Source organism: Camellia sinensis, unplaced genomic scaffold, assembly GCF_055761805.1.
Source record: "Camellia sinensis isolate YWXY unplaced genomic scaffold, ASM5576180v1 Unanchor224, whole genome shotgun sequence".
NCBI lineage: Eukaryota > Viridiplantae > Streptophyta > Magnoliopsida > Ericales > Theaceae > Camellia > Camellia sinensis.
The window spans coordinates 1-69,967 of NW_028129104.1; the positions used below are offsets into that span (position 1 = coordinate 1).

A 69,967-nucleotide genomic window follows, 5' to 3' on the forward strand; every position below is an offset into this window, starting at 1 on the left:
GCTCATGTTGCATGCTAATTAGTCCATGATCCCTCCTTTCAAGTGTGCTTGAATGTTGTTTGATTTATGCTTAAGTGTTGGTCCTTATGTGCATGTGTGTGTGCATGCCATTTAGCCCTCACCTTTTAGCACAATGGCTACTGTTTTAGGCCTATTTTAGAGCTGCCTAATTCATGTATAAGTCCATCTTGCCATCCATTTGCATTGCCCTATGTATGCTTGCATGATTGCATAAGTGCATTGCCATGTCATGTTGCATTCCTAGCTTGTATGCCTAGGTTACATTGCATTTTGCATGCATGCCTTGTTCCTTGAATTGGTGATAGGAATAGGGCCTAATTTGTTTGATTGGTTTGCATGCATTTGAAATCAAAGTTGCATACTTGGTTCCTTGGGCCATCATGCATGGAAATGCGTGATTGGTGGTCCGAGAACCGAGGCACATGTCCCTTTGAGTCATCACAATGATAAGAGACATGGTTGATGCATACATGCCTTGAAATATGCTGCCATGCCTTGTTTTGCCCTTTGTTGCTGTGAGTTGCAGGTTCTGCAGGAATACTTTGCCGACCGGCAGTGTAATGTGCCGACCGGCACAATTTTCTCTGCCGACAGACCCTATTTTGTGCCGATGGCCATACTACACTGCCGGTGGAAGTTTCATTCAGCCGGTGATGATCCCCTCTGTCCAAGGATGCAGTCTTGAGGCTTTGACAGCCTCCAGAGGAGGAAAGGAAGGAAAACAGAGGCAGCTTGCGCATGGTGGCACGCTTCCCGAGGCGTTTTCCTGCTTTAATTAATTAGTTAATTTGTTAATTAATTAATTTGTAATATTTAATTAGCTTGCGTAGTTAATTAATTTGTAATATTTATTTGGTCCCTCCGAGCGAGGGCAAATCTGTAATAAGTGTGTGTGGGTGGTGTGAATGTCTTCCAATCCCCACTTCTTTCTTCCCTTTTACTTACCTGCTTTGATGGTTAGTATTAGGGCACGTCTAATTTAGCATACCTTATGCTATGCATGTGTGCATCCATGCATTTGTATTGCATGCATTAGGCTCGGCACATCACGCTAATTGCATCAATGCTTCAATTCCAAACTGAATATGTGATAACTGTGCATTTTCACATGACATGTTTAGGATAGCCGAGCCTATTCTAGCAACATTTTGTATGCGATGCATTAGGCACTTCACATGGACTTGGATCATGCATGTGTGCTAACAAGTTCTTTGTTTTGGCATGGAGTACTATGTAAGTATTTCCGCTTTAGCATATCGCATGAGTGTGAATGTTGCCATAACAGCATGCTTAACATGTGGCTAGATGCTTATATGTTAAACTGTTTTGAATGCCTGTGGGTGAAGGTTGGATTGTTTGAGTTGGAAAAACTCATTGAAATCCGTGTTTTAGCCTACTTGCGAGTAGCAAAATTTAAAGCATTTTCAAAACAAACGGATATGCAATGTTTCTTTCCAAATTAGGCAATCTAGTCTATACTTGTTTGCTGTGCGCATAACATAGTAATTCTAGGCTAATAATTGGAATAAGAACACATAACGTTTTCAAAATTGGATATCACGGTTAGTAGAGGCCGGTCTTCGGACCGGGCAAAAGGGGGTGCTCATAGCTGACCTTCCCCGATCGTACCCAAGCTCCCGAGCCGAGACAACTCCGGTGATGACGGACATGTGGCCTTCGGCACCGAGTCAGGGTTTCCTAAATTTTCCCATTTTAAAAATATTTAGGTGGCGACTCTGTATCTGGCAAAGCAGTCCATGTTTGGCACTACTTTTTCAAAAATCTGTTTCTCAAAACGATTTGCCAGATTTGGACTCTTTTGTTCAGATTAAGAACCGTGACACAAATCGAGTCCGAACTGTAGCATGAGGCCCACGCGGGCGCTGCTACAGTTTTTGGCGACTCTGCTGGGGAAATTTAGAGAGTTTGACTCGAACTCGTGATATCCTGTTTTGATCTCATTTATGTGTTTCTTTGCATTGCATGTGCATTGGTGCGCCTAGGAACACAGTGTTTGCCATCTGCCATTCCTGAACGGTTTGCCGGAGGCTTGTCTTGTCAAGGCATGTCCATAAGGCTGACCGGCTATGGGCTCTGACAGCATGGGAACACAAACCTCGGTTTTACCGGGGCACCCTTTTCGACCATTCGACCTAGTGCATATTCGGATCCATAGTGACCATTCCAAGCTAGGACAGGTTGCTTACCCGATGCTAAGTTGTTTGAAACCGCTGTGTGCGTAGTGAAACCCTAGCTCCTGACAAAATAGGACAGGGAAACCCTACCCCAGCATAGGGGTGTTTTGTTCTCTTTTACTTGCTATGTGCTTTTAGAGTGTTGCTCTACAGGAACGCACATGTCAGTTTGCAAGTTAGAGTACCAAACCTGGGGACACCAGTATCAGTATCAGTTGTGAGAATCAGTTATCCGCGGGTATTGGTTCAGCTTTCGGGAACAGTGACTTCTGGGAACAGTGATCAGCAGTAGAGTACAGTTGTTTGGCTACACCCGTGATTGATCAGTTTGGGCTGAAATGCTGTCTGTTTTTCTTTCAGTTCAGAGAGTTGCAGAGTTGATACAGAATACCCAGTGTCTCCCCCTTGCTGAGGCGGGATTTATGGCGGCACAAAGTTCAGAAGAAATTGTGGTTATGACAGCCGCACCGGAGCAGGGAACCACTCCGTAGAGTGAGGCCAGCGTCAGTATGTCATACCCGCCCAGGTCGCCCGTTGTGCACCCGGTTTGGGCTCCCCAGTTATACCAGGCTCGTGAGCCCACCACCTTCGAATTGATGGGGATGATAGGCGATCTCCAAAGATCTGTGGCAGACCTCGCCTATGGAATGTCGGCTTCACCGCCAGCGGCGCCGTACGCCGGGAATTTTGTACCACAGGAGCCCCCACTACTGGGGCGGATTGTGATAGAACTCAGCCAGCCAGAGGTGGCTTCCGGCTATAGCCACGATATGTCAGCACCAACCCAGACCCTCGATCAGGCTGAGGCCAAAGGAAAAGATAAGGCAAAGGTGGATGCCGACCCTATTGAGCAACTGCTGTGGGCAGTCGAGGCTCTGAAGGTCAGAGGGATGAACAAGCAACAAACATCTGCAATAGTGACCAAAGCTGTAGATGATGCTTTCCCCGCTCCAATCAAAGGCAGTTCAAGCCAGACAGAAAACCGGGATGGGCCCCGTCATGCCCAGACAATTCCTGTAGTTCCTAACCCTGCACCGGGAAAGGTTCAAAAAGCCAAGGCAGCGCCAGCTGATCCTTTCGCCAGCGCATCTGGCAAGAATCCTCAAACTGCAAAGTACCTGCCCCGAGGACGCAGGGTCTTTCACGACCTCCACATGCCTTTGTCTAGGGCATTGCTGATATTGGCAAAGAATGGGCATCTTAAGCCTTTGGAGTCCCGGCCACTCCCGAAGAATCTCCCCGCCACTCATGATGCTACCTTGTACTGCGCGTACCATCAACAGTCCGGTCACAGTACTGATGGATGTTCCCGCCTTCGTCATGAAGTGCAGGATTTGATTGACAACAAGGTTATCCTACCACCTACCTCAGGCAAGCCCGTCACCACTCAGTTGTTCGATTTCGAGGGCTCAGATACTGCAAGTATGTAAAGTGGACCGCCTGTGGGCAACATTTGGTACATTTTTGGATGAAGCATCTGGCACGCATTTTTGAGCATCGGTGAGACCGAGTTTTGTAAATCCTGGCTTGGATATCGAGTCGGTCTTTTGTTTTGAATCTGTCTCTTTGTCTTGAGTCAGTCTTTTTTGCTTAAGGGTCTGTCTTGTTATATCGAGTCAGTCCCCGTTGTATATAATACCAGGTGATTCTGGGGTTGTTGCCTCGAACACCGTTTTGCTTTGTAATTATCTGTTTTTGTTTTGAGTCTGTCTCTACCGAGGGGCCAGTTGCACCAACAAATCCGAATGAAACAGCTGCTGCTATCTCAAACGTTATGCTTGCTTTCAGCATAAGTGCCAGAGAATTTGATCGGGCTGACAGTACATCTCGCCTGCTCTCCTGTGTGCCAAACTCATTGCATTAACCTAAGTTTTCCAAAAAACAAACTTTTTGAACACTGCGGTGATGAAAACGAAGAGGAAGGAATTCCTCGGGTTTTGTAAAATTTTGATCATTTTGAGAGAAAGAGAGGCGTGCTAAGCCTTTTTATGAATGAAATCATGCTTGTCGGCGTGAGTACTGAGAAGGACCCTGGCCTGATCCAGATTGGTTCCACACCGTCTTCGGCGCGAGCGATTTGTCGCTTTCTTAAAAACTTTCAAAAGCAAATGTTTTACGCAGCCCTGCGAAGACCTGTGTGGAATCGCTCTTGAGATTGCGCAGCCTAGGATCGCTCTCAGCCTCAAGATTCAACCTATTTGTTTTCCGAATTTGAACCCGTTCAGAATGTTCAGAAAGTTCAACGGACAAACGCCATGGAGGCCCGTGTGGCCGGTTTCGAAACAGCCCTCGAGCAGGAGGCACCAAAGCCGAATCAGAAGGAGTAGACCTCGCCGGAAGAAGCTCGTAGAGTAACCCTGATGGATTCTTCTGCAAATCAGTGCAACAGCCGTTCTCCTAGACACAGAGAGGCTTCAATTTCAAAAAAACCATTTGGCATGGACTTGCTACACTTTTACCCTTTGAGAGGCTCGCTGGGCCGAAAACCCGGAAGGGCGACCCAGGCAAAAGTTAGAGCAAGAGAAAAATACAAAAAAAGAGAAAAATACAAAAAGAAAGATTGAAAAAGAAAAAAAGAAAAAAAAAAGCAAGAAAAGAAAAAAAAGAAAAGAAAAAGAAACGAACAAAAGAAAATGAAAAGAAGCTCGCAAGGTCGAAAACCCGCATTGGGCGCCTTGGCAAAAGTGAGAGCCAAACAAAGTGAAGGTTAAAATACCCGAGTGGACCTTAGCCGGAACTACGTAAGGCTTGATTCCCATGTATGGGATACGTAGGCAACTTCATCATGAAGTCCAGCCCCCAACGCTTTCATAAGCGTCTCAGTCCATGCAATGGTTTCAATTTCACTTCAAAGTCCAGTGGCCAATACTCTTCAAGGTGACTGTGTCCATATATTTGTTGTAACCGTCTTCGTCATCTCTGTGTCCAAGAGCTCGACCACCGCCGATGAAGACTGTCTGCGGATTGCTGCGGCACCATCCCAAACAAGGGGCAACTTTCCGTTGCCACTAGCCGCCGTGAGCCGCCATTCAAACTAGGGGCAATTTTCCGTTGCCTCCCACCCTCCTTCAAACCAGGGGCAATTTTCCATTGCCTCCGATCCGAGGTTGCGCATCTCGAAGGGTAAGTTTCATGCTTGTTAAGCATCAGCTGTTTGAAAAATAGTTTTTGAAAATTTTTACTGAGGTTGACTATTTTCTCGAAAACTATCTCATTTTCCAAAACTGGACCATTGTCTTGGACCCAAAAAAGAAAATTTTCAGTGCTTGCTGCCTGACTTGCATGCTTTTCAAATCAAAAATCGAACAAGTACGTTAATCCAACTCTCGTTTTGATCAAAACCGTTTTAGTAGAAGGCCAAAACAAAAAATGGTTAAAATGATGAACTAGGGGCACAGTTGAGCCAGGCGTTCTGTCTTTCCCCCGCCATCGACGTACTTGCCAGAAGAGCACTCTGCCTGCCGGAAGAATAGCTGTGAGCTAACGGCATCGGGCGTGAACCCACACCTTGCTATTTATCCATCAATCACCCCGGGGAGGGATGAAAAATGAGAGAATGAAGAATAGAGAGGTGTAAGTTGAGAGAAAAGTGAGGAAAAGGGTTTTGAGAGAAAATCCGAGCTTGAGAGCCGAGTGATGTGAGAATCACAAATCAGAAAGGGTGGGAAACAATACCCAGAGAAACTGGCTCCTCGTGGTCTGAGGTCTCCCATCTTCGTTCACGCGTCTGTGTGTCGTGTTTCTTTGATTTGACGGTCTCGTCTTTTGTTTTGAGTCTCTCCCGAGCGTGTCTCGTGGTGTTTAGGTCGTGTACCTCTTTGTTTGAGTCCTCCCTGCTGTGTTCAGTGGTAGGCTCGATATCCCGGTTTGAAAAACCCTCATTCGATTTCAAAAATCGCTTATGCTCAGAATGTTGTGCCATTCTCTACATTTGAACGCATTTCGACACCAACCGGTTCCATCTTTGAGGTCCGTCCTGTCAAATTGGGCTATTTGTTCAGAAATTGCTGTGTGCAGAATGAATCGAATGCTGTGTTATGGGCTGAATACAGATTAATCCCCAACAGTGTAAGGGTCGTGTATCCGGAATCTGGCAGTGGGTTGCTTGGGTTATTTTGTTGTTGGCTGTTTAAGTTATCTGATTATTGCAGTGCAAGTGTTCAATTTTCAGACAGCTAATCAATTTCATTTACATTGAGGTGTAACATGATGAGATGCGATGCAACGCATGAAATGTGTAAATGTAAACACTTTTTCAGATAAAAAGGCTGTTTCATTTCACTATCTTTTCAAATGTACAAGCTTTGGAAACGAAATCTGCCTGCGGCAGTACAAGGTAATCTATCTACCAACCAAAAAGAAAAGTACAAGGAAAGAAAGAAAAGGTAGCAAAAATCTGCATCTATGTCAAGCACCCCAAGGGCTGTCAGTCGGTCCTGGTCCTCTTCCTGGACGAGGGTCCAGGAGCATCATCAGCAACGTCGTCAGAGCCAGAGCTAGAACCGTCTCCGGTCTCCTCCTCCGATGACCCTGCCTCCGCCTCTGACTCCTCGTCGTCATCATCGTCCGGGGCTGGAGCTCGCGAGCTGCTCCCGACGTGAGTACGCCCACCCCTAGTGCGGGGAAATATCCTGCCCTCCTCGTCTCTCCCCCGAGCAGGGACAGCAGGTCTAGCTGGAGCACCTCCTGCCATGGGAATCTGGAAAGGAGGCTGAAAAAGTGCACAAAAGTGAAATGCATCAGTATACTGTAGATAGTTTATCAGTGCAGAATGCAATGTTGAATACAGTGTATGAATGCCGTGAGCAGTTTATCAGTGCAGAATGCAGTGTGTGAATACAGTGTATGAATGCCGTGAGCAGTTTATCAGTACAGAGTACAGTGCAGAATGTAGTGTATGCAGTGTATCAGATGCTGCGAGATCAGTATGTCGGGTGTTGTGCCGTGCATCAGATTATGTGAATCAGTGTATGAATGGTTTGAGGCCAGTGTCAGAAGGACATACCGGTATGCTGTAGACAGCCAGGAGGTCAAATGTCCGCTGGAGCATCCCCATCATCGAGGCATTCATCGCCAACGACTGACGGGTGTACTCAGAAGAAGCCTGCAAAGGTATCAGATGCATTAGTATTCTGTGGAATATCAAGTAAACTGAAATGAAATAACTGTACAAAGTGCAGTGATACATACCGGCGGAAGGTCGGGGATGTCAGTGAACTCATGCCCAGCCGGTGGAGGGGCGAAGGGGATCTGATAGGTCGCCCCACCCTGCCCCTGGAAAGTCAGCACAGCGGGTAGGGCAGGCCACCCAGCTCCTCGTCCACCCCGCACTCCGCCCCTGCCACGGACTCGGGCCCTCCTCGAAGATCCGGCCCCTACTCCTGCTCCGGCCCCAGCCGCCGATGCTACAGGCCTGGCCCCCTCTGCTCGACGGCCGCTCAAAGGTCGCATCAGGTACGTCCGCACGTACTCCTGATAGTCGCCGGTGCCTCGGAAGCCGACCTCCTCCCAGCCGATGGAGTAATCATCCAGCTGCTCAGGGGTCAGCCCCTCGGTCTCCCTCATCTCTGCAGGAGGGTGAGCCGGGACTATCTGCTCAGGTAACCCGCGGGTCTGGCGTAGAAAACGCTCCCCCAGGTACCAAGCCCGACAGACCGGGCCCTCTAGCAAGATCCGGAAACGCGAGGTCTCCTCAGCACCAGGGAACCGACCCCGCATCGCCGATGACAAGGAAGCCCATGGCCGCCATGTGATCTGAAAGTAACAGACAGTTTGTTATTTACTGTTATTGAAACATGCAGTGGGAAAGCGAAGCTAAATGAACTGAAAGTAAAGCATACCTCAGCCGGGGTGATGGTGTCGAAATATCGGCGGAAGAAGCCGAATGTCTCCCGTGGTCGCCGGGTGCATCTCCCGTCAAAGCGAATCGAGAACGGGACAGCCGGAGGAGGCTCCGCAACTGGTACAGGTGCAAGCCTAGGAAAGTAGGCGTAAACCCACAGCTGCAAAACAGATGTCAGTATGACTATCAGATAAAGCAGAATATACAGAATAAAGCAGAAATGGCAGAGCCGTGTGTTATGCAGTGTATTGTGTGCAGTGTACAGTGTGAACAGTGTACAGTCAGTGTAAAGCAGAATGTATGTGTGTGCCGTGTGTACAGTATACAGCAAGTATAGACCAGACCACAGTGTGTGCAGTGTACTGAGTACAGAAAGTACGAGATAGAAATGAAAAAAGTGGAGAAGAAATGTACCTCCCAAGCCCGCCAGTAACCTCCGAGCAGCTGGCCGCTGCCGCGAGAAGCCGAGCTCATATAGCCGTACAGGGTGGCCAGAGCAGCGCCGCCCCAGTCGTAGTGCAAGATGTCTCGGACGTCCACCAGTGCGCTGAGAAGGCAGAGAGGCACGGTGTTCGCCCGATCGGCGAAGATAGTAGTCCCGAACAGGAACATGAGGAAGCCGCGGGCATACCTCTCCACGTCCTCCTCGGTCATCTGCACCTCCTCCCCCAATGCGGGCTGGACCCTGAACTGTGCCTCGAACCAGGAATATCGGACGAAGCCTGGACGAGCTAGCGGTGGCGCCTCCCCCAGTAGATGGACCTGAGCGGCGGTCCACTCATCCATGTCGGTGTCGAAGGGGATCGGATCACCCCCTACCCCGATGCCTGTGAGCATCGAGAAGTCATAAGGGGTCATCGTCATGTCGGTGTCGAAGGGGATCGGATCACCCCCTACCCCGATGCCTGTGAGCATCGAGAAGTCATAAGGGGTCATCGTCATATCCCCCGCAGCAGAAAAGTGGAACGAATCGGTGGTGTCCCACCATCTCTCCGCCAGAGCGGCAAGGAGAGGTCTGCATGTGGAGAGCCTAGAGAGCCCTCGACAGAAGGTGCCGAAGCCCGCTCGGTCCACGATGCGCTGGACCGCATCAGGGAGCTCGTCATACCACTCCCGCGCACCAGTATTCCCATACCCGCGAATGGTATGGGAACCCTCCTGCAAACAGAAAACAACAATTGCAGGACAACTTTCAAAATGCAGTTTTGAAAAGATAGATATGGCATGTATGCAAGTTTGACAGATTCAGACAAATACTGGGTACCGGTGTGCTTACAGTGAAATACAGTGTGTGCCGTGTGTTTGGGTGATTCAGGGCTAGTGCAGTGTGTGTGCATGTGTCAGTCTCAAGCAGATATCAGTTGTATGTATGTTTACAGTCAACTACGGTCTACGGCATATCAGATTTCAGCAATTAAAGAATACAACTAACTATGGCAGTTTTTGTATCCCACATTGCAGAAAGTAAAGCAGAAGATGAAGAGTTACCTCGGGAGTGCCGAATGAAAGATGGGAGGTAGGCTCGCGTAGTAGTAGCTCAGGCGCCGCGTACCTCTCAAGGCTCCGGAACTGACGCAGGCCGTCTGGAGGCAGAACGTGGATCGCCGGCCGGTAGGTCGCCGGGTCGAACGGGCGCTCGCTCAGTGGTAAGAGCTCGACCCCGGGATCCATCTCGTGGTCCGGGGGAGTCCCGCCACGTGGAATGTCGTCCGCCATGTAGAGAATGGTGTGAAAATGGCCGGAAAAGGGAAAACCGAGCCGGAATGCAAAGAGTCAACTGAAAAGTCAACTCCCGAGAGGGTCGGAAATGGCCGGGAAGGCCGGAATGTGAAAAGGCACGGAAATGAAGAGGAAAGTGAGGGGAACGAACCCTGAAAAGGCGAGAACGCCGAACGAGGCACCGAAACGAGAATGTGATCGGTGGAAAATGTCCGAAACGCGAAGAGGATCGCGAATCCGACGACGAAACGGGCGTAGAACGCGAAGAAATGGACGAAAAAGGAGGGGGAAAAGCTCTAGGGAGAGAGAGCAAAGGATTTCGGTGGTGGAAAAGTGAAGAATAGGGTTTTCAAGCCCTATTTTATAACACTCAAGGTGGAAAGACAAAACTGCCCCGCACCAGCAACTGTTTGCCGGTCAGCAATGTTTTGTGCCGGCCGGCACTTTTTTGTGCCGATAGAATTGTTTTTGTGCCGATGGCCAGCCGGTGGCCTCCCCTTACTGCCGGTGGGGTTCCCACAGCCTTGGTTAGGCCATTTGAGAAGTTTGTGGTCTTCATAGCTCAAGAAAGTGCAAGAAAGTGCATCTCCGATGTTCAACCGGCCTCCGTTTTGACCGCAGGCCGTGGCTTCAGTGCGTGGCGCTCGAATTCGTGCAAGGTGTATCCTTTTTGTATCCTTTTTGTATCCTTTTAAATTCAAAAGTTACCCCATGTGTGTTGCACAAGTTCATCACACTACTTCGGTGCATTACATCGCACTGTTGTGCGCCGCACATTTGCATTGTTATGCACGTGTTACATGCGTTGCAACACGCACCCCTTTGCATTGTCGTGCACATTTCTCATGCATCATTGCATTTCCATTCCATGCATTGTCATGCATTCCGGAATACGTGCGTTGTTGCGCATTTAAGCCCATTTACACTCCGTGTGGCATGCACGTCACACTTGGCATCGCACTGTTTTGTGCATTACATTTCCTTCGCGCTATTTTGCGCATTGCACTTGTTAGTGCATTGCATTTGTTCGCGCTATCTTGCGCACCTCAATTGCACTTGTTAGTGCATTGCATTTGTTCGCGCTATCTTGCGCACCTTACTTGCACTTGTTAGTGCATTGTATTTTATTCGCGCTGTTTTGCGCATCGCACTGTTTTGTGCATTGTATTTTGTTTGCACTGTTCTGCGCATTGCACTGTTTTGTGCATTTCAAACCTCGCGCTGTTCTGCGCATTGCGCTGTTTTGTGCATTTCAAACCTCGCGCTGTTCTGCGCATTGCACTGTTTTGTGCATTTCAAACCTCGCGCTGTTCTGCGCATTGCGCTGTTTTGTGCATTTCAAACCTCGCGCTGTTCTGCGCATTGCGCTGTTTTGTGCATTTCAAACCTCGCGCTGTTCTGCGCATCACACTGTTTTGTGCATTTCAAAATTGTTCGCGCTGTTTTGCGCATCTCATTGCATTTTGCATGCATTCCATCGCACTGTCCTGTGCACTCGCGTTGCCTAACGCATTGCGCTATTTTGCGCATCATGCCGTCATGCAATACCCCTGGTCTGGCGAGACCTTAAACACGCATGGTCTGGCGAGACCTTAAACACGCATGGTCTGGCGAGACCTTAAACACGCACGGTCTGGCGAGACCTTAAACACGCACGGTCTAGGAGACCTTAAATCCTTTGGAGGTGCGAAACCTTCAGCGCATTGTCACGCGTCTTGTAAATACCCCAGCGGTCTGGCGAGACCTTAAACACGCATGGTCTGGCGAGACCTTAAACACGTACGGTCTAGGAGACCTTAAATCCTTGGAAGGTGCAAGACCTTTATTGCATTGGTGTGCACACTATTGCTTTGTACATATCTTAAGCCGCGTGTTGTCGCGCATCTCATGCAACATGCATCACTTGCATCATTTGTATTTCAAAAAAAAAAACAAAAAAAACATGCATTGTCATGCATACATTTTGCATTCCGGTCTAGGAGACCTTAAATCCTCTGAAGGTGCAATTCCTTCGGTGTTTGTCGTGCCCGAACGACTTTTTGGTGGTCTGGTAAAGCCACCTGTCTGTGCTTGCGATGAGTTCCTAGAAGACCAACTGGGACGGTGGAAACTAGAGTTCGAACGGCTTACGCCTAGAACGCAAAGGTTCGGGAGTTCCGAGACTAAAGTCTGGTTTAAATACCCAGAGGTTTACCCTCGGCTTGAAATCTGTATGGAAGCCCCATAGGTTGAGGCGGCATGTCTACGCCTCAGTTCTGGATACTGAACCAACCTAGTATATCACCCTGTTGGTAAGATAGGGAAAGTTGCAATCATAGTCATTGCATCATAGTGCATTGTCTTGCATTTGCATTGTAGTTTGCATGCATTCATTGCATCACCTTCCATCCATGGCTTGCGCCTTTCCAAGTTGAGCTTGGTCTGGTATGTGTCCTTACATTTCATGTTAAAACATAGTTCTGTATGTGTATCGCGCCGATTCCACGTTGATATGTTGGTTGAGGGTTGCGGCACCTTTTCTGTGTTACACATGGCTCGTATGTATACATGCCTTTCCTAGGCAAGATTTGGTTTGGCTTGCGTGCCATATCCATTGTATCCATATCCATTCCATTGCATATTTGTAGATATTGCATTGTAGATTGCATGCATTCATTGCATCACCTTCCGCCTTTGGCTTGCGCCTTTCTAGGTTGAGCTTGGTCCGGTATGTGCCCTTACTTTTCATGTTAAAACACAGTTCTGTATGTGTATCGCGCCGATCCCACGTTGATATGTTGGTTGAGGGTTGCGGCACCTTTTCTGTGTTACACATGGCTTGTATGTATGCATGCCTTTCCTAGGCAAGATTTGGTTTGGCTTGCGTGTCATATTCATCCATTACATTGTAGTGTAATTTTTGCATCCGGCATTAGGATCGTAGTCCTTTCTCCAGCGGGATGTCTCCCCACTTATGTCAATTCCACCCAATGCTTGTTCTTGCGTCTGTCTACAATACTCATAGTTCAGTTGACCGTTCTATGGTAGACAGACTTGTTACCTCCATCAATCTATTTGACATAGGTGTGGTTTCGAACCGCTCGTGATTGGATCACGATTCAATTGCTTTGCATGTAGCTCGCATTGTTTCAATTACATTGCATGTTTGTTTGCATTGTTTATACATTGTTTTGTATATATTGCATTTCGTTTTGCATCCACATTTGCATTGTCATGCATGTTGCTAACCATATTGTACCTGTTAAGTTTGTTTTCTTTTCAGGCACGATATTGTATGTACGGTTCATTTGAAGCTGGTGCAACCAGACGAGCCGCACAGGTATTGTATCTCCCGAGTGAGACGTATTGAGAATTCCATAATTCTCTTACATCCTTTCTGCATTGTAGTGTAGTTTGGTATGCTAGCTTAAAATTGTTGCATGTTTGCTTCGTTACAGCTTTCTTTGCATGATCATAAGTTATGCTCGGCTCCGTGCATTGTCTTGCATTTTGCCCCTGCCTTCGGGCGCATACCTTATTTTGTCTTGCATGTTTGTCTAAGTCTTCGGCCTTGTCAAAAATGGGTCGTCTCTGGGCTTTGACATTCACTCCCGTCATTGTTATGACTTTCGAGTTCTGTCAAAGAGGGGCAACTGTAGACACCCCATTTTTGACCGTCCTCAAGACTTGGACGTCACCGTTTGAACACTCGGTGATTATCCATGTTTGTGTTCGTTTGGAGTTCCCGGAGGTCTCGGCTCGCGCGCCCCGCCTCAGGATCCCCGAACTCGACCGTTTAGTGTCTGGTTTTGCACCAAACACTTGCATCTTGCCTTTGAGAGGCAGGGTGGGGCTTGTAGACCATCCCCACCCATCACCGGCAGTGGCTAGATGCCACCGGCTGGTTTTTGCTGCCACCGGCAATTTAGTTTGCCGGTCGGCACTATTTGTTGCCGGTCAGCACTTTTTTGTGCCGGTCGGCACTTTGTTTGGCCAAGATGGCATTTTTTGCCGGCCGATTGCTGTTCATCTGCTTTTGCAGATATTTTAGGACAGCTGTATTGATTTTGCTCCCCTCCATACACGTGTATGGAGGGATCTCCCTCTTGCAAAGCTTGTCTTGTAAGCTTTACAAGAGGCTTATAGAGAGAGCTCTCTCTAAGGCAAAAAAGGAGAGGCTTAGACATTTTTGAGAGAGAGAAGACAGAGGAGAGCTCTGGTTTTCTAGGGTTAGGGTTAGATACACTCACCTATCTCTCTTTCCTTCTCATTTTGCACACTAGGTGTTTTGTGTCTCATTATTGCACACAAACACCTAGTGTTTCACCTTCCTCTAGGAGCTGAGGTTCTAAAGAGTGTGTTTTGAAGTTTTGGTCTTGGATTCAAGCTCAAGGAGGCCATTGGAGCACCATTGTTGAAGAAGGCATCAAGGGTGAGAAACTAGTCCATTTTTCCCCCTTTTTTGCATCAATTTTATACCTATCTTAGAACTGTTTTTGTGATTATTGTATAACATAAAAAAGTTCTATTTTTAAGCCCTCTTTATTGTTTATTAAGAGTGTTTTGTTGTTTGAGGGGTGTTGACCACCCTTAGGCCTCAAAAGGCCTCATTTTGAGCCATTTTGTGCTAGCTCCGGGATTTTGGTGTTGAGGTCTCTTCACCACTGAAATCTTGAGGGATTTCAGTGGTGAAGATGATGCTTTGAAGTCCCAAGAAGGAGAGAGCCACCCCCTCTCCTTGTTGTCCTTGAAAAGGGCATATTTTGGCCTCTTAAGGAAGCATATGCTTGAGTGTGTGTTGAGCATGTTTGGTTTGTTTTTCATGCTTATATATCCATGATATAACATGATTTCAAGTTGGTTTTGGAACTCCATGCATGTTTAGCATAGTTGCCATGTAATGCCTTATTTGTGCCTTAACATGTTCTAGGTTGTTAGCCTTTGTTGGAGCATGTTTTAGGCTTGTATCTGTGAAGTTTATGTGCTTATTTTGCCATGTTCTAGGTCTGTCCATAAGTATTTGGGTTGATTTTAGCATGCATTATATAGCTCCTTTGTATTTGGGCTTGTTGGCCTTAAGTATGTGCATGTGTAGCATGCCATCTTTGCATTGTTTTGGTGATTTGGGATCATTCTACATGCTATTTCAGTCCCATTTCCATGCTTGTTTGATTGCCTTGCATGTCTCTTTAATGCTTTGAAAGCATGTGTTGCAATGCTCCATGTTTTGGCCATGGTGTATGCCTTTGTATTTGGGCCATTTAGATGCCATCTAAGGAGTCTTTTGGCCTTGTTTTAACATGCTAAAAATCTGTTTTTAGTTGTTTAATGCATGCCATGTTTGGTCATGATAAGTGTAGTTCAATGCATTATTGATTTGCCTTGAACACTTGGACTACTCTTTGCATGTTTTGGCTTGATTTATAACTTGATTTGGCATCATTTTATAACATAATTTTAGGGCTCATGTTGCATGCTAATTAGTCCATGATCCCTCCTTTCAAGTGTGCTTGAATGTTGTTTGATTTATGCTTAAGTGTTGGTCCTTATGTGCATGTGTGTGTGCATGCCATTTAGCCCTCACCTTTTAGCACAATGGCTACTGTTTTAGGCCTATTTTAGAGCTGCCTAATTCATGTATAAGTCCATCTTGCCATCCATTTGCATTGCCCTATGTATGCTTGCATGATTGCATAAGTGCATTGCCATGTCATGTTGCATTCCTAGCTTGTATGCCTAGGTTACATTGCATTTTGCATGCATGCCTTGTTCCTTGAATTGGTGATAGGAATAGGGCCTAATTTGTTTGATTGGTTTGCATGCATTTGAAATCAAAGTTGCATACTTGGTTCCTTGGGCCATCATGCATGGAAATGCGTGATTGGTGGTCCGAGAACCGAGGCACATGTCCCTTTGAGTCATCACAATGATAAGAGACATGGTTGATGCATACATGCCTTGAAATATGCTGCCATGCCTTGTTTTGCCCTTTGTTGCTGTGAGTTGCAGGTTCTGCAGGAATACTTTGCCGACCGGCAGTGTAATGTGCCGACCGGCACAATTTTCTCTGCCGACAGACCCTATTTTGTGCCGATGGCCATACTACACTGCCGGTGGAAGTTTCATTCAGCCGGTGATGATCCCCTCTGTCCAAGGATGCAGTCTTGAGGCTTTGACAGCCTCCAGAGGAGGAAAGGAAGGAAAACAGAGGCAGCTTGCGCATGGTGGCACGCTTCCCGAGGCGTTTTCCTGCTTTAATTAATTAGTTAATTTGTTAATTAATTAATTTGTAATATTTAATTAGCTTGCGTAGTTAATTAATTTGTAATGTTTATTTGGTCCCTCCGAGCGAGGGCAAATCTGTAATAAGTGTGTGTGGGTGGTGTGAATGTCTTCCAATCCCCACTTCTTTCTTCCCTTTTACTTACCTGCTTTGATGGTTAGTATTAGGGCACGTCTAATTTAGCATACCTTATGCTATGCATGTGTGCATCCATGCATTTGTATTGCATGCATTAGGCTCGGCACATCACGCTAATTGCATCAATGCTTCAATTCCAAACTGAATATGTGATAACTGTGCATTTTCACATGACATGTTTAGGATAGCCGAGCCTATTCTAGCAACATTTTGTATGCGATGCATTAGGCACTTCACATGGACTTGGATCATGCATGTGTGCTAACAAGTTCTTTGTTTTGGCATGGAGTACTATGTAAGTATTTCCGCTTTAGCATATCGCATGAGTGTGAATGTTGCCATAACAGCATGCTTAACATGTGGCTAGATGCTTATGTGTTAAACTGTTTTGAATGCCTGTGGGTGAAGGTTGGATTGTTTGAGTTGGAAAAACTCATTGAAATCCGTGTTTTAGCCTACTTGCGAGTAGCAAAATTTAAAGCATTTTCAAAACAAACGGATATGCAATGTTTCTTTCCAAATTAGGCAATCTAGTCTATACTTGTTTGCTGTGCGCATAACATAGTAATTCTAGGCTAATAATTGGAATAAGAACACATAACGTTTTCAAAATTGGATATCACGGTTAGTAGAGGCCGGTCTTCGGACCGGGCAAAAGGGGGTGCTCATAGCTGACCTTCCCCGATCGTACCCAAGCTCCCGAGCCGAGACAACTCCGGTGATGACGGACATGTGGCCTTCGGCACCGAGTCAGGGTTTCCTAAATTTTCCCATTTTAAAAATATTTAGGTGGCGACTCTGTATCTGGCAAAGCAGTCCATGTTTGGCACTACTTTTTCAAAAATCTGTTTCTCAAAACGATTTGCCAGATTTGGACTCTTTTGTTCAGATTAAGAACCGTGACACAAATCGAGTCCGAACTGTAGCATGAGGCCCACGCGGGCGCTGCTACAGTTTTTGGCGACTCTGCTGGGGAAATTTAGAGAGTTTGACTCGAACTCGTGATATCCTGTTTTGATCTCATTTATGTGTTTCTTTGCATTGCATGTGCATTGGTGCGCCTAGGAACACAGTGTTTGCCATCTGCCATTCCTGAACGGTTTGCCGGAGGCTTGTCTTGTCAAGGCATGTCCATAAGGCTGACCGGCTATGGGCTCTGACAGCATGGGAACACAAACCTCGGTTTTACCGGGGCACCCTTTTCGACCATTCGACCTAGTGCATATTCGGATCCATAGTGACCATTCCAAGCTAGGACAGGTTGCTTACCCGATGCTAAGTTGTTTGAAACCGCTGTGTGCGTAGTGAAACCCTAGCTCCTGACAAAATAGGACAGGGAAACCCTACCCCAGCATAGGGGTGTTTTGTTCTCTTTTACTTGCTATGTGCTTTTAGAGTGTTGCTCTACAGGAACGCACATGTCAGTTTGCAAGTTAGAGTACCAAACCTGGGGACACCAGTATCAGTATCAGTTGTGAGAATCAGTTATCCGCGGGTATTGGTTCAGCTTTCGGGAACAGTGACTTCTGGGAACAGTGATCAGCAGTAGAGTACAGTTGTTTGGCTACACCCGTGATTGATCAGTTTGGGCTGAAATGCTGTCTGTTTTTCTTTCAGTTCAGAGAGTTGCAGAGTTGATACAGAATACCCAGTGTCTCCCCCTTGCTGAGGCGGGATTTATGGCGGCACAAAGTTCAGAAGAAATTGTGGTTATGACAGCCGCACCGGAGCAGGGAACCACTCCGCAGAGTGAGGCCAGCGTCAGTATGTCATACCCGCCCAGGTCGCCCGTTGTGCACCCGGTTTGGGCTCCCCAGTTATACCAGGCTCGTGAGCCCACCACCTTCGAATTGATGGGGATGATAGGCGATCTCCAAAGATCTGTGGCAGACCTCGCCTATGGAATGTCGGCTTCACCGCCAGCGGCGCCGTACGCCGGGAATTTTGTACCACAGGAGCCCCCACTACTGGGGCGGATTGTGATAGAACTCAGCCAGCCAGAGGTGGCTTCCGGCTATAGCCACGATATGTCAGCACCAACCCAGACCCTCGATCAGGCTGAGGCCAAAGGAAAAGATAAGGCAAAGGTGGATGCCGACCCTATTGAGCAACTGCTGTGGGCAGTCGAGGCTCTGAAGGTCAGAGGGATGAACAAGCAACAAACATCTGCAATAGTGACCAAAGCTGTAGATGATGCTTTCCCCGCTCCAATCAAAGGCAGTTCAAGCCAGACAGAAAACCGGGATGGGCCCCGTCATGCCCAGACAATTCCTGTAGTTCCTAACCCTGCACCGGGAAAGGTTCAAAAAGCCAAGGCAGCGCCAGCTGATCCTTTCGCCAGCGCATCTGGCAAGAATCCTCAAACTGCAAAGTACCTGCCCCGAGGACGCAGGGTCTTTCACGACCTCCACATGCCTTTGTCTAGGGCATTGCTGATATTGGCAAAGAATGGGCATCTTAAGCCTTTGGAGTCCCGGCCACTCCCGAAGAATCTCCCCGCCACTCATGATGCTACCTTGTACTGCGCGTACCATCAACAGTCCGGTCACAGTACTGATGGATGTTCCCGCCTTCGTCATGAAGTGCAGGATTTGATTGACAACAAGGTTATCCTACCACCTACCTCAGGCAAGCCCGTCACCACTCAGTTGTTCGATTTCGAGGGCTCAGATACTGCAAGTATGTAAAGTGGACCGCCTGTGGGCAACATTTGGTACATTTTTGGATGAAGCATCTGGCACGCATTTTTGAGCATCGGTGAGACCGAGTTTTGTAAATCCTGGCTTGGATATCGAGTCGGTCTTTTGTTTTGAATCTGTCTCTTTGTCTTGAGTCAGTCTTTTTTGCTTAAGGGTCTGTCTTGTTATATCGAGTCAGTCCCCGTTGTATATAATACCAGGTGATTCTGGGGTTGTTGCCTCGAACACCGTTTTGCTTTGTAATTATCTGTTTTTGTTTTGAGTCTGTCTCTACCGAGGGGCCAGTTGCACCAACAAATCCGAATGAAACAGCTGCTGCTATCTCAAACGTTATGCTTGCTTTCAGCATAAGTGCCAGAGAATTTGATCGGGCTGACAGTACATCTCGCCTGCTCTCCTGTGTGCCAAACTCATTGCATTAACCTAAGTTTTCCAAAAAACAAACTTTTTGAACACTGCGGTGATGAAAACGAAGAGGAAGGAATTCCTCGGGTTTTGTAAAATTTTGATCATTTTGAGAGAAAGAGAGGCGTGCTAAGCCTTTTTATGAATGAAATCATGCTTGTCGGCGTGAGTACTGAGAAGGACCCTGGCCTGATCCAGATTGGTTCCACACCGTCTTCGGCGCGAGCGATTTGTCGCTTTCTTAAAAACTTTCAAAAGCAAATGTTTTACGCAGCCCTGCGAAGACCTGTGTGGAATCGCTCTTGAGATTGCGCAGCCTAGGATCGCTCTCAGCCTCAAGATTCAACCTATTTGTTTTCCGAATTTGAACCCGTTCAGAATGTTCAGAAAGTTCAACGGACAAACGCCATGGAGGCCCGTGTGGCCGGTTTCGAAACAGCCCTCGAGCAGGAGGCACCAAAGCCGAATCAGAAGGAGTAGACCTCGCCGGAAGAAGCTCGTAGAGTAACCCTGATGGATTCTTCTGCAAATCAGTGCAACAGCCGTTCTCCTAGACACAGAGAGGCTTCAATTTCAAAAAAACCATTTGGCATGGACTTGCTACACTTTTACCCTTTGAGAGGCTCGCTGGGCCGAAAACCCGGAAGGGCGACCCAGGCAAAAGTTAGAGCAAGAGAAAAATACAAAAAAAGAGAAAAATACAAAAAGAAAGATTGAAAAAGAAAAAAAGAAAAAAAAAAGCAAGAAAAGAAAAAAAAGAAAAGAAAAAGAAACGAACAAAAGAAAATGAAAAGAAGCTCGCAAGGTCGAAAACCCGCATTGGGCGCCTTGGCAAAAGTGAGAGCCAAACAAAGTGAAGGTTAAAATACCCGAGTGGACCTTAGCCGGAACTACGTAAGGCTTGATTCCCATGTATGGGATACGTAGGCAACTTCATCATGAAGTCCAGCCCCCAACGCTTTCATAAGCGTCTCAGTCCATGCAATGGTTTCAATTTCACTTCAAAGTCCAGTGGCCAATACTCTTCAAGGTGACTGTGTCCATATATTTGTTGTAACCGTCTTCGTCATCTCTGTGTCCAAGAGCTCGACCACCACCGATGAAGACTGTCTGCGGATTGCTGCGGCACCATCCCAAACAAGGGGCAACTTTCCGTTGCCACTAGCCGCCGTGAGCCGCCATTCAAACTAGGGGCAATTTTCCGTTGCCTCCCACCCTCCTTCAAACCAGGGGCAATTTTCCATTGCCTCCGATCCGAGGTTGCGCATCTCGAAGGGTAAGTTTCATGCTTGTTAAGCATCAGCTGTTTGAAAAATAGTTTTTGAAAATTTTTACTGAGGTTGACTATTTTCTCGAAAACTATCTCATTTTCCAAAACTGGACCATTGTCTTGGACCCAAAAAAGAAAATTTTCAGTGCTTGCTGCCTGACTTGCATGCTTTTCAAATCAAAAATCGAACAAGTACGTTAATCCAACTCTCGTTTTGATCAAAACCGTTTTAGTAGAAGGCCAAAACAAAAAATGGTTAAAATGATGAACTAGGGGCACAGTTGAGCCAGGCGTTCTGTCTTTCCCCCGCCATCGACGTACTTGCCAGAAGAGCACTCTGCCTGCCGGAAGAATAGCTGTGAGCTAACGGCATCGGGCGTGAACCCACACCTTGCTATTTATCCATCAATCACCCCGGGGAGGGATGAAAAATGAGAGAATGAAGAATAGAGAGGTGTAAGTTGAGAGAAAAGTGAGGAAAAGGGTTTTGAGAGAAAATCCGAGCTTGAGAGCCGAGTGATGTGAGAATCACAAATCAGAAAGGGTGGGAAACAATACCCAGAGAAACTGGCTCCTCGTGGTCTGAGGTCTCCCATCTTCGTTCACGCGTCTGTGTGTCGTGTTTCTTTGATTTGACGGTCTCGTCTTTTGTTTTGAGTCTCTCCCGAGCGTGTCTCGTGGTGTTTAGGTCGTGTACCTCTTTGTTTGAGTCCTCCCTGCTGTGTTCAGTGGTAGGCTCGATATCCCGGTTTGAAAAACCCTCATTCGATTTCAAAAATCGCTTATGCTCAGAATGTTGTGCCATTCTCTACATTTGAACGCATTTCGACACCAACCGGTTCCATCTTTGAGGTCCGTCCTGTCAAATTGGGCTATTTGTTCAGAAATTGCTGTGTGCAGAATGAATCGAATGCTGTGTTATGGGCTGAATACAGATTAATCCCCAACAGTGTAAGGGTCGTGTATCCGGAATCTGGCAGTGGGTTGCTTGGGTTATTTTGTTGTTGGCTGTTTAAGTTATCTGATTATTGCAGTGCAAGTGTTCAATTTTCAGACAGCTAATCAATTTCATTTACATTGAGGTGTAACATGATGAGATGCGATGCAACGCATGAAATGTGTAAATGTAAACACTTTTTCAGATAAAAAGGCTGTTTCATTTCACTATCTTTTCAAATGTACAAGCTTTGGAAACGAAATCTGCCTGCGGCAGTACAAGGTAATCTATCTACCAACCAAAAAGAAAAGTACAAGGAAAGAAAGAAAAGGTAGCAAAAATCTGCATCTATGTCAAGCACCCCAAGGGCTGTCAGTCGGTCCTGGTCCTCTTCCTGGACGAGGGTCCAGGAGCATCATCAGCAACGTCGTCAGAGCCAGAGCTAGAACCGTCTCCGGTCTCCTCCTCCGATGACCCTGCCTCCGCCTCTGACTCCTCGTCGTCATCATCGTCCGGGGCTGGAGCTCGCGAGCTGCTCCCGACGTGAGTACGCCCACCCCTAGTGCGGGGAAATATCCTGCCCTCCTCGTCTCTCCCCCGAGCAGGGACAGCAGGTCTAGCTGGAGCACCTCCTGCCATGGGAATCTGGAAAGGAGGCTGAAAAAGTGCACAAAAGTGAAATGCATCAGTATACTGTAGACAGTTTATCAGTGCAGAATGCAATGTTGAATACAGTGTATGAATGCCGTGAGCAGTTTATCAGTGCAGAATGCAGTGTGTGAATACAGTGTATGAATGCCGTGAGCAGTTTATCAGTACAGAGTACAGTGCAGAATGTAGTGTATGCAGTGTATCAGATGCTGCGAGATCAGTATGTCGGGTGTTGTGCCGTGCATCAGATTATGTGAATCAGTGTATGAATGGTTTGAGGCCAGTGTCAGAAGGACATACCGGTATGCTGTAGACAGCCAGGAGGTCAAATGTCCGCTGGAGCATCCCCATCATCGAGGCATTCATCGCCAACGACTGACGGGTGTACTCAGAAGAAGCCTGCAAAGGTATCAGATGCATTAGTATTCTGTGGAATATCAAGTAAACTGAAATGAAATAACTGTACAAAGTGCAGTGATACATACCGGCGGAAGGTCGGGGATGTCAGTGAACTCATGCCCAGCCGGTGGAGGGGCGAAGGGGATCTGATAGGTCGCCCCACCCTGCCCCTGGAAAGTCAGCACAGCGGGTAGGGCAGGCCACCCAGCTCCTCGTCCACCCCGCACTCCGCCCCTGCCACGGACTCGGGCCCTCCTCGAAGATCCGGCCCCTACTCCTGCTCCGGCCCCAGCCGCCGATGCTACAGGCCTGGCCCCCTCTGCTCGACGGCCGCTCAAAGGTCGCATCAGGTACGTCCGCACGTACTCCTGATAGTCGCCGGTGCCTCGGAAGCCGACCTCCTCCCAGCCGATGGAGTAATCATCCAGCTGCTCAGGGGTCAGCCCCTCGGTCTCCCTCATCTCTGCAGGAGGGTGAGCCGGGACTATCTGCTCAGGTAACCCGCGGGTCTGGCGTAGAAAACGCTCCCCCAGGTACCAAGCCCGACAGACCGGGCCCTCTAGCAAGATCCGGAAACGCGAGGTCTCCTCAGCACCAGGGAACCGACCCCGCATCGCCGATGACAAGGAAGCCCATGGCCGCCATGTGATCTGAAAGTAACAGACAGTTTGTTATTTACTGTTATTGAAACATGCAGTGGGAAAGCGAAGCTAAATGAACTGAAAGTAAAGCATACCTCAGCCGGGGTGATGGTGTCGAAATATCGGCGGAAGAAGCCGAATGTCTCCCGTGGTCGCCGGGTGCATCTCCCGTCAAAGCGAATCGAGAACGGGACAGCCGGAGGAGGCTCCGCAACTGGTACAGGTGCAAGCCTAGGAAAGTAGGCGTAAACCCACAGCTGCAAAACAGATGTCAGTATGACTATCAGATAAAGCAGAATATACAGAATAAAGCAGAAATGGCAGAGCCGTGTGTTATGCAGTGTATTGTGTGCAGTGTACAGTGTGAACAGTGTACAGTCAGTGTAAAGCAGAATGTATGTGTGTGCCGTGTGTATAGTATACAGCAAGTATAGACCAGACCACAGTGTGTGCAGTGTACTGAGTACAGAAAGTACGAGATAGAAATGAAAAAAGTGGAGAAGAAATGTACCTCCCAAGCCCGCCAGTAACCTCCGAGCAGCTGGCCGCTGCCGCGAGAAGCCGAGCTCATATAGCCGTACAGGGTGGCCAGAGCAGCGCCGCCCCAGTCGTAGTGCAAGATGTCTCGGACGTCCACCAGTGCGCTGAGAAGGCAGAGAGGCACGGTGTTCGCCCGATCGGCGAAGATAGTAGTCCCGAACAGGAACATGAGGAAGCCGCGGGCATACCTCTCCACGTCCTCCTCGGTCATCTGCACCTCCTCCCCCAATGCGGGCTGGACCCTGAACTGTGCCTCGAACCAGGAATATCGGACGAAGCCTGGACGAGCTAGCGGTGGCGCCTCCCCCAGTAGATGGACCTGAGCGGCGGTCCACTCATCCATGTCGGTGTCGAAGGGGATCGGATCACCCCCTACCCCGATGCCTGTGAGCATCGAGAAGTCATAAGGGGTCATCGTCATGTCGGTGTCGAAGGGGATCGGATCACCCCCTACCCCGATGCCTGTGAGCATCGAGAAGTCATAAGGGGTCATCGTCATATCCCCCGCAGCAGAAAAGTGGAACGAATCGGTGGTGTCCCACCATCTCTCCGCCAGAGCGGCAAGGAGAGGTCTGCATGTGGAGAGCCTAGAGAGCCCTCGACAGAAGGTGCCGAAGCCCGCTCGGTCCACGATGCGCTGGACCGCATCAGGGAGCTCGTCATACCACTCCCGCGCACCAGTATTCCCATACCCGCGAATGGTATGGGAACCCTCCTGCAAACAGAAAACAACAATTGCAGGACAACTTTCAAAATGCAGTTTTGAAAAGATAGATATGGCATGTATGCAAGTTTGACAGATTCAGACAAATACTGGGTACCGGTGTGCTTACAGTGAAATACAGTGTGTGCCGTGTGTTTGGGTGATTCAGGGCTAGTGCAGTGTGTGTGCATGTGTCAGTCTCAAGCAGATATCAGTTGTATGTATGTTTACAGTCAACTACGGTCTACGGCATATCAGATTTCAGCAATTAAAGAATACAACTAACTATGGCAGTTTTTGTATCCCACATTGCAGAAAGTAAAGCAGAAGATGAAGAGTTACCTCGGGAGTGCCGAATGAAAGATGGGAGGTAGGCTCGCGTAGTAGTAGCTCAGGCGCCGCGTACCTCTCAAGGCTCCGGAACTGACGCAGGCCGTCTGGAGGCAGAACGTGGATCGCCGGCCGGTAGGTCGCCGGGTCGAACGGGCGCTCGCTCAGTGGTAAGAGCTCGACCCCGGGATCCATCTCGTGGTCCGGGGGAGTCCCGCCACGTGGAATGTCGTCCGCCATGTAGAGAATGGTGTGAAAATGGCCGGAAAAGGGAAAACCGAGCCGGAATGCAAAGAGTCAACTGAAAAGTCAACTCCCGAGAGGGTCGGAAATGGCCGGGAAGGCCGGAATGTGAAAAGGCACGGAAATGAAGAGGAAAGTGAGGGGAACGAACCCTGAAAAGGCGAGAACGCCGAACGAGGCACCGAAACGAGAATGTGATCGGTGGAAAATGTCCGAAACGCGAAGAGGATCGCGAATCCGACGACGAAACGGGCGTAGAACGCGAAGAAATGGACGAAAAAGGAGGGGGAAAAGCTCTAGGGAGAGAGAGCAAAGGATTTCGGTGGTGGAAAAGTGAAGAATAGGGTTTTCAAGCCCTATTTTATAACACTCAAGGTGGAAAGACAAAACTGCCCCGCACCAGCAACTGTTTGCCGGTCAGCAATGTTTTGTGCCGGCCGGCACTTTTTTGTGCCGATAGAATTGTTTTTGTGCCGATGGCCAGCCGGTGGCCTCCCCTTACTGCCGGTGGGGTTCCCACAGCCTTGGTTAGGCCATTTGAGAAGTTTGTGGTCTTCATAGCTCAAGAAAGTGCAAGAAAGTGCATCTCCGATGTTCAACCGGCCTCCGTTTTGACCGCAGGCCGTGGCTTCAGTGCGTGGCGCTCGAATTCGTGCAAGGTGTATCCTTTTTGTATCCTTTTTGTATCCTTTTAAATTCAAAAGTTACCCCATGTGTGTTGCACAAGTTCATCACACTACTTCGGTGCATTACATCGCACTGTTGTGCGCCGCACATTTGCATTGTTATGCACGTGTTACATGCGTTGCAACACGCACCCCTTTGCATTGTCGTGCACATTTCTCATGCATCATTGCATTTCCATTCCATGCATTGTCATGCATTCCGGAATACGTGCGTTGTTGCGCATTTAAGCCCATTTACACTCCGTGTGGCATGCACGTCACACTTGGCATCGCACTGTTTTGTGCATTACATTTCCTTCACGCTATTTTGCGCATTGCACTTGTTAGTGCATTGCATTTGTTCGCGCTATCTTGCGCACCTCAATTGCACTTGTTAGTGCATTGCATTTGTTCGCGCTATCTTGCGCACCTTACTTGCACTTGTTAGTGCATTGTATTTTATTCGCGCTGTTTTGCGCATCGCACTGTTTTGTGCATTGTATTTTGTTTGCACTGTTCTGCGCATTGCACTGTTTTGTGCATTTCAAACCTCGCGCTGTTCTGCGCATTGCGCTGTTTTGTGCATTTCAAACCTCGCGCTGTTCTGCGCATTGCACTGTTTTGTGCATTTCAAACCTCGCGCTGTTCTGCGCATTGCGCTGTTTTGTGCATTTCAAACCTCGCGCTGTTCTGCGCATTGCGCTGTTTTGTGCATTTCAAACCTCGCGCTGTTCTGCGCATCACACTGTTTTGTGCATTTCAAAATTGTTCGCGCTGTTTTGCGCATCTCATTGCATTTTGCATGCATTCCATCGCACTGTCCTGTGCACTCGCGTTGCCTAACGCATTGCGCTATTTTGCGCATCATGCCGTCGTGCAATACCCCTGGTCTGGCGAGACCTTAAACACGCATGGTCTGGCGAGACCTTAAACACGCATGGTCTGGCGAGACCTTAAACACGCACGGTCTGGCGAGACCTTAAACACGCACGGTCTAGGAGACCTTAAATCCTTTGGAGGTGCGAAACCTTCAGCGCATTGTCACGCGTCTTGTAAATACCCCAGCGGTCTGGCGAGACCTTAAACACGCATGGTCTGGCGAGACCTTAAACACGTACGGTCTAGGAGACCTTAAATCCTTGGAAGGTGCAAGACCTTTATTGCATTGGTGTGCACACTATTGCTTTGTACATATCTTAAGCCGCGTGTTGTCGCGCATCTCATGCAACATGCATCACTTGCATCATTTGTATTTCAAAAAAAAAAACAAAAAAAACATGCATTGTCATGCATACATTTTGCATTCCGGTCTAGGAGACCTTAAATCCTCTGAAGGTGCAATTCCTTCGGTGTTTGTCGTGCCCGAACGACTTTTTGGTGGTCTGGTAAAGCCACCTGTCTGTGCTTGCGATGAGTTCCTAGAAGACCAACTGGGACGGTGGAAACTAGAGTTCGAACGGCTTACGCCTAGAACGCAAAGGTTCGGGAGTTCCGAGACTAAAGTCTGGTTTAAATACCCAGAGGTTTACCCTCGGCTTGAAATCTGTATGGAAGCCCCATAGGTTGAGGCGGCATGTCTACGCCTCAGTTCTGGATACTGAACCAACCTAGTATATCACCCTGTTGGTAAGATAGGGAAAGTTGCAATCATAGTCATTGCATCATAGTGCATTGTCTTGCATTTGCATTGTAGTTTGCATGCATTCATTGCATCACCTTCCATCCATGGCTTGCGCATTTCCAAGTTGAGCTTGGTCTGGTATGTGTCCTTACATTTCATGTTAAAACATAGTTCTGTATGTGTATCGCGCCGATTCCACGTTGATATGTTGGTTGAGGGTTGCGGCACCTTTTCTGTGTTACACATGGCTCGTATGTATACATGCCTTTCCTAGGCAAGATTTGGTTTGGCTTGCGTGCCATATCCATTGTATCCATATCCATTCCATTGCATATTTGTAGATATTGCATTGTAGATTGCATGCATTCATTGCATCACCTTCCGCCTTTGGCTTGCGCCTTTCTAGGTTGAGCTTGGTCCGGTATGTGCCCTTACTTTTCATGTTAAAACACAGTTCTGTATGTGTATCGCGCCGATCCCACGTTGATATGTTGGTTGAGGGTTGCGGCACCTTTTCTGTGTTACACATGGCTTGTATGTATGCATGCCTTTCCTAGGCAAGATTTGGTTTGGCTTGCGTGTCATATTCATCCATTACATTGTAGTGTAATTTTTGCATCCGGCATTAGGATCGTAGTCCTTTCTCCAGCGGGATGTCTCCCCACTTATGTCAATTCCACCCAATGCTTGTTCTTGCGTCTGTCTACAATACTCATAGTTCAGTTGACCGTTCTATGGTAGACAGACTTGTTACCTCCATCAATCTATTTGACATAGGTGTGGTTTCGAACCGCTCGTGATTGGATCACGATTCAATTGCTTTGCATGTAGCTCGCATTGTTTCAATTACATTGCATGTTTGTTTGCATTGTTTATACATTGTTTTGTATATATTGCATTTCGTTTTGCATCCACATTTGCATTGTCATGCATGTTGCTAACCATATTGTACCTGTTAAGTTTGTTTTCTTTTCAGGCACGATATTGTATGTACGGTTCATTTGAAGCTGGTGCAACCAGACGAGCCGCACAGGTATTGTATCTCCCGAGTGAGACGTATTGAGAATTCCATAATTCTCTTACATCCTTTCTGCATTGTAGTGTAGTTTGGTATGCTAGCTTAAAATTGTTGCATGTTTGCTTCGTTACAGCTTTCTTTGCATGATCATAAGTTATGCTCGGCTCCGTGCATTGTCTTGCATTTTGCCCCTGCCTTCGGGCGCATACCTTATTTTGTCTTGCATGTTTGTCTAAGTCTTCGGCCTTGTCAAAAATGGGTCGTCTCTGGGCTTTGACATTCACTCCCGTCATTGTTATGACTTTCGAGTTCTGTCAAAGAGGGGCAACTGTAGACACCCCATTTTTGACCGTCCTCAAGACTTGGACGTCACCGTTTGAACACTCGGTGATTATCCATGTTTGTGTTCGTTTGGAGTTCCCGGAGGTCTCGGCTCGCGCGCCCCGCCTCAGGATCCCCGAACTCGACCGTTTAGTGTCTGGTTTTGCACCAAACACTTGCATCTTGCCTTTGAGAGGCAGGGTGGGGCTTGTAGACCATCCCCACCCATCACCGGCAGTGGCTAGATGCCACCGGCTGGTTTTTGCTGCCACCGGCAATTTAGTTTGCCGGTCGGCACTATTTGTTGCCGGTCAGCACTTTTTTGTGCCGGTCGGCACTTTGTTTGGCCAAGATGGCATTTTTTGCCGGCCGATTGCTGTTCATCTGCTTTTGCAGATATTTTAGGACAGCTGTATTGATTTTGCTCCCCTCCATACACGTGTATGGAGGGATCTCCCTCTTGCAAAGCTTGTCTTGTAAGCTTTACAAGAGGCTTATAGAGAGAGCTCTCTCTAAGGCAAAAAAGGAGAGGCTTAGACATTTTTGAGAGAGAGAAGACAGAGGAGAGCTCTGGTTTTCTAGGGTTAGGGTTAGATACACTCACCTATCTCTCTTTCCTTCTCATTTTGCACACTAGGTGTTTTGTGTCTCATTATTGCACACAAACACCTAGTGTTTCACCTTCCTCTAGGAGCTGAGGTTCTAAAGAGTGTGTTTTGAAGTTTTGGTCTTGGATTCAAGCTCAAGGAGGCCATTGGAGCACCATTGTTGAAGAAGGCATCAAGGGTGAGAAACTAGTCCATTTTTCCCCCTTTTTTGCATCAATTTTATACCTATCTTAGAACTGTTTTTGTGATTATTGTATAACATAAAAAAGTTCTATTTTTAAGCCCTCTTTATTGTTTATTAAGAGTGTTTTGTTGTTTGAGGGGTGTTGACCACCCTTAGGCCTCAAAAGGCCTCATTTTGAGCCATTTTGTGCTAGCTCCGGGATTTTGGTGTTGAGGTCTCTTCACCACTGAAATCTTGAGGGATTTCAGTGGTGAAGATGATGCTTTGAAGTCCCAAGAAGGAGAGAGCCACCCCCTCTCCTTGTTGTCCTTGAAAAGGGCATATTTTGGCCTCTTAAGGAAGCATATGCTTGAGTGTGTGTTGAGCATGTTTGGTTTGTTTTTCATGCTTATATATCCATGATATAACATGATTTCAAGTTGGTTTTGGAACTCCATGCATGTTTAGCATAGTTGCCATGTAATGCCTTATTTGTGCCTTAACATGTTCTAGGTTGTTAGCCTTTGTTGGAGCATGTTTTAGGCTTGTATCTGTGAAGTTTATGTGCTTATTTTGCCATGTTCTAGGTCTGTCCATAAGTATTTGGGTTGATTTTAGCATGCATTATATAGCTCCTTTGTATTTGGGCTTGTTGGCCTTAAGTATGTGCATGTGTAGCATGCCATCTTTGCATTGTTTTGGTGATTTGGGATCATTCTACATGCTATTTCAGTCCCATTTCCATGCTTGTTTGATTGCCTTGCATGTCTCTTTAATGCTTTGAAAGCATGTGTTGCAATGCTCCATGTTTTGGCCATGGTGTATGCCTTTGTATTTGGGCCATTTAGATGCCATCTAAGGAGTCTTTTGGCCTTGTTTTAACATGCTAAAAATCTATTTTTAGTTGTTTAATGCATGCCATGTTTGGTCATGATAAGTGTAGTTCAATGCATTATTGATTTGCCTTGAACACTTGGACTACTCTTTGCATGTTTTGGCTTGATTTATAACTTGATTTGGCATCATTTTATAACATAATTTTAGGGCTCATGTTGCATGCTAATTAGTCCATGATCCCTCCTTTCAAGTGTGCTTGAATGTTGTTTGATTTATGCTTAAGTGTTGGTCCTTATGTGCATGTGTGTGTGCATGCCATTTAGCCCTCACCTTTTAGCACAATGGCTACTGTTTTAGGCCTATTTTAGAGCTGCCTAATTCATGTATAAGTCCATCTTGCCATCCATTTGCATTGCCCTATGTATGCTTGCATGATTGCATAAGTGCATTGCCATGTCATGTTGCATTCCTAGCTTGTATGCCTAGGTTACATTGCATTTTGCATGCATGCCTTGTTCCTTGAATTGGTGATAGGAATAGGGCCTAATTTGTTTGATTGGTTTGCATGCATTTGAAATCAAAGTTGCATACTTGGTTCCTTGGGCCATCATGCATGGAAATGCGTGATTGGTGGTCCGAGAACCGAGGCACATGTCCCTTTGAGTCATCACAATGATAAGAGACATGGTTGATGCATACATGCCTTGAAATATGCTGCCATGCCTTGTTTTGCCCTTTGTTGCTGTGAGTTGCAGGTTCTGCAGGAATACTTTGCCGACCGGCAGTGTAATGTGCCGACCGGCACAATTTTCTCTGCCGACAGACCCTATTTTGTGCCGATGGCCATACTACACTGCCGGTGGAAGTTTCATTCAGCCGGTGATGATCCCCTCTGTCCAAGGATGCAGTCTTGAGGCTTTGACAGCCTCCAGAGGAGGAAAGGAAGGAAAACAGAGGCAGCTTGCGCATGGTGGCACGCTTCCCGAGGCGTTTTCCTGCTTTAATTAATTAGTTAATTTGTTAATTAATTAATTTGTAATATTTAATTAGCTTGCGTAGTTAATTAATTTGTAATATTTATTTGGTCCCTCCGAGCGAGGGCAAATCTGTAATAAGTGTGTGTGGGTGGTGTGAATGTCTTCCAATCCCCACTTCTTTCTTCCCTTTTACTTACCTGCTTTGATGGTTAGTATTAGGGCACGTCTAATTTAGCATACCTTATGCTATGCATGTGTGCATCCATGCATTTGTATTGCATGCATTAGGCTCGGCACATCACGCTAATTGCATCAATGCTTCAATTCCAAACTGAATATGTGATAACTGTGCATTTTCACATGACATGTTTAGGATAGCCGAGCCTATTCTAGCAACATTTTGTATGCGATGCATTAGGCACTTCACATGGACTTGGATCATGCATGTGTGCTAACAAGTTCTTTGTTTTGGCATGGAGTACTATGTAAGTATTTCCGCTTTAGCATATCGCATGAGTGTGAATGTTGCCATAACAGCATGCTTAACATGTGGCTAGATGCTTATATGTTAAACTGTTTTGAATGCCTGTGGGTGAAGGTTGGATTGTTTGAGTTGGAAAAACTCATTGAAATCCGTGTTTTAGCCTACTTGCGAGTAGCAAAATTTAAAGCATTTTCAAAACAAACGGATATGCAATGTTTCTTTCCAAATTAGGCAATCTAGTCTATACTTGTTTGCTGTGCGCATAACATAGTAATTCTAGGCTAATAATTGGAATAAGAACACATAACGTTTTCAAAATTGGATATCACGGTTAGTAGAGGCCGGTCTTCGGACCGGGCAAAAGGGGGTGCTCATAGCTGACCTTCCCCGATCGTACCCAAGCTCCCGAGCCGAGACAACTCCGGTGATGACGGACATGTGGCCTTCGGCACCGAGTCAGGGTTTCCTAAATTTTCCCATTTTAAAAATATTTAGGTGGCGACTCTGTATCTGGCAAAGCAGTCCATGTTTGGCACTACTTTTTCAAAAATCTGTTTCTCAAAACGATTTGCCAGATTTGGACTCTTTTGTTCAGATTAAGAACCGTGACACAAATCGAGTCCGAACTGTAGCATGAGGCCCACGCGGGCGCTGCTACAGTTTTTGGCGACTCTGCTGGGGAAATTTAGAGAGTTTGACTCGAACTCGTGATATCCTGTTTTGATCTCATTTATGTGTTTCTTTGCATTGCATGTGCATTGGTGCGCCTAGGAACACAGTGTTTGCCATCTGCCATTCCTGAACGGTTTGCCGGAGGCTTGTCTTGTCAAGGCATGTCCATAAGGCTGACCGGCTATGGGCTCTGACAGCATGGGAACACAAACCTCGGTTTTACCGGGGCACCCTTTTCGACCATTCGACCTAGTGCATATTCGGATCCATAGTGACCATTCCAAGCTAGGACAGGTTGCTTACCCGATGCTAAGTTGTTTGAAACCGCTGTGTGCGTAGTGAAACCCTAGCTCCTGACAAAATAGGACAGGGAAACCCTACCCCAGCATAGGGGTGTTTTGTTCTCTTTTACTTGCTATGTGCTTTTAGAGTGTTGCTCTACAGGAACGCACATGTCAGTTTGCAAGTTAGAGTACCAAACCTGGGGACACCAGTATCAGTATCAGTTGTGAGAATCAGTTATCCGCGGGTATTGGTTCAGCTTTCGGGAACAGTGACTTCTGGGAACAGTGATCAGCAGTAGAGTACAGTTGTTTGGCTACACCCGTGATTGATCAGTTTGGGCTGAAATGCTGTCTGTTTTTCTTTCAGTTCAGAGAGTTGCAGAGTTGATACAGAATACCCAGTGTCTCCCCCTTGCTGAGGCGGGATTTATGGCGGCACAAAGTTCAGAAGAAATTGTGGTTATGACAGCCGCACCGGAGCAGGGAACCACTCCGCAGAGTGAGGCCAGCGTCAGTATGTCATACCCGCCCAGGTCGCCCGTTGTGCACCCGGTTTGGGCTCCCCAGTTATACCAGGCTCGTGAGCCCACCACCTTCGAATTGATGGGGATGATAGGCGATCTCCAAAGATCTGTGGCAGACCTCGCCTATGGAATGTCGGCTTCACCGCCAGCGGCGCCGTACGCCGGGAATTTTGTACCACAGGAGCCCCCACTACTGGGGCGGATTGTGATAGAACTCAGCCAGCCAGAGGTGGCTTCCGGCTATAGCCACGATATGTCAGCACCAACCCAGACCCTCGATCAGGCTGAGGCCAAAGGAAAAGATAAGGCAAAGGTGGATGCCGACCCTATTGAGCAACTGCTGTGGGCAGTCGAGGCTCTGAAGGTCAGAGGGATGAACAAGCAACAAACATCTGCAATAGTGACCAAAGCTGTAGATGATGCTTTCCCCGCTCCAATCAAAGGCAGTTCAAGCCAGACAGAAAACCGGGATGGGCCCCGTCATGCCCAGACAATTCCTGTAGTTCCTAACCCTGCACCGGGAAAGGTTCAAAAAGCCAAGGCAGCGCCAGCTGATCCTTTCGCCAGCGCATCTGGCAAGAATCCTCAAACTGCAAAGTACCTGCCCCGAGGACGCAGGGTCTTTCACGACCTCCACATGCCTTTGTCTAGGGCATTGCTGATATTGGCAAAGAATGGGCATCTTAAGCCTTTGGAGTCCCGGCCACTCCCGAAGAATCTCCCCGCCACTCATGATGCTACCTTGTACTGCGCGTACCATCAACAGTCCGGTCACAGTACTGATGGATGTTCCCGCCTTCGTCATGAAGTGCAGGATTTGATTGACAACAAGGTTATCCTACCACCTACCTCAGGCAAGCCCGTCACCACTCAGTTGTTCGATTTCGAGGGCTCAGATACTGCAAGTATGTAAAGTGGACCGCCTGTGGGCAACATTTGGTACATTTTTGGATGAAGCATCTGGCACGCATTTTTGAGCATCGGTGAGACCGAGTTTTGTAAATCCTGGCTTGGATATCGAGTCGGTCTTTTGTTTTGAATCTGTCTCTTTGTCTTGAGTCAGTCTTTTTTGCTTAAGGGTCTGTCTTGTTATATCGAGTCAGTCCCCGTTGTATATAATACCAGGTGATTCTGGGGTTGTTGCCTCGAACACCGTTTTGCTTTGTAATTATCTGTTTTTGTTTTGAGTCTGTCTCTACCGAGGGGCCAGTTGCACCAACAAATCCGAATGAAACAGCTGCTGCTATCTCAAACGTTATGCTTGCTTTCAGCATAAGTGCCAGAGAATTTGATCGGGCTGACAGTACATCTCGCCTGCTCTCCTGTGTGCCAAACTCATTGCATTAACCTAAGTTTTCCAAAAAACAAACTTTTTGAACACTGCGGTGATGAAAACGAAGAGGAAGGAATTCCTCGGGTTTTGTAAAATTTTGATCATTTTGAGAGAAAGAGAGGCGTGCTAAGCCTTTTTATGAATGAAATCATGCTTGTCGGCGTGAGTACTGAGAAGGACCCTGGCCTGATCCAGATTGGTTCCACACCGTCTTCGGCGCGAGCGATTTGTCGCTTTCTTAAAAACTTTCAAAAGCAAATGTTTTACGCAGCCCTGCGAAGACCTGTGTGGAATCGCTCTTGAGATTGCGCAGCCTAGGATCGCTCTCAGCCTCAAGATTCAACCTATTTGTTTTCCGAATTTGAACCCGTTCAGAATGTTCAGAAAGTTCAACGGACAAACGCCATGGAGGCCCGTGTGGCCGGTTTCGAAACAGCCCTCGAGCAGGAGGCACCAAAGCCGAATCAGAAGGAGTAGACCTCGCCGGAAGAAGCTCGTAGAGTAACCCTGATGGATTCTTCTGCAAATCAGTGCAACAGCCGTTCTCCTAGACACAGAGAGGCTTCAATTTCAAAAAAACCATTTGGCATGGACTTGCTACACTTTTACCCTTTGAGAGGCTCGCTGGGCCGAAAACCCGGAAGGGCGACCCAGGCAAAAGTTAGAGCAAGAGAAAAATACAAAAAAAGAGAAAAATACAAAAAGAAAGATTGAAAAAGAAAAAAAGAAAAAAAAAAGCAAGAAAAGAAAAAAAAGAAAAGAAAAAGAAACGAACAAAAGAAAATGAAAAGAAGCTCGCAAGGTCGAAAACCCGCATTGGGCGCCTTGGCAAAAGTGAGAGCCAAACAAAGTGAAGGTTAAAATACCCGAGTGGACCTTAGCCGGAACTACGTAAGGCTTGATTCCCATGTATGGGATACGTAGGCAACTTCATCATGAAGTCCAGCCCCCAACGCTTTCATAAGCGTCTCAGTCCATGCAATGGTTTCAATTTCACTTCAAAGTCCAGTGGCCAATACTCTTCAAGGTGACTGTGTCCATATATTTGTTGTAACCGTCTTCGTCATCTCTGTGTCCAAGAGCTCGACCACCGCCGATGAAGACTGTCTGCGGATTGCTGCGGCACCATCCCAAACAAGGGGCAACTTTCCGTTGCCACTAGCCGCCGTGAGCCGCCATTCAAACTAGGGGCAATTTTCCGTTGCCTCCCACCCTCCTTCAAACCAGGGGCAATTTTCCATTGCCTCCGATCCGAGGTTGCGCATCTCGAAGGGTAAGTTTCATGCTTGTTAAGCATCAGCTGTTTGAAAAATAGTTTTTGAAAATTTTTACTGAGGTTGACTATTTTCTCGAAAACTATCTCATTTTCCAAAACTGGACCATTGTCTTGGACCCAAAAAAGAAAATTTTCAGTGCTTGCTGCCTGACTTGCATGCTTTTCAAATCAAAAATCGAACAAGTACGTTAATCCAACTCTCGTTTTGATCAAAACCGTTTTAGTAGAAGGCCAAAACAAAAAATGGTTAAAATGATAAACTAGGGGCACAGTTGAGCCAGGCGTTCTGTCTTTCCCCCGCCATCGACGTACTTGCCAGAAGAGCACTCTGCCTGCCGGAAGAATAGCTGTGAGCTAACGGCATCGGGCGTGAACCCACACCTTGCTATTTATCCATCAATCACCCCGGGGAGGGATGAAAAATGAGAGAATGAAGAATAGAGAGGTGTAAGTTGAGAGAAAAGTGAGGAAAAGGGTTTTGAGAGAAAATCCGAGCTTGAGAGCCGAGTGATGTGAGAATCACAAATCAGAAAGGGTGGGAAACAATACCCAGAGAAACTGGCTCCTCGTGGTCTGAGGTCTCCCATCTTCGTTCACGCGTCTGTGTGTCGTGTTTCTTTGATTTGACGGTCTCGTCTTTTGTTTTGAGTCTCTCCCGAGCGTGTCTCGTGGTGTTTAGGTCGTGTACCTCTTTGTTTGAGTCCTCCCTGCTGTGTTCAGTGGTAGGCTCGATATCCCGGTTTGAAAAACCCTCATTCGATTTCAAAAATCGCTTATGCTCAGAATGTTGTGCCATTCTCTACATTTGAACGCATTTCGACACCAACCGGTTCCATCTTTGAGGTCCGTCCTGTCAAATTGGGCTATTTGTTCAGAAATTGCTGTGTGCAGAATGAATCGAATGCTGTGTTATGGGCTGAATACAGATTAATCCCCAACAGTGTAAGGGTCGTGTATCCGGAATCTGGCAGTGGGTTGCTTGGGTTATTTTGTTGTTGGCTGTTTAAGTTATCTGATTATTGCAGTGCAAGTGTTCAATTTTCAGACAGCTAATCAATTTCATTTACATTGAGGTGTAACATGATGAGATGCGATGCAACGCATGAAATGTGTAAATGTAAACACTTTTTCAGATAAAAAGGCTGTTTCATTTCACTATCTTTTCAAATGTACAAGCTTTGGAAACGAAATCTGCCTGCGGCAGTACAAGGTAATCTATCTACCAACCAAAAAGAAAAGTACAAGGAAAGAAAGAAAAGGTAGCAAAAATCTGCATCTATGTCAAGCACCCCAAGGGCTGTCAGTCGGTCCTGGTCCTCTTCCTGGACGAGGGTCCAGGAGCATCATCAGCAACGTCGTCAGAGCCAGAGCTAGAACCGTCTCCGGTCTCCTCCTCCGATGACCCTGCCTCCGCCTCTGACTCCTCGTCGTCATCATCGTCCGGGGCTGGAGCTCGCGAGCTGCTCCCGACGTGAGTACGCCCACCCCTAGTGCGGGGAAATATCCTGCCCTCCTCGTCTCTCCCCCGAGCAGGGACAGCAGGTCTAGCTGGAGCACCTCCTGCCATGGGAATCTGGAAAGGAGGCTGAAAAAGTGCACAAAAGTGAAATGCATCAGTATACTGTAGATAGTTTATCAGTGCAGAATGCAATGTTGAATACAGTGTATGAATGCCGTGAGCAGTTTATCAGTGCAGAATGCAGTGTGTGAATACAGTGTATGAATGCCGTGAGCAGTTTATCAGTACAGAGTACAGTGCAGAATGTAGTGTATGCAGTGTATCAGATGCTGCGAGATCAGTATGTCGGGTGTTGTGCCGTGCATCAGATTATGTGAATCAGTGTATGAATGGTTTGAGGCCAGTGTCAGAAGGACATACCGGTATGCTGTAGACAGCCAGGAGGTCAAATGTCCGCTGGAGCATCCCCATCATCGAGGCATTCATCGCCAACGACTGACGGGTGTACTCAGAAGAAGCCTGCAAAGGTATCAGATGCATTAGTATTCTGTGGAATATCAAGTAAACTGAAATGAAATAACTGTACAAAGTGCAGTGATACATACCGGCGGAAGGTCGGGGATGTCAGTGAACTCATGCCCAGCCGGTGGAGGGGCGAAGGGGATCTGATAGGTCGCCCCACCCTGCCCCTGGAAAGTCAGCACAGCGGGTAGGGCAGGCCACCCAGCTCCTCGTCCACCCCGCACTCCGCCCCTGCCACGGACTCGGGCCCTCCTCGAAGATCCGGCCCCTACTCCTGCTCCGGCCCCAGCCGCCGATGCTACAGGCCTGGCCCCCTCTGCTCGACGGCCGCTCAAAGGTCGCATCAGGTACGTCCGCACGTACTCCTGATAGTCGCCGGTGCCTCGGAAGCCGACCTCCTCCCAGCCGATGGAGTAATCATCCAGCTGCTCAGGGGTCAGCCCCTCGGTCTCCCTCATCTCTGCAGGAGGGTGAGCCGGGACTATCTGCTCAGGTAACCCGCGGGTCTGGCGTAGAAAACGCTCCCCCAGGTACCAAGCCCGACAGACCGGGCCCTCTAGCAAGATCCGGAAACGCGAGGTCTCCTCAGCACCAGGGAACCGACCCCGCATCGCCGATGACAAGGAAGCCCATGGCCGCCATGTGATCTGAAAGTAACAGACAGTTTGTTATTTACTGTTATTGAAACATGCAGTGGGAAAGCGAAGCTAAATGAACTGAAAGTAAAGCATACCTCAGCCGGGGTGATGGTGTCGAAATATCGGCGGAAGAAGCCGAATGTCTCCCGTGGTCGCCGGGTGCATCTCCCGTCAAAGCGAATCGAGAACGGGACAGCCGGAGGAGGCTCCGCAACTGGTACAGGTGCAAGCCTAGGAAAGTAGGCGTAAACCCACAGCTGCAAAACAGATGTCAGTATGACTATCAGATAAAGCAGAATATACAGAATAAAGCAGAAATGGCAGAGCCGTGTGTTATGCAGTGTATTGTGTGCAGTGTACAGTGTGAACAGTGTACAGTCAGTGTAAAGCAGAATGTATGTGTGTGCCGTGTGTACAGTATACAGCAAGTATAGACCAGACCACAGTGTGTGCAGTGTACTGAGTACAGAAAGTACGAGATAGAAATGAAAAAAGTGGAGAAGAAATGTACCTCCCAAGCCCGCCAGTAACCTCCGAGCAGCTGGCCGCTGCCGCGAGAAGCCGAGCTCATATAGCCGTACAGGGTGGCCAGAGCAGCGCCGCCCCAGTCGTAGTGCAAGATGTCTCGGACGTCCACCAGTGCGCTGAGAAGGCAGAGAGGCACGGTGTTCGCCCGATCGGCGAAGATAGTAGTCCCGAACAGGAACATGAGGAAGCCGCGGGCATACCTCTCCACGTCCTCCTCGGTCATCTGCACCTCCTCCCCCAATGCGGGCTGGACCCTGAACTGTGCCTCGAACCAGGAATATCGGACGAAGCCTGGACGAGCTAGCGGTGGCGCCTCCCCCAGTAGATGGACCTGAGCGGCGGTCCACTCATCCATGTCGGTGTCGAAGGGGATCGGATCACCCCCTACCCCGATGCCTGTGAGCATCGAGAAGTCATAAGGGGTCATCGTCATGTCGGTGTCGAAGGGGATCGGATCACCCCCTACCCCGATGCCTGTGAGCATCGAGAAGTCATAAGGGGTCATCGTCATATCCCCCGCAGCAGAAAAGTGGAACGAATCGGTGGTGTCCCACCATCTCTCCGCCAGAGCGGCAAGGAGAGGTCTGCATGTGGAGAGCCTAGAGAGCCCTCGACAGAAGGTGCCGAAGCCCGCTCGGTCCACGATGCGCTGGACCGCATCAGGGAGCTCGTCATACCACTCCCGCGCACCAGTATTCCCATACCCGCGAATGGTATGGGAACCCTCCTGCAAACAGAAAACAACAATTGCAGGACAACTTTCAAAATGCAGTTTTGAAAAGATAGATATGGCATGTATGCAAGTTTGACAGATTCAGACAAATACTGGGTACCGGTGTGCTTACAGTGAAATACAGTGTGTGCCGTGTGTTTGGGTGATTCAGGGCTAGTGCAGTGTGTGTGCATGTGTCAGTCTCAAGCAGATATCAGTTGTATGTATGTTTACAGTCAACTACGGTCTACGGCATATCAGATTTCAGCAATTAAAGAATACAACTAACTATGGCAGTTTTTGTATCCCACATTGCAGAAAGTAAAGCAGAAGATGAAGAGTTACCTCGGGAGTGCCGAATGAAAGATGGGAGGTAGGCTCGCGTAGTAGTAGCTCAGGCGCCGCGTACCTCTCAAGGCTCCGGAACTGACGCAGGCCGTCTGGAGGCAGAACGTGGATCGCCGGCCGGTAGGTCGCCGGGTCGAACGGGCGCTCGCTCAGTGGTAAGAGCTCGACCCCGGGATCCATCTCGTGGTCCGGGGGAGTCCCGCCACGTGGAATGTCGTCCGCCATGTAGAGAATGGTGTGAAAATGGCCGGAAAAGGGAAAACCGAGCCGGAATGCAAAGAGTCAACTGAAAAGTCAACTCCCGAGAGGGTCGGAAATGGCCGGGAAGGCCGGAATGTGAAAAGGCACGGAAATGAAGAGGAAAGTGAGGGGAACGAACCCTGAAAAGGCGAGAACGCCGAACGAGGCACCGAAACGAGAATGTGATCGGTGGAAAATGTCCGAAACGCGAAGAGGATCGCGAATCCGACGACGAAACGGGCGTAGAACGCGAAGAAATGGACGAAAAAGGAGGGGGAAAAGCTCTAGGGAGAGAGAGCAAAGGATTTCGGTGGTGGAAAAGTGAAGAATAGGGTTTTCAAGCCCTATTTTATAACACTCAAGGTGGAAAGACAAAACTGCCCCGCACCAGCAACTGTTTGCCGGTCAGCAATGTTTTGTGCCGGCCGGCACTTTTTTGTGCCGATAGAATTGTTTTTGTGCCGATGGCCAGCCGGTGGCCTCCCCTTACTGCCGGTGGGGTTCCCACAGCCTTGGTTAGGCCATTTGAGAAGTTTGTGGTCTTCATAGCTCAAGAAAGTGCAAGAAAGTGCATCTCCGATGTTCAACCGGCCTCCGTTTTGACCGCAGGCCGTGGCTTCAGTGCGTGGCGCTCGAATTCGTGCAAGGTGTATCCTTTTTGTATCCTTTTTGTATCCTTTTAAATTCAAAAGTTACCCCATGTGTGTTGCACAAGTTCATCACACTACTTCGGTGCATTACATCGCACTGTTGTGCGCCGCACATTTGCATTGTTATGCACGTGTTACATGCGTTGCAACACGCACCCCTTTGCATTGTCGTGCACATTTCTCATGCATCATTGCATTTCCATTCCATGCATTGTCATGCATTCCGGAATACGTGCGTTGTTGCGCATTTAAGCCCATTTACACTCCGTGTGGCATGCACGTCACACTTGGCATCGCACTGTTTTGTGCATTACATTTCCTTCGCGCTATTTTGCGCATTGCACTTGTTAGTGCATTGCATTTGTTCGCGCTATCTTGCGCACCTCAATTGCACTTGTTAGTGCATTGCATTTGTTCGCGCTATCTTGCGCACCTTACTTGCACTTGTTAGTGCATTGTATTTTATTCGCGCTGTTTTGCGCATCGCACTGTTTTGTGCATTGTATTTTGTTTGCACTGTTCTGCGCATTGCACTGTTTTGTGCATTTCAAACCTCGCGCTGTTCTGCGCATTGCGCTGTTTTGTGCATTTCAAACCTCGCGCTGTTCTGCGCATTGCACTGTTTTGTGCATTTCAAACCTCGCGCTGTTCTGCGCATTGCGCTGTTTTGTGCATTTCAAACCTCGCGCTGTTCTGCGCATTGCGCTGTTTTGTGCATTTCAAACCTCGCGCTGTTCTGCGCATCACACTGTTTTGTGCATTTCAAAATTGTTCGCGCTGTTTTGCGCATCTCATTGCATTTTGCATGCATTCCATCGCACTGTCCTGTGCACTCGCGTTGCCTAACGCATTGCGCTATTTTGCGCATCATGCCGTCGTGCAATACCCCTGGTCTGGCGAGACCTTAAACACGCATGGTCTGGCGAGACCTTAAACACGCATGGTCTGGCGAGACCTTAAACACGCACGGTCTGGCGAGACCTTAAACACGCACGGTCTAGGAGACCTTAAATCCTTTGGAGGTGCGAAACCTTCAGCGCATTGTCACGCGTCTTGTAAATACCCCAGCGGTCTGGCGAGACCTTAAACACGCATGGTCTGGCGAGACCTTAAACACGTACGGTCTAGGAGACCTTAAATCCTTGGAAGGTGCAAGACCTTTATTGCATTGGTGTGCACACTATTGCTTTGTACATATCTTAAGCCGCGTGTTGTCGCGCATCTCATGCAACATGCATCACTTGCATCATTTGTATTTCAAAAAAAAAAACAAAAAAAACATGCATTGTCATGCATACATTTTGCATTCCGGTCTAGGAGACCTTAAATCCTCTGAAGGTGCAATTCCTTCGGTGTTTGTCGTGCCCGAACGACTTTTTGGTGGTCTGGTAAAGCCACCTGTCTGTGCTTGCGATGAGTTCCTAGAAGACCAACTGGGACGGTGGAAACTAGAGTTCGAACGGCTTACGCCTAGAACGCAAAGGTTCGGGAGTTCCGAGACTAAAGTCTGGTTTAAATACCCAGAGGTTTACCCTCGGCTTGAAATCTGTATGGAAGCCCCATAGGTTGAGGCGGCATGTCTACGCCTCAGTTCTGGATACTGAACCAACCTAGTATATCACCCTGTTGGTAAGATAGGGAAAGTTGCAATCATAGTCATTGCATCATAGTGCATTGTCTTGCATTTGCATTGTAGTTTGCATGCATTCATTGCATCACCTTCCATCCATGGCTTGCGCCTTTCCAAGTTGAGCTTGGTCTGGTATGTGTCCTTACATTTCATGTTAAAACATAGTTCTGTATGTGTATCGCGCCGATTCCACGTTGATATGTTGGTTGAGGGTTGCGGCACCTTTTCTGTGTTACACATGGCTCGTATGTATACATGCCTTTCCTAGGCAAGATTTGGTTTGGCTTGCGTGCCATATCCATTGTATCCATATCCATTCCATTGCATATTTGTAGATATTGCATTGTAGATTGCATGCATTCATTGCATCACCTTCCGCCTTTGGCTTGCGCCTTTCTAGGTTGAGCTTGGTCCGGTATGTGCCCTTACTTTTCATGTTAAAACACAGTTCTGTATGTGTATCGCGCCGATCCCACGTTGATATGTTGGTTGAGGGTTGCGGCACCTTTTCTGTGTTACACATGGCTTGTATGTATGCATGCCTTTCCTAGGCAAGATTTGGTTTGGCTTGCGTGTCATATTCATCCATTACATTGTAGTGTAATTTTTGCATCCGGCATTAGGATCGTAGTCCTTTCTCCAGCGGGATGTCTCCCCACTTATGTCAATTCCACCCAATGCTTGTTCTTGCGTCTGTCTACAATACTCATAGTTCAGTTGACCGTTCTATGGTAGACAGACTTGTTACCTCCATCAATCTATTTGACATAGGTGTGGTTTCGAACCGCTCGTGATTGGATCACGATTCAATTGCTTTGCATGTAGCTCGCATTGTTTCAATTACATTGCATGTTTGTTTGCATTGTTTATACATTGTTTTGTATATATTGCATTTCGTTTTGCATCCACATTTGCATTGTCATGCATGTTGCTAACCATATTGTACCTGTTAAGTTTGTTTTCTTTTCAGGCACGATATTGTATGTACGGTTCATTTGAAGCTGGTGCAACCAGACGAGCCGCACAGGTATTGTATCTCCCGAGTGAGACGTATTGAGAATTCCATAATTCTCTTACATCCTTTCTGCATTGTAGTGTAGTTTGGTATGCTAGCTTAAAATTGTTGCATGTTTGCTTCGTTACAGCTTTCTTTGCATGATCATAAGTTATGCTCGGCTCCGTGCATTGTCTTGCATTTTGCCCCTGCCTTCGGGCGCATACCTTATTTTGTCTTGCATGTTTGTCTAAGTCTTCGGCCTTGTCAAAAATGGGTCGTCTCTGGGCTTTGACATTCACTCCCGTCATTGTTATGACTTTCGAGTTCTGTCAAAGAGGGGCAACTGTAGACACCCCATTTTTGACCGTCCTCAAGACTTGGACGTCACCGTTTGAACACTCGGTGATTATCCATGTTTGTGTTCGTTTGGAGTTCCCGGAGGTCTCGGCTCGCGCGCCCCGCCTCAGGATCCCCGAACTCGACCGTTTAGTGTCTGGTTTTGCACCAAACACTTGCATCTTGCCTTTGAGAGGCAGGGTGGGGCTTGTAGACCATCCCCACCCATCACCGGCAGTGGCTAGATGCCACCGGCTGGTTTTTGCTGCCACCGGCAATTTAGTTTGCCGGTCGGCACTATTTGTTGCCGGTCAGCACTTTTTTGTGCCGGTCGGCACTTTGTTTGGCCAAGATGGCATTTTTTGCCGGCCGATTGCTGTTCATCTGCTTTTGCAGATATTTTAGGACAGCTGTATTGATTTTGCTCCCCTCCATACACGTGTATGGAGGGATCTCCCTCTTGCAAAGCTTGTCTTGTAAGCTTTACAAGAGGCTTATAGAGAGAGCTCTCTCTAAGGCAAAAAAGGAGAGGCTTAGACATTTTTGAGAGAGAGAAGACAGAGGAGAGCTCTGGTTTTCTAGGGTTAGGGTTAGATACACTCACCTATCTCTCTTTCCTTCTCATTTTGCACACTAGGTGTTTTGTGTCTCATTATTGCACACAAACACCTAGTGTTTCACCTTCCTCTAGGAGCTGAGGTTCTAAAGAGTGTGTTTTGAAGTTTTGGTCTTGGATTCAAGCTCAAGGAGGCCATTGGAGCACCATTGTTGAAGAAGGCATCAAGGGTGAGAAACTAGTCCATTTTTCCCCCTTTTTTGCATCAATTTTATACCTATCTTAGAACTGTTTTTGTGATTATTGTATAACATAAAAAAGTTCTATTTTTAAGCCCTCTTTATTGTTTATTAAGAGTGTTTTGTTGTTTGAGGGGTGTTGACCACCCTTAGGCCTCAAAAGGCCTCATTTTGAGCCATTTTGTGCTAGCTCCGGGATTTTGGTGTTGAGGTCTCTTCACCACTGAAATCTTGAGGGATTTCAGTGGTGAAGATGATGCTTTGAAGTCCCAAGAAGGAGAGAGCCACCCCCTCTCCTTGTTGTCCTTGAAAAGGGCATATTTTGGCCTCTTAAGGAAGCATATGCTTGAGTGTGTGTTGAGCATGTTTGGTTTGTTTTTCATGCTTATATATCCATGATATAACATGATTTCAAGTTGGTTTTGGAACTCCATGCATGTTTAGCATAGTTGCCATGTAATGCCTTATTTGTGCCTTAACATGTTCTAGGTTGTTAGCCTTTGTTGGAGCATGTTTTAGGCTTGTATCTGTGAAGTTTATGTGCTTATTTTGCCATGTTCTAGGTCTGTCCATAAGTATTTGGGTTGATTTTAGCATGCATTATATAGCTCCTTTGTATTTGGGCTTGTTGGCCTTAAGTATGTGCATGTGTAGCATGCCATCTTTGCATTGTTTTGGTGATTTGGGATCATTCTACATGCTATTTCAGTCCCATTTCCATGCTTGTTTGATTGCCTTGCATGTCTCTTTAATGCTTTGAAAGCATGTGTTGCAATGCTCCATGTTTTGGCCATGGTGTATGCCTTTGTATTTGGGCCATTTAGATGCCATCTAAGGAGTCTTTTGGCCTTGTTTTAACATGCTAAAAATCTGTTTTTAGTTGTTTAATGCATGCCATGTTTGGTCATGATAAGTGTAGTTCAATGCATTATTGATTTGCCTTGAACACTTGGACTACTCTTTGCATGTTTTGGCTTGATTTATAACTTGATTTGGCATCATTTTATAACATAATTTTAGGGCTCATGTTGCATGCTAATTAGTCCATGATCCCTCCTTTCAAGTGTGCTTGAATGTTGTTTGATTTATGCTTAAGTGTTGGTCCTTATGTGCATGTGTGTGTGCATGCCATTTAGCCCTCACCTTTTAGCACAATGGCTACTGTTTTAGGCCTATTTTAGAGCTGCCTAATTCATGTATAAGTCCATCTTGCCATCCATTTGCATTGCCCTATGTATGCTTGCATGATTGCATAAGTGCATTGCCATGTCATGTTGCATTCCTAGCTTGTATGCCTAGGTTACATTGCATTTTGCATGCATGCCTTGTTCCTTGAATTGGTGATAGGAATAGGGCCTAATTTGTTTGATTGGTTTGCATGCATTTGAAATCAAAGTTGCATACTTGGTTCCTTGGGCCATCATGCATGGAAATGCGTGATTGGTGGTCCGAGAACCGAGGCACATGTCCCTTTGAGTCATCACAATGATAAGAGACATGGTTGATGCATACATGCCTTGAAATATGCTGCCATGCCTTGTTTTGCCCTTTGTTGCTGTGAGTTGCAGGTTCTGCAGGAATACTTTGCCGACCGGCAGTGTAATGTGCCGACCGGCACAATTTTCTCTGCCGACAGACCCTATTTTGTGCCGATGGCCATACTACACTGCCGGTGGAAGTTTCATTCAGCCGGTGATGATCCCCTCTGTCCAAGGATGCAGTCTTGAGGCTTTGACAGCCTCCAGAGGAGGAAAGGAAGGAAAACAGAGGCAGCTTGCGCATGGTGGCACGCTTCCCGAGGCGTTTTCCTGCTTTAATTAATTAGTTAATTTGTTAATTAATTAATTTGTAATATTTAATTAGCTTGCGTAGTTAATTAATTTGTAATGTTTATTTGGTCCCTCCGAGCGAGGGCAAATCTGTAATAAGTGTGTGTGGGTGGTGTGAATGTCTTCCAATCCCCACTTCTTTCTTCCCTTTTACTTACCTGCTTTGATGGTTAGTATTAGGGCACGTCTAATTTAGCATACCTTATGCTATGCATGTGTGCATCCATGCATTTGTATTGCATGCATTAGGCTCGGCACATCACGCTAATTGCATCAATGCTTCAATTCCAAACTGAATATGTGATAACTGTGCATTTTCACATGACATGTTTAGGATAGCCGAGCCTATTCTAGCAACATTTTGTATGCGATGCATTAGGCACTTCACATGGACTTGGATCATGCATGTGTGCTAACAAGTTCTTTGTTTTGGCATGGAGTACTATGTAAGTATTTCCGCTTTAGCATATCGCATGAGTGTGAATGTTGCCATAACAGCATGCTTAACATGTGGCTAGATGCTTATGTGTTAAACTGTTTTGAATGCCTGTGGGTGAAGGTTGGATTGTTTGAGTTGGAAAAACTCATTGAAATCCGTGTTTTAGCCTACTTGCGAGTAGCAAAATTTAAAGCATTTTCAAAACAAACGGATATGCAATGTTTCTTTCCAAATTAGGCAATCTAGTCTATACTTGTTTGCTGTGCGCATAACATAGTAATTCTAGGCTAATAATTGGAATAAGAACACATAACGTTTTCAAAATTGGATATCACGGTTAGTAGAGGCCGGTCTTCGGACCGGGCAAAAGGGGGTGCTCATAGCTGACCTTCCCCGATCGTACCCAAGCTCCCGAGCCGAGACAACTCCGGTGATGACGGACATGTGGCCTTCGGCACCGAGTCAGGGTTTCCTAAATTTTCCCATTTTAAAAATATTTAGGTGGCGACTCTGTATCTGGCAAAGCAGTCCATGTTTGGCACTACTTTTTCAAAAATCTGTTTCTCAAAACGATTTGCCAGATTTGGACTCTTTTGTTCAGATTAAGAACCGTGACACAAATCGAGTCCGAACTGTAGCATGAGGCCCACGCGGGCGCTGCTACAGTTTTTGGCGACTCTGCTGGGGAAATTTAGAGAGTTTGACTCGAACTCGTGATATCCTGTTTTGATCTCATTTATGTGTTTCTTTGCATTGCATGTGCATTGGTGCGCCTAGGAACACAGTGTTTGCCATCTGCCATTCCTGAACGGTTTGCCGGAGGCTTGTCTTGTCAAGGCATGTCCATAAGGCTGACCGGCTATGGGCTCTGACAGCATGGGAACACAAACCTCGGTTTTACCGGGGCACCCTTTTCGACCATTCGACCTAGTGCATATTCGGATCCATAGTGACCATTCCAAGCTAGGACAGGTTGCTTACCCGATGCTAAGTTGTTTGAAACCGCTGTGTGCGTAGTGAAACCCTAGCTCCTGACAAAATAGGACAGGGAAACCCTACCCCAGCATAGGGGTGTTTTGTTCTCTTTTACTTGCTATGTGCTTTTAGAGTGTTGCTCTACAGGAACGCACATGTCAGTTTGCAAGTTAGAGTACCAAACCTGGGGACACCAGTATCAGTATCAGTTGTGAGAATCAGTTATCCGCGGGTATTGGTTCAGCTTTCGGGAACAGTGACTTCTGGGAACAGTGATCAGCAGTAGAGTACAGTTGTTTGGCTACACCCGTGATTGATCAGTTTGGGCTGAAATGCTGTCTGTTTTTCTTTCAGTTCAGAGAGTTGCAGAGTTGATACAGAATACCCAGTGTCTCCCCCTTGCTGAGGCGGGATTTATGGCGGCACAAAGTTCAGAAGAAATTGTGGTTATGACAGCCGCACCGGAGCAGGGAACCACTCCGCAGAGTGAGGCCAGCGTCAGTATGTCATACCCGCCCAGGTCGCCCGTTGTGCACCCGGTTTGGGCTCCCCAGTTATACCAGGCTCGTGAGCCCACCACCTTCGAATTGATGGGGATGATAGGCGATCTCCAAAGATCTGTGGCAGACCTCGCCTATGGAATGTCGGCTTCACCGCCAGCGGCGCCGTACGCCGGGAATTTTGTACCACAGGAGCCCCCACTACTGGGGCGGATTGTGATAGAACTCAGCCAGCCAGAGGTGGCTTCCGGCTATAGCCACGATATGTCAGCACCAACCCAGACCCTCGATCAGGCTGAGGCCAAAGGAAAAGATAAGGCAAAGGTGGATGCCGACCCTATTGAGCAACTGCTGTGGGCAGTCGAGGCTCTGAAGGTCAGAGGGATGAACAAGCAACAAACATCTGCAATAGTGACCAAAGCTGTAGATGATGCTTTCCCCGCTCCAATCAAAGGCAGTTCAAGCCAGACAGAAAACCGGGATGGGCCCCGTCATGCCCAGACAATTCCTGTAGTTCCTAACCCTGCACCGGGAAAGGTTCAAAAAGCCAAGGCAGCGCCAGCTGATCCTTTCGCCAGCGCATCTGGCAAGAATCCTCAAACTGCAAAGTACCTGCCCCGAGGACGCAGGGTCTTTCACGACCTCCACATGCCTTTGTCTAGGGCATTGCTGATATTGGCAAAGAATGGGCATCTTAAGCCTTTGGAGTCCCGGCCACTCCCGAAGAATCTCCCCGCCACTCATGATGCTACCTTGTACTGCGCGTACCATCAACAGTCCGGTCACAGTACTGATGGATGTTCCCGCCTTCGTCATGAAGTGCAGGATTTGATTGACAACAAGGTTATCCTACCACCTACCTCAGGCAAGCCCGTCACCACTCAGTTGTTCGATTTCGAGGGCTCAGATACTGCAAGTATGTAAAGTGGACCGCCTGTGGGCAACATTTGGTACATTTTTGGATGAAGCATCTGGCACGCATTTTTGAGCATCGGTGAGACCGAGTTTTGTAAATCCTGGCTTGGATATCGAGTCGGTCTTTTGTTTTGAATCTGTCTCTTTGTCTTGAGTCAGTCTTTTTTGCTTAAGGGTCTGTCTTGTTATATCGAGTCAGTCCCCGTTGTATATAATACCAGGTGATTCTGGGGTTGTTGCCTCGAACACCGTTTTGCTTTGTAATTATCTGTTTTTGTTTTGAGTCTGTCTCTACCGAGGGGCCAGTTGCACCAACAAATCCGAATGAAACAGCTGCTGCTATCTCAAACGTTATGCTTGCTTTCAGCATAAGTGCCAGAGAATTTGATCGGGCTGACAGTACATCTCGCCTGCTCTCCTGTGTGCCAAACTCATTGCATTAACCTAAGTTTTCCAAAAAACAAACTTTTTGAACACTGCGGTGATGAAAACGAAGAGGAAGGAATTCCTCGGGTTTTGTAAAATTTTGATCATTTTGAGAGAAAGAGAGGCGTGCTAAGCCTTTTTATGAATGAAATCATGCTTGTCGGCGTGAGTACTGAGAAGGACCCTGGCCTGATCCAGATTGGTTCCACACCGTCTTCGGCGCGAGCGATTTGTCGCTTTCTTAAAAACTTTCAAAAGCAAATGTTTTACGCAGCCCTGCGAAGACCTGTGTGGAATCGCTCTTGAGATTGCGCAGCCTAGGATCGCTCTCAGCCTCAAGATTCAACCTATTTGTTTTCCGAATTTGAACCCGTTCAGAATGTTCAGAAAGTTCAACGGACAAACGCCATGGAGGCCCGTGTGGCCGGTTTCGAAACAGCCCTCGAGCAGGAGGCACCAAAGCCGAATCAGAAGGAGTAGACCTCGCCGGAAGAAGCTCGTAGAGTAACCCTGATGGATTCTTCTGCAAATCAGTGCAACAGCCGTTCTCCTAGACACAGAGAGGCTTCAATTTCAAAAAAACCATTTGGCATGGACTTGCTACACTTTTACCCTTTGAGAGGCTCGCTGGGCCGAAAACCCGGAAGGGCGACCCAGGCAAAAGTTAGAGCAAGAGAAAAATACAAAAAAAGAGAAAAATACAAAAAGAAAGATTGAAAAAGAAAAAAAGAAAAAAAAAAGCAAGAAAAGAAAAAAAAGAAAAGAAAAAGAAACGAACAAAAGAAAATGAAAAGAAGCTCGCAAGGTCGAAAACCCGCATTGGGCGCCTTGGCAAAAGTGAGAGCCAAACAAAGTGAAGGTTAAAATACCCGAGTGGACCTTAGCCGGAACTACGTAAGGCTTGATTCCCATGTATGGGATACGTAGGCAACTTCATCATGAAGTCCAGCCCCCAACGCTTTCATAAGCGTCTCAGTCCATGCAATGGTTTCAATTTCACTTCAAAGTCCAGTGGCCAATACTCTTCAAGGTGACTGTGTCCATATATTTGTTGTAACCGTCTTCGTCATCTCTGTGTCCAAGAGCTCGACCACCGCCGATGAAGACTGTCTGCGGATTGCTGCGGCACCATCCCAAACAAGGGGCAACTTTCCGTTGCCACTAGCCGCCGTGAGCCGCCATTCAAACTAGGGGCAATTTTCCGTTGCCTCCCACCCTCCTTCAAACCAGGGGCAATTTTCCATTGCCTCCGATCCGAGGTTGCGCATCTCGAAGGGTAAGTTTCATGCTTGTTAAGCATCAGCTGTTTGAAAAATAGTTTTTGAAAATTTTTACTGAGGTTGACTATTTTCTCGAAAACTATCTCATTTTCCAAAACTGGACCATTGTCTTGGACCCAAAAAAGAAAATTTTCAGTGCTTGCTGCCTGACTTGCATGCTTTTCAAATCAAAAATCGAACAAGTACGTTAATCCAACTCTCGTTTTGATCAAAACCGTTTTAGTAGAAGGCCAAAACAAAAAATGGTTAAAATGATAAACTAGGGGCACAGTTGAGCCAGGCGTTCTGTCTTTCCCCCGCCATCGACGTACTTGCCAGAAGAGCACTCTGCCTGCCGGAAGAATAGCTGTGAGCTAACGGCATCGGGCGTGAACCCACACCTTGCTATTTATCCATCAATCACCCCGGGGAGGGATGAAAAATGAGAGAATGAAGAATAGAGAGGTGTAAGTTGAGAGAAAAGTGAGGAAAAGGGTTTTGAGAGAAAATCCGAGCTTGAGAGCCGAGTGATGTGAGAATCACAAATCAGAAAGGGTGGGAAACAATACCCAGAGAAACTGGCTCCTCGTGGTCTGAGGTCTCCCATCTTCGTTCACGCGTCTGTGTGTCGTGTTTCTTTGATTTGACGGTCTCGTCTTTTGTTTTGAGTCTCTCCCGAGCGTGTCTCGTGGTGTTTAGGTCGTGTACCTCTTTGTTTGAGTCCTCCCTGCTGTGTTCAGTGGTAGGCTCGATATCCCGGTTTGAAAAACCCTCATTCGATTTCAAAAATCGCTTATGCTCAGAATGTTGTGCCATTCTCTACATTTGAACGCATTTCGACACCAACCGGTTCCATCTTTGAGGTCCGTCCTGTCAAATTGGGCTATTTGTTCAGAAATTGCTGTGTGCAGAATGAATCGAATGCTGTGTTATGGGCTGAATACAGATTAATCCCCAACAGTGTAAGGGTCGTGTATCCGGAATCTGGCAGTGGGTTGCTTGGGTTATTTTGTTGTTGGCTGTTTAAGTTATCTGATTATTGCAGTGCAAGTGTTCAATTTTCAGACAGCTAATCAATTTCATTTACATTGAGGTGTAACATGATGAGATGCGATGCAACGCATGAAATGTGTAAATGTAAACACTTTTTCAGATAAAAAGGCTGTTTCATTTCACTATCTTTTCAAATGTACAAGCTTTGGAAACGAAATCTGCCTGCGGCAGTACAAGGTAATCTATCTACCAACCAAAAAGAAAAGTACAAGGAAAGAAAGAAAAGGTAGCAAAAATCTGCATCTATGTCAAGCACCCCAAGGGCTGTCAGTCGGTCCTGGTCCTCTTCCTGGACGAGGGTCCAGGAGCATCATCAGCAACGTCGTCAGAGCCAGAGCTAGAACCGTCTCCGGTCTCCTCCTCCGATGACCCTGCCTCCGCCTCTGACTCCTCGTCGTCATCATCGTCCGGGGCTGGAGCTCGCGAGCTGCTCCCGACGTGAGTACGCCCACCCCTAGTGCGGGGAAATATCCTGCCCTCCTCGTCTCTCCCCCGAGCAGGGACAGCAGGTCTAGCTGGAGCACCTCCTGCCATGGGAATCTGGAAAGGAGGCTGAAAAAGTGCACAAAAGTGAAATGCATCAGTATACTGTAGACAGTTTATCAGTGCAGAATGCAATGTTGAATACAGTGTATGAATGCCGTGAGCAGTTTATCAGTGCAGAATGCAGTGTGTGAATACAGTGTATGAATGCCGTGAGCAGTTTATCAGTACAGAGTACAGTGCAGAATGTAGTGTATGCAGTGTATCAGATGCTGCGAGATCAGTATGTCGGGTGTTGTGCCGTGCATCAGATTATGTGAATCAGTGTATGAATGGTTTGAGGCCAGTGTCAGAAGGACATACCGGTATGCTGTAGACAGCCAGGAGGTCAAATGTCCGCTGGAGCATCCCCATCATCGAGGCATTCATCGCCAACGACTGACGGGTGTACTCAGAAGAAGCCTGCAAAGGTATCAGATGCATTAGTATTCTGTGGAATATCAAGTAAACTGAAATGAAATAACTGTACAAAGTGCAGTGATACATACCGGCGGAAGGTCGGGGATGTCAGTGAACTCATGCCCAGCCGGTGGAGGGGCGAAGGGGATCTGATAGGTCGCCCCACCCTGCCCCTGGAAAGTCAGCACAGCGGGTAGGGCAGGCCACCCAGCTCCTCGTCCACCCCGCACTCCGCCCCTGCCACGGACTCGGGCCCTCCTCGAAGATCCGGCCCCTACTCCTGCTCCGGCCCCAGCCGCCGATGCTACAGGCCTGGCCCCCTCTGCTCGACGGCCGCTCAAAGGTCGCATCAGGTACGTCCGCACGTACTCCTGATAGTCGCCGGTGCCTCGGAAGCCGACCTCCTCCCAGCCGATGGAGTAATCATCCAGCTGCTCAGGGGTCAGCCCCTCGGTCTCCCTCATCTCTGCAGGAGGGTGAGCCGGGACTATCTGCTCAGGTAACCCGCGGGTCTGGCGTAGAAAACGCTCCCCCAGGTACCAAGCCCGACAGACCGGGCCCTCTAGCAAGATCCGGAAACGCGAGGTCTCCTCAGCACCAGGGAACCGACCCCGCATCGCCGATGACAAGGAAGCCCATGGCCGCCATGTGATCTGAAAGTAACAGACAGTTTGTTATTTACTGTTATTGAAACATGCAGTGGGAAAGCGAAGCTAAATGAACTGAAAGTAAAGCATACCTCAGCCGGGGTGATGGTGTCGAAATATCGGCGGAAGAAGCCGAATGTCTCCCGTGGTCGCCGGGTGCATCTCCCGTCAAAGCGAATCGAGAACGGGACAGCCGGAGGAGGCTCCGCAACTGGTACAGGTGCAAGCCTAGGAAAGTAGGCGTAAACCCACAGCTGCAAAACAGATGTCAGTATGACTATCAGATAAAGCAGAATATACAGAATAAAGCAGAAATGGCAGAGCCGTGTGTTATGCAGTGTATTGTGTGCAGTGTACAGTGTGAACAGTGTACAGTCAGTGTAAAGCAGAATGTATGTGTGTGCCGTGTGTACAGTATACAGCAAGTATAGACCAGACCACAGTGTGTGCAGTGTACTGAGTACAGAAAGTACGAGATAGAAATGAAAAAAGTGGAGAAGAAATGTACCTCCCAAGCCCGCCAGTAACCTCCGAGCAGCTGGCCGCTGCCGCGAGAAGCCGAGCTCATATAGCCGTACAGGGTGGCCAGAGCAGCGCCGCCCCAGTCGTAGTGCAAGATGTCTCGGACGTCCACCAGTGCGCTGAGAAGGCAGAGAGGCACGGTGTTCGCCCGATCGGCGAAGATAGTAGTCCCGAACAGGAACATGAGGAAGCCGCGGGCATACCTCTCCACGTCCTCCTCGGTCATCTGCACCTCCTCCCCCAATGCGGGCTGGACCCTGAACTGTGCCTCGAACCAGGAATATCGGACGAAGCCTGGACGAGCTAGCGGTGGCGCCTCCCCCAGTAGATGGACCTGAGCGGCGGTCCACTCATCCATGTCGGTGTCGAAGGGGATCGGATCACCCCCTACCCCGATGCCTGTGAGCATCGAGAAGTCATAAGGGGTCATCGTCATGTCGGTGTCGAAGGGGATCGGATCACCCCCTACCCCGATGCCTGTGAGCATCGAGAAGTCATAAGGGGTCATCGTCATATCCCCCGCAGCAGAAAAGTGGAACGAATCGGTGGTGTCCCACCATCTCTCCGCCAGAGCGGCAAGGAGAGGTCTGCATGTGGAGAGCCTAGAGAGCCCTCGACAGAAGGTGCCGAAGCCCGCTCGGTCCACGATGCGCTGGACCGCATCAGGGAGCTCGTCATACCACTCCCGCGCACCAGTATTCCCATACCCGCGAATGGTATGGGAACCCTCCTGCAAACAGAAAACAACAATTGCAGGACAACTTTCAAAATGCAGTTTTGAAAAGATAGATATGGCATGTATGCAAGTTTGACAGATTCAGACAAATACTGGGTACCGGTGTGCTTACAGTGAAATACAGTGTGTGCCGTGTGTTTGGGTGATTCAGGGCTAGTGCAGTGTGTGTGCATGTGTCAGTCTCAAGCAGATATCAGTTGTATGTATGTTTACAGTCAACTACGGTCTACGGCATATCAGATTTCAGCAATTAAAGAATACAACTAACTATGGCAGTTTTTGTATCCCACATTGCAGAAAGTAAAGCAGAAGATGAAGAGTTACCTCGGGAGTGCCGAATGAAAGATGGGAGGTAGGCTCGCGTAGTAGTAGCTCAGGCGCCGCGTACCTCTCAAGGCTCCGGAACTGACGCAGGCCGTCTGGAGGCAGAACGTGGATCGCCGGCCGGTAGGTCGCCGGGTCGAACGGGCGCTCGCTCAGTGGTAAGAGCTCGACCCCGGGATCCATCTCGTGGTCCGGGGGAGTCCCGCCACGTGGAATGTCGTCCGCCATGTAGAGAATGGTGTGAAAATGGCCGGAAAAGGGAAAACCGAGCCGGAATGCAAAGAGTCAACTGAAAAGTCAACTCCCGAGAGGGTCGGAAATGGCCGGGAAGGCCGGAATGTGAAAAGGCACGGAAATGAAGAGGAAAGTGAGGGGAACGAACCCTGAAAAGGCGAGAACGCCGAACGAGGCACCGAAACGAGAATGTGATCGGTGGAAAATGTCCGAAACGCGAAGAGGATCGCGAATCCGACGACGAAACGGGCGTAGAACGCGAAGAAATGGACGAAAAAGGAGGGGGAAAAGCTCTAGGGAGAGAGAGCAAAGGATTTCGGTGGTGGAAAAGTGAAGAATAGGGTTTTCAAGCCCTATTTTATAACACTCAAGGTGGAAAGACAAAACTGCCCCGCACCAGCAACTGTTTGCCGGTCAGCAATGTTTTGTGCCGGCCGGCACTTTTTTGTGCCGATAGAATTGTTTTTGTGCCGATGGCCAGCCGGTGGCCTCCCCTTACTGCCGGTGGGGTTCCCACAGCCTTGGTTAGGCCATTTGAGAAGTTTGTGGTCTTCATAGCTCAAGAAAGTGCAAGAAAGTGCATCTCCGATGTTCAACCGGCCTCCGTTTTGACCGCAGGCCGTGGCTTCAGTGCGTGGCGCTCGAATTCGTGCAAGGTGTATCCTTTTTGTATCCTTTTTGTATCCTTTTAAATTCAAAAGTTACCCCATGTGTGTTGCACAAGTTCATCACACTACTTCGGTGCATTACATCGCACTGTTGTGCGCCGCACATTTGCATTGTTATGCACGTGTTACATGCGTTGCAACACGCACCCCTTTGCATTGTCGTGCACATTTCTCATGCATCATTGCATTTCCATTCCATGCATTGTCATGCATTCCGGAATACGTGCGTTGTTGCGCATTTAAGCCCATTTACACTCCGTGTGGCATGCACGTCACACTTGGCATCGCACTGTTTTGTGCATTACATTTCCTTCGCGCTATTTTGCGCATTGCACTTGTTAGTGCATTGCATTTGTTCGCGCTATCTTGCGCACCTCAATTGCACTTGTTAGTGCATTGCATTTGTTCGCGCTATCTTGCGCACCTTACTTGCACTTGTTAGTGCATTGTATTTTATTCGCGCTGTTTTGCGCATCGCACTGTTTTGTGCATTGTATTTTGTTTGCACTGTTCTGCGCATTGCACTGTTTTGTGCATTTCAAACCTCGCGCTGTTCTGCGCATTGCGCTGTTTTGTGCATTTCAAACCTCGCGCTGTTCTGCGCATTGCACTGTTTTGTGCATTTCAAACCTCGCGCTGTTCTGCGCATTGCGCTGTTTTGTGCATTTCAAACCTCGCGCTGTTCTGCGCATTGCGCTGTTTTGTGCATTTCAAACCTCGCGCTGTTCTGCGCATCACACTGTTTTGTGCATTTCAAAATTGTTCGCGCTGTTTTGCGCATCTCATTGCATTTTGCATGCATTCCATCGCACTGTCCTGTGCACTCGCGTTGCCTAACGCATTGCGCTATTTTGCGCATCATGCCGTCGTGCAATACCCCTGGTCTGGCGAGACCTTAAACACGCATGGTCTGGCGAGACCTTAAACACGCATGGTCTGGCGAGACCTTAAACACGCACGGTCTGGCGAGACCTTAAACACGCACGGTCTAGGAGACCTTAAATCCTTTGGAGGTGCGAAACCTTCAGCGCATTGTCACGCGTCTTGTAAATACCCCAGCGGTCTGGCGAGACCTTAAACACGCATGGTCTGGCGAGACCTTAAACACGTACGGTCTAGGAGACCTTAAATCCTTGGAAGGTGCAAGACCTTTATTGCATTGGTGTGCACACTATTGCTTTGTACATATCTTAAGCCGCGTGTTGTCGCGCATCTCATGCAACATGCATCACTTGCATCATTTGTATTTCAAAAAAAAAAACAAAAAAAACATGCATTGTCATGCATACATTTTGCATTCCGGTCTAGGAGACCTTAAATCCTCTGAAGGTGCAATTCCTTCGGTGTTTGTCGTGCCCGAACGACTTTTTGGTGGTCTGGTAAAGCCACCTGTCTGTGCTTGCGATGAGTTCCTAGAAGACCAACTGGGACGGTGGAAACTAGAGTTCGAACGGCTTACGCCTAGAACGCAAAGGTTCGGGAGTTCCGAGACTAAAGTCTGGTTTAAATACCCAGAGGTTTACCCTCGGCTTGAAATCTGTATGGAAGCCCCATAGGTTGAGGCGGCATGTCTACGCCTCAGTTCTGGATACTGAACCAACCTAGTATATCACCCTGTTGGTAAGATAGGGAAAGTTGCAATCATAGTCATTGCATCATAGTGCATTGTCTTGCATTTGCATTGTAGTTTGCATGCATTCATTGCATCACCTTCCATCCATGGCTTGCGCCTTTCCAAGTTGAGCTTGGTCTGGTATGTGTCCTTACATTTCATGTTAAAACATAGTTCTGTATGTGTATCGCGCCGATTCCACGTTGATATGTTGGTTGAGGGTTGCGGCACCTTTTCTGTGTTACACATGGCTCGTATGTATACATGCCTTTCCTAGGCAAGATTTGGTTTGGCTTGCGTGCCATATCCATTGTATCCATATCCATTCCATTGCATATTTGTAGATATTGCATTGTAGATTGCATGCATTCATTGCATCACCTTCCGCCTTTGGCTTGCGCCTTTCTAGGTTGAGCTTGGTCCGGTATGTGCCCTTACTTTTCATGTTAAAACACAGTTCTGTATGTGTATCGCGCCGATCCCACGTTGATATGTTGGTTGAGGGTTGCGGCACCTTTTCTGTGTTACACATGGCTTGTATGTATGCATGCCTTTCCTAGGCAAGATTTGGTTTGGCTTGCGTGTCATATTCATCCATTACATTGTAGTGTAATTTTTGCATCCGGCATTAGGATCGTAGTCCTTTCTCCAGCGGGATGTCTCCCCACTTATGTCAATTCCACCCAATGCTTGTTCTTGCGTCTGTCTACAATACTCATAGTTCAGTTGACCGTTCTATGGTAGACAGACTTGTTACCTCCATCAATCTATTTGACATAGGTGTGGTTTCGAACCGCTCGTGATTGGATCACGATTCAATTGCTTTGCATGTAGCTCGCATTGTTTCAATTACATTGCATGTTTGTTTGCATTGTTTATACATTGTTTTGTATATATTGCATTTCGTTTTGCATCCACATTTGCATTGTCATGCATGTTGCTAACCATATTGTACCTGTTAAGTTTGTTTTCTTTTCAGGCACGATATTGTATGTACGGTTCATTTGAAGCTGGTGCAACCAGACGAGCCGCACAGGTATTGTATCTCCCGAGTGAGACGTATTGAGAATTCCATAATTCTCTTACATCCTTTCTGCATTGTAGTGTAGTTTGGTATGCTAGCTTAAAATTGTTGCATGTTTGCTTCGTTACAGCTTTCTTTGCATGATCATAAGTTATGCTCGGCTCCGTGCATTGTCTTGCATTTTGCCCCTGCCTTCGGGCGCATACCTTATTTTGTCTTGCATGTTTGTCTAAGTCTTCGGCCTTGTCAAAAATGGGTCGTCTCTGGGCTTTGACATTCACTCCCGTCATTGTTATGACTTTCGAGTTCTGTCAAAGAGGGGCAACTGTAGACACCCCATTTTTGACCGTCCTCAAGACTTGGACGTCACCGTTTGAACACTCGGTGATTATCCATGTTTGTGTTCGTTTGGAGTTCCCGGAGGTCTCGGCTCGCGCGCCCCGCCTCAGGATCCCCGAACTCGACCGTTTAGTGTCTGGTTTTGCACCAAACACTTGCATCTTGCCTTTGAGAGGCAGGGTGGGGCTTGTAGACCATCCCCACCCATCACCGGCAGTGGCTAGATGCCACCGGCTGGTTTTTGCTGCCACCGGCAATTTAGTTTGCCGGTCGGCACTATTTGTTGCCGGTCAGCACTTTTTTGTGCCGGTCGGCACTTTGTTTGGCCAAGATGGCATTTTTTGCCGGCCGATTGCTGTTCATCTGCTTTTGCAGATATTTTAGGACAACTGTATTGATTTTGCTCCCCTCCATACACGTGTATGGAGGGATCTCCCTCTTGCAAAGCTTGTCTTGTAAGCTTTACAAGAGGCTTATAGAGAGAGCTCTCTCTAAGGCAAAAAAGGAGAGGCTTAGACATTTTTGAGAGAGAGAAGACAGAGGAGAGCTCTGGTTTTCTAGGGTTAGGGTTAGATACACTCACCTATCTCTCTTTCCTTCTCATTTTGCACACTAGGTGTTTTGTGTCTCATTATTGCACACAAACACCTAGTGTTTCACCTTCCTCTAGGAGCTGAGGTTCTAAAGAGTGTGTTTTGAAGTTTTGGTCTTGGATTCAAGCTCAAGGAGGCCATTGGAGCACCATTGTTGAAGAAGGCATCAAGGGTGAGAAACTAGTCCATTTTTCCCCCTTTTTTGCATCAATTTTATACCTATCTTAGAACTGTTTTTGTGATTATTGTATAACATAAAAAAGTTCTATTTTTAAGCCCTCTTTATTGTTTATTAAGAGTGTTTTGTTGTTTGAGGGGTGTTGACCACCCTTAGGCCTCAAAAGGCCTCATTTTGAGCCATTTTGTGCTAGCTCCGGGATTTTGGTGTTGAGGTCTCTTCACCACTGAAATCTTGAGGGATTTCAGTGGTGAAGATGATGCTTTGAAGTCCCAAGAAGGAGAGAGCCACCCCCTCTCCTTGTTGTCCTTGAAAAGGGCATATTTTGGCCTCTTAAGGAAGCATATGCTTGAGTGTGTGTTGAGCATGTTTGGTTTGTTTTTCATGCTTATATATCCATGATATAACATGATTTCAAGTTGGTTTTGGAACTCCATGCATGTTTAGCATAGTTGCCATGTAATGCCTTATTTGTGCCTTAACATGTTCTAGGTTGTTAGCCTTTGTTGGAGCATGTTTTAGGCTTGTATCTGTGAAGTTTATGTGCTTATTTTGCCATGTTCTAGGTCTGTCCATAAGTATTTGGGTTGATTTTAGCATGCATTATATAGCTCCTTTGTATTTGGGCTTGTTGGCCTTAAGTATGTGCATGTGTAGCATGCCATCTTTGCATTGTTTTGGTGATTTGGGATCATTCTACATGCTATTTCAGTCCCATTTCCATGCTTGTTTGATTGCCTTGCATGTCTCTTTAATGCTTTGAAAGCATGTGTTGCAATGCTCCATGTTTTGGCCATGGTGTATGCCTTTGTATTTGGGCCATTTAGATGCCATCTAAGGAGTCTTTTGGCCTTGTTTTAACATGCTAAAAATCTGTTTTTAGTTGTTTAATGCATGCCATGTTTGGTCATGATAAGTGTAGTTCAATGCATTATTGATTTGCCTTGAACACTTGGACTACTCTTTGCATGTTTTGGCTTGATTTATAACTTGATTTGGCATCATTTTATAACATAATTTTAGGGCTCATGTTGCATGCTAATTAGTCCATGATCCCTCCTTTCAAGTGTGCTTGAATGTTGTTTGATTTATGCTTAAGTGTTAGTCCTTATGTGCATGTGTGTGTGCATGCCATTTAGCCCTCACCTTTTAGCACAATGGCTACTGTTTTAGGCCTATTTTAGAGCTGCCTAATTCATGTATAAGTCCATCTTGCCATCCATTTGCATTGCCCTATGTATGCTTGCATGATTGCATAAGTGCATTGCCATGTCATGTTGCATTCCTAGCTTGTATGCCTAGGTTACATTGCATTTTGCATGCATGCCTTGTTCCTTGAATTGGTGATAGGAATAGGGCCTAATTTGTTTGATTGGTTTGCATGCATTTGAAATCAAAGTTGCATACTTGGTTCCTTGGGCCATCATGCATGGAAATGCGTGATTGGTGGTCCGAGAACCGAGGCACATGTCCCTTTGAGTCATCACAATGATAAGAGACATGGTTGATGCATACATGCCTTGAAATATGCTGCCATGCCTTGTTTTGCCCTTTGTTGCTGTGAGTTGCAGGTTCTGCAGGAATACTTTGCCGACCGGCAGTGTAATGTGCCGACCGGCACAATTTTCTCTGCCGACAGACCCTATTTTGTGCCGATGGCCATACTACACTGCCGGTGGAAGTTTCATTCAGCCGGTGATGATCCCCTCTGTCCAAGGATGCAGTCTTGAGGCTTTGACAGCCTCCAGAGGAGGAAAGGAAGGAAAACAGAGGCAGCTTGCGCATGGTGGCACGCTTCCCGAGGCGTTTTCCTGCTTTAATTAATTAGTTAATTTGTTAATTAATTAATTTGTAATATTTAATTAGCTTGCGTAGTTAATTAATTTGTAATATTTATTTGGTCCCTCCGAGCGAGGGCAAATCTGTAATAAGTGTGTGTGGGTGGTGTGAATGTCTTCCAATCCCCACTTCTTTCTTCCCTTTTACTTACCTGCTTTGATGGTTAGTATTAGGGCACGTCTAATTTAGCATACCTTATGCTATGCATGTGTGCATCCATGCATTTGTATTGCATGCATTAGGCTCGGCACATCACGCTAATTGCATCAATGCTTCAATTCCAAACTGAATATGTGATAACTGTGCATTTTCACATGACATGTTTAGGATAGCCGAGCCTATTCTAGCAACATTTTGTATGCGATGCATTAGGCACTTCACATGGACTTGGATCATGCATGTGTGCTAACAAGTTCTTTGTTTTGGCATGGAGTACTATGTAAGTATTTCCGCTTTAGCATATCGCATGAGTGTGAATGTTGCCATAACAGCATGCTTAACATGTGGCTAGATGCTTATGTGTTAAACTGTTTTGAATGCCTGTGGGTGAAGGTTGGATTGTTTGAGTTGGAAAAACTCATTGAAATCCGTGTTTTAGCCTACTTGCGAGTAGCAAAATTTAAAGCATTTTCAAAACAAACGGATATGTAATGTTTCTTTCCAAATTAGGCAATCTAGTCTATACTTGTTTGCTGTGCGCATAACATAGTAATTCTAGGCTAATAATTGGAATAAGAACACATAACGTTTTCAAAATTGGATATCACGGTTAGTAGAGGCCGGTCTTCGGACCGGGCAAAAGGGGGTGCTCATAGCTGACCTTCCCCGATCGTACCCAAGCTCCCGAGCCGAGACAACTCCGGTGATGACGGACATGTGGCCTTCGGCACCGAGTCAGGGTTTCCTAAATTTTCCCATTTTAAAAATATTTAGGTGGCGACTCTGTATCTGGCAAAGCAGTCCATGTTTGGCACTACTTTTTCAAAAATCTGTTTCTCAAAACGATTTGCCAGATTTGGACTCTTTGGTTCAGATTAAGAACCGTGACACAAATCGAGTCCGAACTGTAGCACGAGGCCCACGCGGGCGCTGTTACAATTAGTTGCTAGCACCTTTTGTAGTGAGAGGTAACTGCTTGTTGTTAAACTCTATTGCTAATGTGTTGATTGATACTAGTGCATCTCATTCCTTCATTTCATTTACATTCGCATTAGCTTTGGGGTTAGAAGTGGCTTGGTTAGCGTCTTCCCTCAGAGTAGAGTCACTAGATATGGGTAAGGTTGTCTTGGATCGGGGATGTCGTGGTTGTGAGATAGAGGTTTCCAGTCACTGACTTCCTTTTAATTTTGTATTGTTAGACATGTCGAGTTTCAATGTCATCTTGGGCATGGATTGGTTGTTTTTATACCATGCCATTATAGATTGTTACCGTAGGAAAGTTACAGTGTGCACCCCGAGTGGTGACTGTTTTTATTTTTGGAGAACCAAGCTGACAGAGTTTTGTCGCGAGTGTATGACTCACGTAGTTGGGGTGAGCTTAATTTCCTCCTTGCAACCTTCTTGGGTAATGAGAATGATGTAGTCCAAGTTGATTTTCCAGGGGTAGTTTGTGAATACCCAAACGTCTTTCTCGAAGATCTTACTAGTTTGCCAACCCACAGAGAGATTGAGCTCTCCATTGACCTAGTGCCTGGCATGACACCGATTTCTATGGCACCGTATAGATTTGCACTCGCCAAGTTGCACAAGTTAAAGATTCAATTCCAAGAACTGTTAGATAAGGACTTCATTCACCTTAGTACCTCGTGTTAGGGAGCATTGACTTTCTTTGCTAAGAAGAAGGATGGCACGTTGCCGCTGTGCATCGATTACCGAAAGTTGAACCGGGTAATTGTTAAGAACAAGTACCCATTACCACGTATAGATGATCTGTTTGACCAGTTGAAGGGATCACGTTGTTTTTCTAAGATTGACTTGAGACCGGGTTATCACTAGTTAAGGGTAAAGGAGGAAGATATTTGAAAAACGGAACTCCCTACACGGTATGGCCACTATGAGTTCTTAGTGATGTCTTTTGGGCTAACCAATGCATCGGTTTTGTTTATGGATTTAATGAATTAAATCTTCCATAAGTTCTTAGACCGTTTTGTGGTTGTCTTTGTCGGCAACAACGTAGTCTACTCACCATCCGACGAGGAACACAGGGAACACTTACGGGTTATACTTAAGTTGCTTGGAGCACATCATTTATATGCTAAGTTCAGGAAGTGTGAGTTCTAGCTAAAGGAATTGAAGTTCTTAGACCACATGGTATCCGGGGAAGGGGTGACTGTAGACTCTTCTAAAATAGAAGCAGTGCAAGATTGGGAATAACCTAAGAATGCCTTTGAGATCTAGAGTTTCTTGGGCTTAGTTAGGTGTTACCGACGTTTTGTGAAAGATTCTCTAGACTGGCTTCATCATTGACTAGATTGACAAGGAAGGGAATTAAATTTTTGTGGAGTGAGACTTGTGAAAAGTCATTTCAAGTTAGACTTACCACTGCTCCAGTATTGATTATTTCGGAGAGGGGTTTGGGTTTTTCGATTTATTGTGATGCATCTCAAGAAGGTTTGGGTTGTGTATTGATGCAAGAAGGGAAAGTGGTGGAGTATGGCTCACAACAGTTGAAAACAAAAGAGAGAAATTATCCTACTCACTACCTTGCATTAGCGACAGTGATTTTTGCCTTAAAAATCTGGAGGCATTACTTATATGGGGAGAGATTTGAAGTTTTTTCCGATCATAAGAGTTTGAAATATCTGTTTTCACAGAAAGATTTGAATTTTAGATAGATGAGGTGGATGAAGTTCATGGAGCATTATGATTTCGAGTTACACTATCATCCGAGGAAGGCCAATACAGTGGCCGACGCTTTGGGTAGGAAATCCATAAGTAGTGTAGCTAGTATTGCAATCTAAGAATGGGAAATGTGGGCACTATTGACAAGTTTGACTTGCATCTTAGCGAGTCTGTTGAGTCGGCCATTTTGTTCACTGTAGTTGCACAACCTACACTAGAGCCGAGTTATATAGAAGCACAGTGGGTCGATCACGAAGTAGAGGCTATCCGAGAGAAAATATCTAGCGGAAAGGTAGAAAAGGGCTTCAATGTGTATTCTGACTCGAGTGTGAGGTATATGGACCATTTTTTATGTCAAAATCGTGTAGGGAGGAGGTACTCTGAGAGTTCTACTATTCACGCCTTGCGGTACCCAGGAGGCACAAAGATGTACCATGACATTAGTCACCAGTTTTGGGTGGAGAAGGATGAAGAGAGACGTAGACTTGTTTGTTTCAAGGTACCTGACTTGCAACAAGTGAAAACCAAGCATCAACGACTAGTGGGTTTGTTGCAATACTTACCTATAGCTGAGTGAAAGTGGAAGCATGTCATAATCAATTTTGTTGTGGGTCTTTTGAAGATTCAACGGGGTAATGATGCCATATAAGTGGTGATAGTCGACCGGTTAACTAAATCAGCACACTTTATACCTATGCTATGAGTGACTCGGTAGATTATCTTGTTGACCTTTATGTTTGGGACATAATTCGACTTCATGGAGTCCTTATAACCATTGTTTCGAATAAAGATCCATGTTTCCTGGCTCGGTTGTGGTAGAGCCTACAGAATGCCTTGGGCACTAGATTGACATTTAACATTGCGTATCATCCTAAAATTGACGGACAATCTGAGCGAACCATTCAGATCTTAAAGGACATGCTTCAGGATTGTGTTCTCGATTTCAAGGGATCATGGGAAAGGCATTTACCTTTAGTGGAGTTTGCCTATAATAACAGCTTTTAGGTGAGTATTGGTATGACATCGTTTAATGCCTTATATGGCTAATTGTGTAGATCTCCAATGTGTTGAGCCGAGGTGGGTGACGCACCTATGTTAGGTCTTGAACTAGTCCAAGAAACGACGGAGAAGGTCGCGCTTATTCGTAAGAGGTTGGTTTTGACTCAGAGTCACCAGAAGAGCTATGTCAACTGTAGGAGGAGGCCTTTATCTTTTGAGGTAGGAGATCATGTATTCCTAAAAATATCACTGAGGCGAGGTTTGTTAAGATTCGGAAAGAGCAGGAAGTTGTCTCCTAAATTTTTTAGGCCTTTTGAGATTTTAGAGCGGATTAGGGATATTTGTATACTTCAAAAGTATGAACCTGATTTGTCACATGTGCTGGATTGGACGGAGTTAGAGGTAGATGAGGATACCTCGTACGAAAAGAGACTAGTTCGGGTGTTAGATACTCAGGATCAAGTCTTGAGAGGCCAGACTATTCCATTGGTTAAGGTGTTGTGGTGACACCATGGGGTTGATGAGGCGACTTGGGAATGTGAGACGAAAGTCCGTGAGAAGTATCCAAACCTATTTGTTAATGTTTGAGACTTGTATTGAAAATCTTATTCATGTTGTGAAATTTAAACATTGTCATGTTTTGCAAGGTTGAATTGTAATATTTTGTGTTAAAAGACTCTGTTTATCATTGTTACAAGTGTGGATGACCAATGGTTGGATTTTAATCTGGTAATTTTTGGTTCGAGTTAAATTTCGGGGATGAAATTCCTTAAGGGAGAGATTATAACGGTTCTGGTTCAGAACCGATCCATTTCTTGCTTTTGAATATGAGAATCCATGTCCTTAATCGTTGTTCATGTCATTTTCATCTTGTTGCTAGTTGAGTTTGGTTGTTTGGAAGTTATTGGTGTGTTTGGAGCAGGTTAGCGTTAATTTTTCAAAAGAGTTGTTGTTCAGTTTTCTTCTTATTCGCTCGAGCGGTGTTTTGGTCGCTCGAGCAATCTTTAAGATCTCCCAGTATTTTGCAGGTTTGTGAAACTTCTAGGAGTGATGTGATCTTCACTCGAGCAGTCTTTCTTGCACTCGAGCCATTTTCTGCAGTCTACAAAACTTCTAGAAGTAAGGTATCTTTGTTCAAGTGGTGTTTCTTGCGCTCAAGTGGTCTTTTGTAGATCTGAACTTCTATGAGGGGGTCAATGTGCGCTTGAGCCGTGTTTTGATTGCTCGAACGGTATCACTTATTGTGTCTAATGCTCGAGCAATGTTTTGGTTGCTCAGGCAGTCTGTACGTATATTAGATCAGGAAAAGGGAAATTTCATCACTTTTTCACTCAATCTCTCTCTTTAAACATTCCAAACCCTAATTTCTTCACTCTCTTTCTCTAGTTCTTACTTAAAACCTCACATACACCCTTACCCATTGATTTCTCCATCATAGCACTTTAGAGAATAAGGTAAAGCTCATCTAAAGCTTTGTTTTAATTGGAGAAGATATCATTTTCAACTCTGTCAAAGTTTTAGGACACACAAAACAATCCACTATTTTCCCTACATCTAACATAATAGCCCTATATGGCAAAGCACTTCCCACGAGCTTCAGGTATTCGACCCGGTTCGCTCTGATACCAATTTGTGATGCCTTAAAAGACTCATTTCATACAATTGCACTTCTAAGTATTATCAACAAACAAGATCCAGGAAAAATAAAACAATAGAACCATTTACTCATACATTTCTTTCCTTTTGAACTATTCCCAAACGAAATTTTACATAATTGTTCCATTACATTCCTCAAAACATTAAAAACAATTCAAAGAAAAGAGGTAGGGAGTTAACACTAGTAATCCAAAGGGCACCTTTCTTATCACAATGCTCTACCCAAAGTTAGGTCACAAAAATCAATTTCAAAAAAATACAATCATCATCACCACGTCCCCAAGAAAACTTTAACAAAACATGCTAGCTCTATTGGCATCATCGCTTGAGAGGTGTCTCGTTCTCACTTCCTAAGAATTATTAGTTTTTGGAGTGAGCATAATGTCACGGCCTTGGATTTTTCAAGCCAACTGTTGGTTGCACCTAAGTCAGCCTTCCCCACTCGACCACACTAACTAAAACACAAAGTTTAGGTGGAAGAATGTATTCACTATACAAGTATAGTTGTGTACAAAGCTTTACAAGGCTCTCACCCTCACAAGTGCTTCACTCTTAGAGCTCTCTTGGATCTCCTCTCTTGGATCCCCTACAAATGAGACTCCTCCCCTTATATAACCATCCACCTCCTCAATGGATGGCTAGGATCATTTTGATCCAAGGGCTACAAGCTCTCCTCTAGAACCCTCCATAGAAATATCTAGGACAACTACCCTTCTACTACCTTCTAGAATCCTCTATACTAGTGCAGTACATGGTAGGCTTCTCCATGATATTCTAGGATGTTCCAAACCCATCCAGACTCTTCTGGACCCTCCAAGGTTCTTCCACCATATTCCGGAATCTTTCAAGCCACTCCGGACCCTTCCACTAGGTTCTAGAGCCTTCTAGCATACTCTAGCTCATTTTCACACCTTTCGGAATCTTCCAGCGCCTTCGGCACATCTCAAACGCTGCTCTTTGTGTCACAGAAATTCTCGGGGCGTGACACTCTCCCCCACCCGATCTCGTGATGCCCTCGTCACGTAGAAGCATATCGAGTCACCACATCTCGATACGATCTTTGTCCGTTGTTGTCGCTGGTGCTTGCTGCTTCGTCTTTGCCCTTGTCACGCTGCTTAATCTGTTGCATTGCCGCAAGTGTCTTCTCCTTGTCTTTGAGTAGCTGACTCCTAGCCACCAACGAGACCTCACATAGTCGATCACCTACAAACAACAACATGGTTGTAGCGTGCGGGACTGGCATCACATTGTTCTTCCTCATGAAATCCATCTCTAGGATTATGGAGTGGTCATCCATGTCAATGACCGAGAACTCCACCTGTCCAGTCCAACTCCCAATGGTCATGTCAGCACTCCTTACTACACCTTGGATTGGCTTGGCCTTTGCGTTTATTGGCTTGGACCAACCCTTGTCCTCTTTCATTTTCAAGCCCAACCTCTTAGCCTCTTCGGTGCTCACAAAGTTATAAGTGGCACCTGTATCTACCAACGCATGTGAAGTTATCCCATTAACCTTTACCTTCGCATAAAGTACATCCTTCTTCTGGATGCTCCTCGGCTCTTGCATCTTCTCATTTTTCTTGGATATTGACCCAAGAAGTTGGATGCTCCCTAGTTGTGCTTCCTTCTCTGAAGGGCTTTCACTATCGGAGCCTTTCGTCTCTTTCTTCTTTATGGCACTAAGCGCCTTATTCTTTGGGCAGTTCCTCACCATGTGCGGTCCGTTGCACAGGAAACACTCAAGCCGCCCTTTACCTTTATGCTTCTTCTTTGGAGATCCGATGCGTTGCCCATTCTTTCGTCGTTCCCGTCTCTTTTGGGACTCTTCATCACTGTGCTCATCATCGGTGGTTTGTGGAGACTGTCTCCCACCTTTGGTATGAGTCTCTCTTGCGCCCTTGGGTTTCCCTAGTGCTTTAAAGTCATCCAACTTCTCTGCCTCCGCTAAGGCTACTTCAAGGTCTTTTACTCCCTGACTCTATAACTCTCTTGCTGCCCAAGGCTGCAAACCATCTAGGAAGCCATACACTGCTTCTTTTTCTACCATGTTGGGTATCTCCAATAGCAGTGCGGAATATTCCTTCACATAGTCCCGCAATGACCCCTCATGCTTTAGCTTGCGCAGCTTCCTGTATGCCTGGAATTCGACATTGACAGGGTAGAAGTGCTTCTTCAATTCTCTCTTGAGCTCTGCCCAAGTCTCTATCTTGCACAACCCCTTCTCCATGTCGGCATATCGCCTCCTCCACCATAACATTGCAGTGTCCTTCAAATACAAGGCAGCGGTCTGCACCTTCTCGTCTACATCTACGATGTTGACGTTCTCAAAATACCGCTCCATGTTCCAAATGAAATTGTCAATCTCTCGGGCATCCCTTGCACCATCATAGCTTTTAGGTTATGGCGCATGAACCGTCCGCTTTATTGGAGCCAAATTTCCTCCATTGCCAGTGACTATGGCCTTCTTGCACAACTCTAATTCCACTTCTAAGCTAGTCACTCTTGCCTCCAAGGCCTTCCGTTGGGCGGGACTGTCTCTAGCTGCCTCAGAGAGAGACGAGTTCACCATTTCTTGCAGGAGTCAACCTTTTCCTCCAACTCTTCTACCCTAGCAATAAGACTAGCAAAGTAAGAGAAAAATTCTCTTATATGGGATGTGGGCTTACCAGGGCCAACTAAAGCTTCCTGCAGTCTAGTGAGCTGCTCTGCCACATTCTCCATCATCTCATCAAGTCGTGTCTTCAACGCTGCTATCGAGTCCTTTGTTGAGAGCTTCTTTACCTT

At 46.8% G+C, this 69,967-nt stretch overlaps 4 protein-coding genes across 4 annotated transcripts; all 4 read right to left on the reverse strand.

The window, feature by feature from the left end:
* Positions 1-6,492: 6,492 nt before the first annotated feature.
* LOC145815663 (uncharacterized) lies at positions 6,493-7,917 on the reverse strand. The gene is made up of 3 exons (XM_082912240.1): positions 7,407-7,917; positions 7,222-7,320; positions 6,493-6,927 (listed from the first exon to the last, which is right to left on the reverse strand). The coding sequence occupies exons 1-3, from the start codon at positions 7,779-7,781 to the stop codon at positions 6,643-6,645; spliced, it is 759 nt and encodes a 252-aa protein (XP_082768366.1). The 5' UTR covers positions 7,782-7,917; the 3' UTR covers positions 6,493-6,642.
* Positions 7,918-21,710: 13,793 nt separating this feature from the next.
* Positions 21,711-23,135, reverse strand: LOC145815662 (uncharacterized). Its single transcript, XM_082912239.1, has 3 exons — positions 22,625-23,135; positions 22,440-22,538; positions 21,711-22,145 (listed from the first exon to the last, which is right to left on the reverse strand). Exons 1-3 carry the CDS (start codon positions 22,997-22,999, stop codon positions 21,861-21,863), a joined length of 759 nt encoding a protein of 252 aa, XP_082768365.1. The 5' UTR covers positions 23,000-23,135; the 3' UTR covers positions 21,711-21,860.
* A 13,793-nt stretch (positions 23,136-36,928) lies between these two features.
* Positions 36,929-38,353, reverse strand: LOC145815661 (uncharacterized). Its single transcript, XM_082912238.1, has 3 exons — positions 37,843-38,353; positions 37,658-37,756; positions 36,929-37,363 (listed from the first exon to the last, which is right to left on the reverse strand). Exons 1-3 carry the CDS (start codon positions 38,215-38,217, stop codon positions 37,079-37,081), a joined length of 759 nt encoding a protein of 252 aa, XP_082768364.1. The 5' UTR covers positions 38,218-38,353; the 3' UTR covers positions 36,929-37,078.
* A 13,793-nt stretch (positions 38,354-52,146) lies between these two features.
* Positions 52,147-53,571, reverse strand: LOC145815660 (uncharacterized). The gene is made up of 3 exons (XM_082912237.1): positions 53,061-53,571; positions 52,876-52,974; positions 52,147-52,581 (listed from the first exon to the last, which is right to left on the reverse strand). The coding sequence occupies exons 1-3, from the start codon at positions 53,433-53,435 to the stop codon at positions 52,297-52,299; spliced, it is 759 nt and encodes a 252-aa protein (XP_082768363.1). The 5' UTR covers positions 53,436-53,571; the 3' UTR covers positions 52,147-52,296.
* Between the last annotated feature and the right edge of the window lie 16,396 nt (positions 53,572-69,967).

Bases quoted from the DNA above. Each gene is read 5' to 3' on its own strand.
- LOC145815663 (XM_082912240.1), bottom strand. From the start codon at position 7,781: ATGAGGGAGACCGAGGGGCTGACCCCTGAGCAGCTGGATGATTACTCC. The intron at 7,321-7,406 runs GTATGTATCACT...ATACCTTTGCAG, and splicing joins ACATCCCCGACCTTCCGCCG to GCTTCTTCTGAGTACACCCG. The intron at 6,928-7,221 runs GTATGTCCTTCT...GCACTTTTTCAG, and splicing joins TGGCTGTCTACAGCATACCG to CCTCCTTTCCAGATTCCCAT.
- LOC145815660 (XM_082912237.1), bottom strand. From the start codon at position 53,435: ATGAGGGAGACCGAGGGGCTGACCCCTGAGCAGCTGGATGATTACTCC. The intron at 52,975-53,060 runs GTATGTATCACT...ATACCTTTGCAG, and splicing joins ACATCCCCGACCTTCCGCCG to GCTTCTTCTGAGTACACCCG. The intron at 52,582-52,875 runs GTATGTCCTTCT...GCACTTTTTCAG, and splicing joins TGGCTGTCTACAGCATACCG to CCTCCTTTCCAGATTCCCAT.
- LOC145815662 (XM_082912239.1), bottom strand. From the start codon at position 22,999: ATGAGGGAGACCGAGGGGCTGACCCCTGAGCAGCTGGATGATTACTCC. The intron at 22,539-22,624 runs GTATGTATCACT...ATACCTTTGCAG, and splicing joins ACATCCCCGACCTTCCGCCG to GCTTCTTCTGAGTACACCCG. The intron at 22,146-22,439 runs GTATGTCCTTCT...GCACTTTTTCAG, and splicing joins TGGCTGTCTACAGCATACCG to CCTCCTTTCCAGATTCCCAT.
- LOC145815661 (XM_082912238.1), bottom strand. From the start codon at position 38,217: ATGAGGGAGACCGAGGGGCTGACCCCTGAGCAGCTGGATGATTACTCC. The intron at 37,757-37,842 runs GTATGTATCACT...ATACCTTTGCAG, and splicing joins ACATCCCCGACCTTCCGCCG to GCTTCTTCTGAGTACACCCG. The intron at 37,364-37,657 runs GTATGTCCTTCT...GCACTTTTTCAG, and splicing joins TGGCTGTCTACAGCATACCG to CCTCCTTTCCAGATTCCCAT.